Source organism: Medicago sativa, chromosome 8, assembly GCF_051527215.1.
Source record: "Medicago sativa cultivar Bolivia chromosome 8, Bolivia_mono, whole genome shotgun sequence".
Lineage (NCBI taxonomy): Eukaryota > Viridiplantae > Streptophyta > Magnoliopsida > Fabales > Fabaceae > Medicago > Medicago sativa.
In genome coordinates this window covers 89,325,080-89,382,102 of record NC_140756.1, presented here as the reverse complement: position 1 = coordinate 89,382,102, position 57,023 = coordinate 89,325,080, and the positions used below count along the sequence as shown (strand labels likewise).

The window sequence follows — 57,023 nt, the reverse complement described above, 5'->3', positions numbered from 1 at the left end:
ACGCATAAATCAAAATTTAAGGGTCAGCCCGTGCGGAGCACGGGTCTGTTGCTAGTTACATTATAACGACAAAACTAATTTTATATTTATATATAGAAAATAACATAATACAATTTTATTAATAAAACTCAAGATTAAAAATACAACAACTGAAATTCATCAAAATACAAAAACTGAAAAATCGATAATTACTAAATGATTTATGTGGTCTTCAATATACATCACATACAAAAACCTAAAATGTTAAATTTTGTTTATAATAGCGACCGGATTTTGTATTTATTAGCCAAATATTACTCACAATTTATTCATATCATAATTTTTCCAAAATAAAATAAAATCCAATTACAAGCGTCCAATTTACTAAAATGACTTCTACCTAATTTTTATACATTTTCAGATTTTTCAATATACATACAAAATGCAATTTCAGGTGCTAAAAAAATAATTAAGCATAAAATGCAAGTTATTTTCATAGTTTTCGTCTAAGTATATGTTGCAGCAAATATATCAGCCCATGTTACTACAAGGTAGCAGAAAATAGTTCAGCCCAAGCCCAATACAAGCCACCAAAAAAATGAATAAAATATTCTGATTTAATCACTTGGTGGGACCGCATGTACCCAACATCACATTAAAATCAGCAGGTCACCTGTTACAATATTGACACAGATCTCAACCGTTGAAATATAATAATAATAAATCAACGGTCCAGAATTGATTTCAGCTCTTATATGCACAACTTTTGCATGGTGCACAAATCTTGTATTTGTGCATTCTAAACTGCACCTATATTTAGGGTACACAAATTGTTAAATTTGTGCACCCATACACAATCACTCTTTGAACCTTTGATTTATCACTTGAAAATTTAATGGTTAGGATCTCATGTATAGGCATGCTTAGACCATGTGGTCTACAAAGGTTGTTTACTTTATAAAAATGGATCTTAAAAGAAATATGAATTTTTAGGATGCATTTATTCAGTAATATATATATATATATATATATATATATATATATATATATATATATATATATATATATATATTGGTTGCTATTTTTTGTCAACTTTTGTTTTCTGTATTAACAAAGTTAAATTCAATTATTTATATATTTTATTTGTACAAAAAATTCATTTTTTGAATTTATATTTTACTTTTTGAGTCATTTTTTTTCTTCTTAGTTTTATGAAATTCTTTTACATTTGTCTCAATACCTGACATCATGTGCACCCATAAACCTACTTTATATGAAAAAAATTCACTTGTCAAACCTAAAATATAAATTATTAACTAATATTAAATTCTATCAATTTCATTTTATCCGTAGAAGTTAGACTCTCATAACGTTACAAACCAATTTTTAAATCTCATATAAAAGAGGTGTTCATGTTTAATATCTGACAATATCTCGAATATAATTAACAATGTGTAGAACATTATTTTAAAAAAAAAAGTGCAAAGAACATGTAAAAAAGTGTGCACAGGAACAAAAATATAGAAAAAAAATTATGCAAGTATATTTAAAATTGATTGTTACAACCTGTATATTTAAAAAGTGTGCACAGGAGATATCACCGAATTTGGAGTCATTATGGATAGCAATATACAATTTTGTTCCTTGCAATTAACAAACTCTCGGGTTGAGTTTATAAGGAGGCAAGCGAATGTGGTTGCGCATGAGTTAGCTCAAGCAGCTACTTCCTCATCTAGCTTCCGAACTTATATTGAAATACCGGATTGTATAAACAATTTGATTGCTAATGAAATGCTATAAGCATATTTTCTTCAAAAAAAAAAAAACAATAACAAATAAAAGAAGTAGATTCACGCTGCTAATAAAAAATGAGGCCTTATTAGTGACGAAGAAATAACTCTCCTTTATTAACATTTCAATGTATACTTTTTTATAAGAAAAGCTTAACTTTTAATCAATGTATACTTTTTTATAAGAAAAGCTTAATAAACAAATACACCACAATCCCAAAAATTCATTTTCATTAAGAATGACGTTATAAACAACTTTTGTAAATATAGACCATCACAATATCCAAGCCATTCAATTTTTAAATAGTAAATCTAAGGTTAAAAGTATGTTTGTGTATGGGTACACAAATTTAACAATTTGTGCATTCTAAAAAGTCGCCTTATAAAGTAAAGTTATCTGGAATATGATAATTTTCACGAGACCCATCCTATTAATTCAAATAATTCATTTTTTATGTAATTTTTTATTTTAATTAAAATAATTAAGATTTTTTTTTTGGTTGTGTTCGGGATTCGAACCCCGTACCTTACATATATTATGCATTGTTCTTACCAACTGAGCTAAGCTCACTGGGACAATTAATATATATATGGAATGTGAGATTTTGGGTTTGATTTTTTATTATTTCAATTATACACTTAAACAAATTTTCTTATAAAAATACTATATTGTTAATATTATTAAAAAAATTAAGAATTTATATTGTATTTGTTATATTTTTGAAAAAAGTTAAACATAATTTGTTATGTTTTCAAAGTCACAAACATCTATACTTATAATTTTAATTAAAATTTCACAAACATCAAAATTTACACATGTTACCGCAATAAAGAAACAAACAGACGAACACTAGTTCATAATGCAGAACCAATTTTAGGATGTTTTTATGTGGAAACTTTTGTAACTAAGTCTCCATCTTGTTGACAAATTACCTAAGATCACCGGAGAGATACATGAATTATATTTATATATATAATTAAAACATATTGTAATATACTAATATTACCTTCGTATCTTCTAAGAGGTATTTCTGAACTTAATCCTGATCAACCTGTCAATCAATATACTTCTAATAATCGGATACTCCCCCAATACGTATCGGGTAAGTATCGGTGCATAATACGTATCAGAGATCACCTCCAATGAACCAAGTACTTATAAATAAATATGAGTGCTGCTAGCTACAGTCGCTCTATCACACGCCATCAACACAATCGCTCATATATCAACCTACATTAGGCATTCTTTAAAATTTTATACTGGTTAACGAGACATTCTTGTATGGACACAAATATAAATGAATAGTACTTGGGCACACATACATCAAAAACCAAGCACTATTCATTTGTGTTTGCGAGCATGATAGACTTTCTCCTTGTTAACCGGCTCAGCCTGTTGGGGATATTTTAACTCTTATTTTATCGCTTTTTTTTTCAATTTTTTCTGTCAAAAAAACGTTTTTCTTATCATCAAAGTTCCAACAGAAAAATGAGTAGCAAAAACAACATATTAGGGTTTGTGAAAGTTAGAGGGTCAGAAGAAGAAGAAGAAGTTTGGGGAAAATTGAGATCTCAACCCAAATCGATTGAGAAATAGAGTTGAAGTTCTTTGAATTTCTTTGTACCATTTGCTGAAACCGAAATTTGAATTTGAATTTCTTTGTATCTGGATCTTAAAAATTTGTAAAATTCGAATTGGGGGTGAGTGAATTAGGAAAGTTCAATATTTAAAGGTTAATTTGATTTGCCGGTGAAAGAGAGGCCATGGGGGAGGAGAGAGGGAGAGAAAGAATTTTATTAGTTTTTCTGGGTTTTTTCTTCTTATGGGTTTTATGTTGAATGTTTTTATGAAGGTGGATGATGAAGATGATGAAGAAGTCGAATAAAGATGATGATCTAACAAACCCTAACGTTTTTTTAATTAAATTTAACTGAAATGACCAAAATAAGTAATGGAGAGAAAGTTAAGATATCAAAATAAATCAAATTTTAGTTAAGGGACCAAAGCGATACTAATAAAATAGTTAAGGGACGAAAATAGCAATTAAACCTATTTACTAGTAAAAGAATTAAGCATATTTGCAGCCTAATATAATAAAAGGTTTTAGTAGACTTAGAACCTCAGACACCCTACTTATTCACCTTGAAAAAGATAATTCTAGCCACTAGGTTACTTGAAAGAAAAAAAATATCGTAAACACATCAACAAAAATAGCACCGACTCAATGAGCAACCAACAATAAAAATGATATATAAAATAAATATCTTCTCAATTTATTCAACTGTAACCCATGAAATATGAATTGAAATAAACAAATATAATACACAATGACAAACATAAATGAGTGAAGCAAGTAACTCATGTCCGGTTTACTTTAGGAACTCTTTAACTTTGCATTTTGTCTTCATATCATGTTTGAATGAGTTTTGCAAGTTGGACTGTGGTGTTTTATTTAGAGAGAGATCTCAAGGCATCTGCACCATGAGATTAGCCCATCAATTAGTTCTTCTAAACTGATTTAGTTAGCCTAAAAGGAAATTCTTCTGACGGGCTTTCCTCCAACCATTTCTTCTCTACTATCAACAATTCCACCAATTGAAGGATTTTATTTTCAGTGAGACAAAAAACATGGGTCCATGCTTTTGTAATCTATGAGCCAGATCCTCCCTGACAACACAAATAACATGTAGCAAAATATTAGCAATGAATTATTCCTTCAACAAGTGAGTAGCTACACAATGATCATCGTAAATAGTGGAAGGTCATAAAGTACTAGAAAACTAGCAAACCTGCTTCTTGATCGGGAAAGAAGACGTGATCCTCTAGATGTGAAAACAAAAGATTCCACATCATCCCAAAAGGAACCTGTAGAAAAATAACACAAGCTTTCCTGAGTGATTAACATTCCTCTGCTCATTCTTCTTCTTAACATTAGATGTTGTTGATGGGATCAAACGTACACAAAAATTATCATCTCCTATATACAAGAGTTGTACATCTGGTATAGATGCTAGAATGTCGGGAAACTTTTTACATCCACATAAGCCTCCAGGCCCTCCACCAAAACCCATTCTCAACTGGAAATTAAGTTCTCCAATGGAGATCCCATTCGGATACGAACTCAATATCTCCCTAACCTGCCTAGAAGCCGACTCTCGAACTTCAAATAACTTTATGTACGACGAGGAAGGTTCGTGGATCTCTGCATTTTGTGAAGCTGAGAAGGTGTTTTCAAGAGGCACCTTCGAGTTTCTATACCACTCGGGATGATATTGAAGAGGCACCCGCATCCGCGCCTTAATATACCAATCAGGAGGATGCTTGATATATTTTCCAGTAAGATATATCCCTTTGAGGACTGAAGACCACTGCCACACTATAGTTGCTACTTTAGTGACATAACCATGAGCCTTTCCTGGACATGCAAGCAAAATGTTGTCGTTCCTCCTCCACCAGTTCTGATGCACTGTGCTGGAGAATTCAAAATCTTCATCACCGGATATCAAAAAAAGGTGTCTACGTGAGGGATTTTGAGAGAGCCAATCCACAAAGCATTTGTTCTTGTTCTTTCCACCTGTAACAAAGTAGTTAAAGGTCATTATTATTTTAAAGGGTTAATAGTGTTTTACCCCTTGTAATATAAGTCATTTCCGGTTTTCTCATGTAAACATTTTTTTTTAGATTCCGTCCGTGTAATTTGAAGATTGATTTTTGGTTTTGGACCTTCATGAATTTTAACTGTACAAAATTGATGGTGTGGCAGGGGGTAAACCGAAATTTGCTCAAATTATAGGGTGGTAAACCGAAATTTACTCAAATTACAGGGGGCGAAAGTACCATAAATTTTATAATTTGATGCCATAAAGATTTGACAGGGGCAAAACCAAAAAATCTTCAAATTACAAGGATGAAATCTAAAAAAAAAAAAAAAAAATTACAAGGGGAAAACCAGAAATGACCTATATTACAGGAGGGTAAAACACTATTAACCCTATTTTAAAAGATAAGATTGAATGAAACATTTCAGTAAGTCCTCATCTGGACAAGATTATAAGACTCATTTTTTGAGGGGGGATTCAAAGACTCGTTTGTTAGCTGCACATCCATCTCAAACCATAAGAACCACTACATTCAAGCTACAAAAGAGTCGTCTACCATTTCAAAAATTGATTCTTGATATGGGTGTATTGGAATGGAATTTAAGAAAACTTTATTTTTTTTTTTTACAAAATCTTGTGATAAGGATTTTCAAGATTTTTTAAAGAGTTCCACAAAACTCAATTGTATTCATTTGAGACTTTTCGCAACTTAAAACAAAATATGCTGGTATTAAAAAAAATGGATTTTGAGGAATTATTTTACTAGATAGATTTTGTAGGATTTTTTAGTACAATCTATAAATAATACACCCATAAAACAATACCACCTAAACTATTGGGACTTTTTAACTCTATCAGTCCCTGCTTGTAGACCTCTCCAAGTGAGTGTTTCTATCTCTTTCTTCCTTTTTCTCCTCAAAGTTTATCTATCATTATAGCCATTGTTCCATTCCTATGTATTGCAAATAATGTGATCAACTTGCTGCTAACTTTTCCTTTACTGCTCTTGATTATGTTCTCAATTTCTTAATCTTGCTATCAGTGAAGAAGATTTCCTTCTTAGACTTGATTGGGTTTTAATGATAACAAACACACAACACAAAAGAAGAGAAACTAGGAGGCACAAGATGAAGATAAGATGAAAATGAAGACTTTTAGATTATATAGTGTGAATCATCGTAAGTATGGATTTTATCTTTGATTTATCATTTTCAACATCTATATAACTTAGAATGCTCAGAAATTCATTTAAACTTAATCACAAATCATTTTCTAAGTTATATATAAGAGCCTATGAGAAGCAAGCTTTTAAAATCTTGAAAAACTGATTTTTACAAGTAATTGATTACCAACTATATGTAATTGATTGCCAACTTATTTTTTCAAATAATTTTGAACGTTGGAATTGTGTAACCGATTACCAAAACATGGTAATCGATTACCACATGTCACAATGCACTTTTTCATAAATTGGTGTGATTCAGATGATTAGTAATGGTTCATGGGACCCCTTGGAACTGGTGTCTTGCTTCATAGACATTTTCTTAAGCCTATATAGATATATTTCAGATCAATACAACATTAACCAACTTTCTAAAACTACAATATCAGCAAATTTTGTAAGGTGCTCTCATTATTTTTAACCTTGGTATTATAATCATATAGAGATGTTGACAAAAAAATAGAAAAACAAAAACTAATATGGAGATCGCATAAAAAGAGTAAAATTCTATCACAATAATAATCTTATTAAGTTCTCTCTTATAAGTTTTTTTTATGAAGTTTCATTTGATGTAAATGGTTTATGCCATAATAATCCGTTTATGCTTGCCTTTGAGACTATGAAGCTGCAGTGAATTAAATAATAATTTTACTTTTCTTTATCTCAACATTAACGTTTTTTGTTATTTTTGTCTTTGATTCTCTTAAATTTTGAATGAAAGCTAACAATTGTGAAAGTCTTGTCAAATCTCACAAGGCCAAAAATCTTTTTAAAGCTTATAAAGTCTTATGATACAAATCCATTAAAATCGAAACAAAAAAGTTTTGTAAGCCGTGCGGAGTCTTGAAGGTCATGGAATTCCCTACAAAGTCTTTTAAAATCTATTGGTCTTTTTTCCTAATAAAATAGTCATTTAAAATCCAAAACCAATACACCCCTTAATTTCTCAAAATAAAATAAAATAAATAAATAAATAAATATGGTAATAGTTGTAGTTATAAGGTTAGATAAGAACCTGGAATGTGGTGGAGATCAATGCCGGATAAGAAAAGTGCTTCTTGTTTGATCTCTGAAAGTTGAGAAACATCGCCATAAGCATCAATATGAATAGGCCCCTTAATCCCGTTAGCTCTAAGAACTCCCATAATTGAAGGTGCTACATTCAAAAAGCTAATGTCGGAAGGGATGCCACAGCTGTCAAAGTCCCACCATACAGAAACCCTAAATTTAAAGCTACCCCAATGAGGTTGTGGAGGATGACTAAGATTTTGTTGCAGTCCTGATGACTTGGGCTCTTCAAAATGACTAGCACTCTGGGCTACTTCGGACTTAGCATTGCTTTGCCAAAATGTCCACCAACTCCAGAAAGTTGAAGTAATTGGGCTACGACAAACTTCATCAACCTCTCTTGTAGTTGGAATCTCATGTATGCTTTTCAATATGCTGGAATCATTACAAGTAGAAGGATTTTGTGAAGGGTTTATTTTTTCCAGAATTTCAGGACTAACATCATCAGACTTAACAATGTCATTGTCAGATGTAGTTGATGAGACCAAGCGCACCCAAAAATTACCTCCTCCTAAATACTCGAGTTGTACATATGACATAGATACTAGAAAGTCGGAAAACTTTTTATTTCCATAGAAGCGTTTATCCAAAGGCAGATCACACTTTGTCAACTCTGCACGAAGATCTCCGATGGAGATCCCATTTGGGTGCGAACACAATATTTTCATAACCTGCCTAGAAACTGACTTTGAAGCTTCACCTAACTTTATGTCCAAGGTAGGTTTGTAGATCTCCTCCGCATTTTGTGAAGATGTGTGCAAATCAACAAGTGAGAAGGGGTTTTCAAGAGGCACATTTGAGTTTCCATACCGTGAATTAGTTGGACCATCAGGAGGATGGTTGAAATGTTTTCCTGTAAGGTCTTCCCCCTTGAGCAACGAAGACCAGTCCCACATTATAGTTGGTGCATGGCAAAGAGCAACATGAGGCATTCCTGGACATGCAAGCAAGATATTGTAGTTGCACATTCTTAACCGGTGCAATATGCCACTACTAGAGAATTCTTCACTACCAAATATCAAAAAGAGGTGTACGGGTGGAGGATTTGCGGAAACCCAATCATTAAGATCCATAAGAAAATGCTTATACCTATTGTTCTTTCCAACTGCAACAAACAAATTAAAACATGGATTCAGGTTAATCTTATCTTAAAAATACAAATGAAAAGAAATCTGCAAGCAAACCCTAGATTTGCCCTATTTTTTTTAACTAAAATACCCCTACTAAAATACCCTAGATTAGGAGCCCTTTTTATCAGGAGCTAGCTTTTTCTTTTTCTCTGTTCCTCTTTTTTCTTTTCCTTTGTTTAGCTTTGTAACCAAAAAAGAAAAAGATTATTCCACACAAGCTTTGGCATAATTTTCTGAGTTGTCAAGTGCATTTCATGTCAAGTTGAGTACAAGTGTTTTTGGTAATTAAAATTACTTTACTGTTTATCTTCAAATAAAATATGAACTTCTTTATTTAGAAAATTTACAAAAAATGTGAAGTATTAAAAGTATACTAATTGATCCATTGGTTAAAGTTTTATATTGCAAGTAAATTAACCATAACATTTTACTATTAGATTATTTTTCCTTTCCAAATTTGGTTTGGCATTGTCTATGTGCAGGCCCTGTTTATACAACCAGAGAACTTTGCTTGGAGTAAGATTGAAGCCTCATTGTGCTTTCCAACAAATATAATGTTGCTCCTATGGAGTGGAAAACACTGACAGATAAGATACCCTTTATATTACTTTTGTTGCTTCTTTCTTCTTTAGATTTTACTTTTCATCATTCAAATTGGAACCATTTAGGCATTTTGTTGTGTTTGTAGGTAAAGTTGTTTGAAGTCTTTAGTCTATCTGGCATGAGAGATAAGTTTATCCCTGACTTTTAAGTTGACTAATTATCAAAATGTATGCATACGTCATAACTACAATTTAAAAAAAAAAAAATGATTGGTTGCTTTCACTTTTGACATGAGAGATAAGTTTATCCCCGACTTTTCACTTTTGAATGGATTTTTTGTCATCCATAGTTGAGCTCCCTTAATCAGCAAACTCAGTGTGGTTATTGTAGTTATTACTAATAGTATTAGCGTATCTTTCAAAAGTATGCTTTTACTTATGAGGATGGTAACTATGGTAGGAATAATTGTAGTTTTTAAAGTGTCATTTGAAGTTTTAATTCTGCTTGAAAATTGCAGGTCTTAACATTTGAAAAGTTGATTAAATGGAAAGTTGTTTGACACAACCTATCAATGATGTGGACTCTGTCGATACAATTGGTGGTGATGGAACTCTTATGCAAGCCATCCATTTAATGGATGACAATTCCCTTTCTTGGAGTGAAATCAGATCTATACATCTGAGTTTTATGTGCATGTAGTATTGGTTTTAATATTGATGTCTTGACTTTACAATTTAGGCAAGTTATGTGATCTTTTGAATTATGTCAGTTTTATTTTTGCTTTCCTCTTAACGGTGTAAAGTTTCACCATATGTTGTAATATAATTTTTGTTATTTTCTTCAAAGAAAAGTAATTTTTGAAGATCGTAAAGTTTGATTATAAGTTGTAATATAATTTTTGTTATTTTCTTAAAAAAAAAATTGTTACATGATTATTTTAAGATATTATAACACAATGTACCCATGAAAAGTATCTGGAACACTTTCTTGAAAGAAAAGTGTAATACTTAATTTCTATATTAATAACATTCTTAATTTATCTATGCAAAAATTCATAACAACATATATTCTTCATATCCTAAAATCAATATTATACGACTTATGATTTACCTGTCCGTCACACTCGATTTAATGTGATGTTGTAGTCTTAAATTGCTAATATATTATCCACAGTCGAAAATGCTAAAGATATTCTTGACTGGTGATGAGGGTTCGGATATAAATGTAACTTCAAATGTACAAAGAATTATTTTAAAATGTTCGCTAATTAATGTTGTTAGTACTTATTATATTATAAGGACGCTTTATGTGCGATCTCTTTTTGCCTACAATACTTTGTTGTTTTTTATGTCAATTAACCATGCATTTTTCATATATATATATATATATATATATATATATATATATATATATATATATATATGTGTGTTGTGATCATCGTTGTCCCCTGCGATCAAGTTTGTTCTAATAATAAAGAAAATGAAGGGTAAGGAAAACTCACCGGTATTTAATTTCTGTTTGACAGAAGAGGAATCGGTAATGGATCCGTGTAGAGAAATGTTGGTTGAATTAAGAGCCTCTTTGTCGACCTCAGAAGAATTAAAATCGCCATAAGCACGAATATGAATATTACCCATAATCCCGTTAGCTCTAAGGGCAGCCGTAATTGAAGGTGCTACCTTCGAATACTGAACCCCAGAAGGCACGGCACAGCTGTCAAGGTGCCACCATACTGAAACCTCAGGAAAAGAAGAAGATGATGAGAACTGACCCACTTGAATTCTGGTAAAAACCTTGCGAGAAAGACAAGAAGGGAGAAAGGAGAGATTCTTCAGAAAAAGAGGAAACATTGTCGAGGAGAAAGGAAAAGAACGATGTGCAACGGATAGATAGCTATTCAACAACAAAGAAAGGGTGGCGAAGAGAGAAGCATACGGTTGTGATAGGGTGGCTAAGTGACAATACGGCGACGGCGAAGTTGCGAATTGGAATGACAGAAGAAAGGTTTGAACAATGACTGGAAAGTTTAGATACCATAAAAAAATATAAAATTACTTTTTTTTTTTTTGAGCTAAATAAAATAACTTTTTTTATGATACACAATTTTTAACAAAAATATTTTTACCCTCCAAGTAGAATTACGCTTGAAGATAAGGTGGTTGACATTACCGAATATGAGTCACTTTATTGCAACTTGCTACAATAGAGTTGTTGCTCATTTTACTTTGCCCGAAATATGTATATGTCACACATTTTTCCCCCTCCGAGGTGCTCCACCACTTAACCCACATTCCAACACCATGTGTCTTTGCTTAATTCTCGACCACTTTCTTCATTTTTTTTTTAAAAAGAAGGTTGTACGTTATCACCGTCTTGTTGGGAATGGAACAACAACAAGATTGGTGAGACGGAGAAATTACATTTTGCTTTTACGGATAAACAAGCCGCCTTCAATGACCTCGTGTCTAAGGAGCCGAAACCGCCAAAGAAACCAACAAATGAGTACAATCCAATTATTTGTGATACTCTCAATCTGAAGAAAAAAAAAACAGGAATTTGAAGTCATGGAAGAAGACGAATATTACGCGCTATCACTATACTACTTAGATAGGTTATGAGACTTTTTGGTCGGTGTTTGTCCTATTTTTGGTCGATATTTACACCGACGTATATTTTTTTTTTGTAGCCGGTTATGTCACGCCAATTATTGCTCGCATTTTTTGGTTTCTAATTATTCAACTATTTATTTTATCTTTCATTTGATTTTATTCTCGTACTTGTTATTTCATTATATGTTGCGAAGTGAAACATCTCTCAAGATACACAAGTTCCAATTAAAGCTCATGTCTGATACAAAGCCGCGAGAAAGAAGATCAAGGTCTTTTTAACCCCCACCGACAAGTTGGACGAGTTGAATGCACAACTCAACAAATACTTTGTCGATATTGGTGAAAATCAAAGAACAACTCATGTAGTAGCATATGTGCCATGGGTGGACTTGACAGAGGATAAGGAAGAAGACTTTTAGAAGACAATGTATTTTCCAACACTTACCGAAGATGATAGAGACGTTGATTACATGTTTAGTTTAATGGTTGAAAATTACATTTTACATCTTTATGTCTGATCCATTGAAGTGCAATATATATGAACGTGTAATAGTGTAATGTGTTCGAATTTGTGTCCGTAATGTTGAATTTAAATGAATCTGTGTTATGTGTAACTTGAATCGTTTATGTGAGATTATGTGATTTTGAGAATTTAAGGACTAATTGATGTAATTTAGATCATTTATGTGTCATTAAGTGTGATTAAGTGATTACGGGTCATTACCGGCGAACTTGTGTAATTTGGATCGTTTATGTGTGATTATGTGATTTTGAGAAAAATGATGAATTTGGGTAATTTGGATCGTTATGTGATTTTGGGACTTTAAGGACAAATTCATGTAATTTGGATCTTTTACGTGTCATTAATTGTGATTAAATGATTACGAGTCATTACCAGCGAATTTGTGTATTTTGGATCGTTTATGTGTGATTTTGTGATTGCGAGAAAAACGATGATTTTTTGTAATTTGGATCGTTTACGTACGATTGTGTGATTTTTTTGTTAAACTGGCGCAATTCGGTTCAGTTATGAGTGTGTAAAGATTACGGGTCATTAATGACCTTGTTTCATTGAATGGACATCAGGACAACATTCAATGATGTACTGATATATCAGTAGCTGCGTAAGTTAACTCACGCAAGTGTTAAGCCAAGCGTGAGTTAACTCACGTGAAGAATAACACATGTGTGACTTAAGTCGCACAGCGTGAGTTAAGTCACGCATGATTATAACTAGCGTGACTTAAATCACGCAAGGGTATTTTCGAAACTTGAGTTGGGAGTGAGCAAAACTTGTTGGGAGAAAGAGCAGAATTCGCATGTAAACTTGTCACAATCACCACCAATAAGCCAAGACATCTTACACACTTAAAAATAAATATTTGTTTGATTTTTAATAAGATTTTTTTTTTGTCTTTGATGAAGTGGTAATCCATTGAATTAAACGCATGATTATAACTGGCGTGACTTAAATCACGCAAGGGTATTTTCGAAACTTGAGTTGGGAGTGAGCAAAACTTGTTGGGAGAAGCGCAGAATTCGCATGTAAACTTGTCACAATCACCACCAATAAGCCAAGACACACTTAAAAATAAATATTTGTTTGATTTTTAATAAGATTTTTTTTTTTTTGTCTTTGATGAAGTGGTAATCCATTGAATTAAACTCACGCAAACTGTGAGGTCCCGGGTTCGAACCCGGGTCATGACGCCCGACCTTGCAATTTCGACATTTGCCAGTTGTGCTAGGACTTCTAGACTTATAAGATCTTATTTGAGTTGGCTACAACACAATTGTAGACAGTCATATTTGCAGCCTACCATAATAAAAACGTTTGGTAGATAGAATTGTAAACACACTAACAAAAATAGCACCGACTCCTTAAGCAACCAACAACAATAATAATATATAAAATAAATATCTTCTCAATTTATTCAACTATATCTCATGTTTGAATGAGTTTTGCAAGTTGGATTATACTACCTCAATCCCATATCAAGTGACACACTTGACTCTGTCACACATACCGATACATAATTTTTATTTTTAATATCTTTAATTATCTATTAAAAAAATTATGAAAATGTAGTATTTTGAAAATATTTATCGAGGCGAATCCAACATCTTATATGATATTATTTATCTTTGTATATTAGTAAAAAAATATGGTTAAAGTATATAGGACAATAATGCATATTGTCAAATGAGGTCATCTAATATGGGGCATATTGGACGGAGGGAGTAGTGTTTTATTTAGACAGAGAGACCTCAAGGCATCTGCACCTTGAGATTGGCCCATCAATTAGCTCTTCTGAACTGATTTAGTTACCCTAAAAGGAAGTGCTTGTGAGGGGTTTTCCTCCAACCATTTCTTCTCTGCTATCAACAATTCAACCAATTGAAGGATTTTATTTTTAGTGCGAAACTTCAAAAATAGGGGTCCATGCTTTTGTAATCTATGAGCCAGATCCTCCCTGACAACACAAATAACATGTAGCAAAATATTAGTAATAAATTATGCCATCAACAAGTAGCTAAATAATGATCATCATACTTTTGAAGAAAGTACTACAAAACTAGCAAACCTGCTTGTTGACCGGGAAATTTGACGTGATCCTCTAGACGTGAAAACAAAAGATTCCACTTCATCCCAAAAGGAATCAGTAGAAAATAACACAGGCCTTCTTGAATGATTAACATCCCTCTGCTCATTATTCTTCTCAGCATTAGATGTTGTTGATGGCATCAAACGCACACAAAAATTATCATCTCCTATATACAAGAGTTGTACATCTGGTATAGATGCTAGAATGTTGGAAAGCTTTTTACGATCAGGTAAGCCTCTACCAAAACAATCTCCCAAATGGAAATTAAGATCTCCAATGGAGATCCCATTCGGGTACGAACTCAATACCTTCCTAATCTTCTTAGAAACCGACTGTTGAACATAAATTAACTTTATGTACGACGAAGGATCGAGGATCTTTGCATTTTGTGAAGATGTGGGTTCCTCAGCAACTGAGAAGGGGTTTTCATGAGGCACCTTCGAGTTTCTATACCACTCGGGAGGATATTCAAGAGGCGTCTGCTCCCGCTTCCTAATATACCAATGAGGAGGATGGTTGAAATATTTTCCAGTAAGATATTTCCCCTTGAGCACTGAAGACCACTGCCACACTATAGTTGCTACTTTGCAGATATAACCATCAGTTTTTCCTGGACATGCAAGCAAGAAGTTGTCATTCCGACGTAATGTGCTGGAGAAGTAGAAGTCTTTGTCACCAAATATCAAAAAGAGATGTCTGCGTGGGGGATTTTGAGAAAGCCAATCCATTAAACATTTGTTCTTGTTCTTTCCACCTGAAACAAAGTAGTTAAAGGTCATTATTATTTTAAAAGATAAAAAATAAGATAAGATTGAATGTTTACTGCGATAGTTGGGGGAGTTTTAGAGGTGGTTGGGACTTTTGGTGTTGGTTAGGGTCGGTACAGCAGCGGTTGCTGCTTCTGTTTTGCGGCAGGGACTGTTTTTTGGCCGCTGCCCTTTTCTGTTTTCTGTTTCTTTGTAGCTGTTTGTTTGGGGTGCATTTTTAGTTTTGGGGACCTGTGTGTTTTTGATGTGGCGTTTATGCCCTCCTCTTTGTACATCTTGTATAATTTGGTGTTTAATACACACACACACACACACACACACACACACACACACACACACACACACACACACACATATATATATATATAAGCTGTTTTAAAATAAAAAAAAGGCTAAAATATGGTTTTGGTCCCTGCAAATATGCCTCGTTTTGGTTTTAGTCCCTGTAATGTTTTTTTTGTTGTTTTTGGTCCCTGCAAATATGCCTCGTTTTGATTTTGGTCCCTGACCCCACTTTTGTGATGATTTGCACATGTGGCACATGATGACTGAACCCATTTATTAGAAAAATAGTCCCTGCAAAATCTTTTGATTTTTAAAAAGGTCCCTGCAAAATATTTTGCAGGGACCAAAAACAACAATTTTTTTTTACAGGGACTAAAACCAAAATGAGGCATATTTGCAGGGACCAAAACCATATTTTAGCCAAAAAAAAAAAAAGTCACATCCATCTCAAACCATATGAACCAAGCTCCATAACAAACAAGGACACTACATTCAAACTACAAAAGAGTTGTCTACCTAATTGTGATATATAAAGAGCAATGTTCAACATTTCAAAAATTGATTCTTGATATTGGTGTATTGGTATGGAATTTCAAAAAACTTTTTTGGACTAAATAATCTTATCCTTATTATCATACTTACTCTAAAAGCTAATTAGGTCAAGCAATTGCTTAACCCTAATTGCTATGCTAATTTCCCTCCCAAAACACTAATCCTAGGTGTGTCATGCAAGCCATCAGCACATCATTAATTGCTATTTTCAAAGTTTAAAATTTGAATTCCCTCATTTCCCTCCTATATGCTGCTGACCATTGTTGCTAGGCGTGTCCCACAAGCTAATCACAATTCATTTAATGCATAGTCATTTCATCTGTTCCCAATAACACCCTCATTCAATTTCAATTCATATACACAAACTCGCCTCTATTCCCACTAACCTAATTTTACAGACTTTGTCTCCTGCCTTCAAAATTGTCTTCATTTTCCAAAGAAACAAATCAAGTCTCTACCTTCTCTTTCATTTCCTCACACATATTTTACTCTTCACCCTTTCATTTCCTTATTCAAATTCAATTGATCATCTCTATCTTTCTTCTCAATTCCATAGACAATATGTTGCCGCTGTCTCCCTCTCCCTTCACAACCTCTTCCTCCTTGGTTCTTCTGCTGCAGGTAACTTCTAATATTCTCTTTTTTGTGATTTAGGTTATCAAATTGCAAAAAGAATTATCTTATTTTTCTGTTTGTTTCTTTTGAATTTTCTTCAATTCTTTCCTTCATTTGTTCAATTTCGTGTAAATTACCCTGGACTAAGTGTGTTTTTCGTCTGGGTGATGATATTTTGGTATTTTATGGTTTTTACAGCAACATGTAAGTTTTTGTATGCTTCTTATTAGGAATCTGTGTTTTTTTGTTGGTTTTTAGCAGCAGTTTGATTTATTCACACTTTTGTGTCAATTCTTTGATAGGTAGCAAGCCATTCTGCTAGAGCAGTTTATACTTTGTGTTGATTGCATAAATTGATGACCAAGGTAACAAGGTACTACCTGATTTCTAATTTTGTTCTGGTATATAGAGTAAAAAAAAAAAAAATCAATTTTATTCTGATTTAGTTTTAAAGTTGATGGGTTGGTTTCACTTTGGAAGAGGATCAATTTTAATTCTTTTACATCATTAAACAATGGTTTATATTGCTCTGCATATATCTCTTTTGCTTTCAAAACAACCGAGGGTAATTTGTTAGGTGTCAATCCATGGAATTAGGATGCCAGGAATGAGGGATCTTGAATGTGATTAAATAGATTTGTTTTGTTTTTTCATTTTTATTTTTCAATTCTATATACTAACCTTTGTATTTCTAATAATAACTAAATGTTGATGACAACTAAAAGAAGATTGGGATGAGGTTTTTTAGCTATTGGGATGAGGTTTTTTAGCTATAGAGTGATTTGAAAGGCATCAATTGAGTAAGATGGATTACACTTTGATGTAAACTAACTAACCGGTTTCGAGCAAGAGCAAGAGCATGAGCTATATTCTTGATGGTAATATAATATTTGAGAATTCTTTTTCCACTTTGGAGAATAAATTTTGAAAGGGATATACTTATGATTTTCATAAAGAGCTTTTTATTGTCATCTGCAATTCATTTTGTTTTAGATTGGGTTATGCTTTATGAAGAATTTCATGGCTTACTAATTTTTAAGACCTCGCTAATGCACTTTCATATTTTTGTTCACTACAATTTCATATTTCAGATTGGGTATTAAGCGATTCTACCTCAAGCTATGATGCAAAAAAGATGCATGTCAATCATGATTTAGTTCCTAGCCAACAAAAGAACCCAATAAACGTTTGGTTAATAAGTTGATTTCATAGTGAAATATCATTATTCATTACAGTAATGGAAGCCCAAACTCATGTTTATGAATCATATATTAGCATATACGATAAGTTCTGATATATACTTATGTTTACAGATTTTTATTGCCTGTTTTTGCTGGCTGTTTTGTAATTGTCTCCTGCTGGTTTATCACTATAGGTGACTACAGTTTAGCACTTTAGTGTCGTTGGGTTTGGCTTATTTTCTTAGGGGCAGTTTCTTATGTTCTCTTAATCTCATTTCTTTTGTTTCTTATGCTATACGATATCCATTTAACGCATGTGGCTGTTGTTGTGGGAGATTTTGGTTGTTTCTTTTAATACACAAGTGTCGGAATTTGTATTTTAGCCTTAGTTTCTGCAGGCATATTGATTTGATTAATATTTCTGCAGGCTGGAATGTTGATTCAGCAGGAACGTTGGTTTCAATTTATCATATTTACTAATGATTGCTCTAATGTTTGGGAATTTTGCAGTTGGTGTTATCAAGTAAACAAAGTTATGAGTAGTAGTAGTTTGATAGTCATAATGATAGGTGTGACTTTCGGTTTAACTTTAGTAAAATATTTTGTACCTCTGTGTTTGCTGGTAGTGTACACCATTGTAATACCCCTTCATTGGCTATGCCTAATTTGCCTTGCTCTTTATGTTTGTTTCTACACAGTTCTAAAGAAGTACATAGAGGGAAAAATCTTATATGTTTGCTTGAATGCATGGAAATTTTAAGAGTTATATGTAAGTGTAGAACTCATCAATGAATCTTTTGCGTAATTTTTCATTTAGTTGATTAGTGGAATTATTTTTTATGGAGCTCTCACGCAAGAATAGAGGCAGTAATGAGGGAGCTCTCATGGGAAGAAATCAAGTGTTGTTGAAATATTGCTTGAGATATGATGTGTTTGTTCAACATTGCAATTTTAGAGTTTTGATTATTTAATGGTCATGTTGCAAATTTATGAAGAAAAAAAACATATGTTGAGAATTATTTCATTATTATGCTAAAAGCATGTTCCTATTATAACTAAGGATCGTTCAAACAAAAAAAAAAACTCATGATATCTAGATAACTTAAGGAGGCTATTTCATTAAGTAGTGTGATTCAATCTAATCGAGAAGACACATAATTAGTTTGTTGCAACATTAGAGATAACTTTTTTTTTTTTCCTTCAAAGTTTTTCTCAATGGTCACAAAGTCACAATTAAATCACATTTCGATTTTCGCCTTCACTCCTCCAATTGATTTGTTTTGATAGCTTTTTGGTGGTTTAAAATTCAATCATCCACTACTTTCTAACAATGATGTAATTTAGGTAGCTTTTTTCCTCAATGTCTTATTTTCACTAAGAAATTATAGTTAAATTTCAGAAGTCCACGGTGCTGATATATGTGCTTCTGAGACAATTATTTTAAGTTTATTATTTTTTCAATTTTTAAATCATTTTTTTATATGTAGCCCAAAATGTAAGCATCATTTGCAACTCACATCATTGCAAGATTTCAATTTGAATCTGGGGCAATATGTTCGGATATCATTTGAGTGATATTGTGATTGGTGACATTGGTTAACTATAATGTCACAAGTAGTTTTTTTTTTTTTTCTTCTCTCTTTCACAAGGTATTTTTGTTTTTTTGTACACTTATGACATTGTGGTTGGCCAATGTCACCAACCACAATGTCACCCAAGTGCTACCAAATATGTTCACTATTATAATCATAAGAGAAATGCTAGGGTCAAACCCTTTAACACACCCTTTTAAACACACCCACTCATTTGAAGCCACCTCATTGGATGAAAACGGTCAAGATATCAATATGACTTCAAATGTAGTATACCGAGAAGTATTTCATAATGTAAGTTAAGTTGTGTTAAAAATCAACGATTTTGGTACGCTATTTTGATGTATTGCATTCCAATGGTAGCATCAAACTATATTACTAAAGTCGCCATTATACGACTAATATTTATTGTAATTAAAATTTTATAAAATATTACTTGCATTGATTCAGTTATAATCAACTGGCTTATTAATATAGAAAGGGAATAACAATTGTAAATTAAGCGCACAGGTGTAAGATGGTAGGACCCATGCGGAGCACGGGTCGATGGTCTAGTATAATCCTAAGCTACAATGTAAACAAATGATGCAACCCTTAACCCTAGATTTTGAGCGGGAATTTGATGCTCACAGGCTTAATAAATGTAGTTTTTGAAATTCAAATATCCAACCTATTGGAATTGTGCTCGCTTCTTTCCAAGAAATGCAGTTACCCACTTCTCAATGCAAAGGCATCTGAAACAAAGAAACCTATTTCCTTGCCTTTTTGTTCTCTCTTCCCCTCTCTCTCCCCCTCTCACGCCATTATTCTTTAATCAGAGAAAGCCATCCATTTTCAGTCCCTCTTCTCTTCTCTCTCACTCTGACCTAACCCTCCTCTGTCTCTCTATCTACGATTCATCTTTATCTCTCCCCCTTTTCTGTCACACACTTTCTCCCAAAACCATGGCTGCTTCTTCTCTCTTTCTCCACCGAAGCCTCCCTCTACCAAACTCTGATAGCTCTCTCTCCAATATGAACACAGATTGCCGCTGCCGGAAAATATATTTGTCGCACCAATCCACGCACATCTCTCCGACTCCGCAACTGCCGCCACAACAACAAATGACCTTCGTAACTGTCACCGGTAACTCACTTTCTCCCACCGATTCATGTTCATATTAATTGTGTGAATTTTGCTAATTTCGAATTTGACATTAGGGTTTGAAAATCGTTGATTTTGATGTGATTGTGTGAATTATAGTTTTTTCTTTATTGTTTGAACAATTTTTGTTATTTTTTCATAGTTGTTGTTGTATTTTGTTTCTTTCTTTGTGTTTCAGTCTCAATTCAATACCTTGCAATCATGCTGCTTCTCTATTTTTGTTCTTCTACTTGCATTATGGATGAATTTCTGAACCCTTTTTTTTTGAATTCTTACCTTTTAATGTTCTGCACTTTTTTTTTTAATTTGTAGGTTCTAATGAAGGTCCACACAGTTATATTTACTTGAATTTGAAGAGAAAAAGAGCACAGGTATTGAAAGGAAAGAATTGTTGTGTTGTAGCATCTTCCCTTAAGATGAATTTTCTGCTCCTATTCATTGTCTCCACAACTGCTAGGTTGTTTTGAGGTCAGTTTTTAAGTTTGATTTCATTTTCATGTTTCAAATGGAAATTCAATTCTCTTAACTTTATTTCATGGACATTTGATGTGGATTTGATAGTGATAACTTGAGTTGAAGCTTTCTGCTTCTTTATTTGATTGTTTTTATCTTCTCAACACTAGATTTATTACACTCGATTATTTTATTTTTATTTTGTGTTTTAGTTGAATTTTTTATGCAAACTTGCAAAACTTATTTGGAGTTTACGGATTACAGTCATGATTTCATAACTCAAATGTATTTTCTTCTTCATTGAAGTACTTGGTTTGTGATGTGTAAATGTGCAGGAGATTTTTAAGGAGCCAGTGGACCTTTTTGTTTATTGGAAGGAAGGAATTATAGCAAAACTTTAGCAAATACATGTTTGGAGAAGAGGCATTCAAAATTGTCAAAGTTAAAATGTAGCTACTGTAATAAGGGATAAAAGGACTAAAATTAGCTAGGCCAATGTTCATTGCAAATGAAAAAAGTGATCCAAAAGTAGCAGGTATGGTGTTTTGCATGAAACAAATGTAAGAGGGATGTAATTGTTTTAATATAATTCTTACATTTCAGTGTTAGATTCTTTACAATACATACAATGACTCATGCAACAAATAAAGAAGGAAATTTTTGGGATTTGATTTTGTTATATTATCTAGCTGATTATGTCTTACTCTTGCTTTATTCTGCTGCCAATTTTAGATACAACTATTATTTGTAATGCTCGCAATGACAAAATGAAATGTGTGTGATGCTTTGTAGGGAGAAGTTCATTTGTCTAGCATGATGAGAAATTCACCACTCACAGATTTATCTAATTTGATTTTGATATCTTGCTTCATAATTATTCAGCACATTAGTTTAAATGGATCTTTGTCTAATGTATCTTTTGCATTCTGTTTGTGTCCAAGTATAATTTATACTTCATTTTAGGTTGGCTATAATGTTTGTAGGAGAATCTTTGGTTTTTATTTAGTGATTGACACTTGAGTATTTTTGAGAAAGATTTGAAAAAGAGATGTTAGTTTACTAACTGACATTTACTAGAACTTTAGAGAGATTTGAAAAAGATGTCAGTTCATCAGCTTTATTATTGGAAGAATATGTGATCGAATTATATTTTTCATGCTTTTCATGTTGTCACTTTCCAATTTGGTTTTACCATTTTGTGCAAAAGGTGTCAAATGTAGAAAACTTGAATTGGTTTTACATTACTTTTCTGAGTTAATTATTCTGTTTCAGTTACATAACTTTCTTCTATTGAAGTGTTGGCTCATTCAATGGAGGTGTTTTGGTTCCAAGTATTGGCTCATTTTCTATGGAAGTGTAAAATCGGGGTGACTTTTTATAAGGGAGGCATTAGGGTTGTGTTGTAAATTGGAATGTGTTGATTTGTCTAACTAGATTAGCTTTGGCGGTCATCAATAGCTCATACTTTAGCCTTGGTAAACTAATTGATTGTTTTTATCAATTTTCAAATGATGGGATAAATACTAATCTTTATTTGGAATTTCATGACAACATAATGAACTGAAGTTGAACTATTTAACTCAAATTTTGATCCAAGTGAGTCATCCCTCTAAAATATCCTTATTAGATAATGATTAGCTTGGTGGTGGGACTGTTTTTGGGCCTTCTGTGCTGCTGTTTTGGTCTGTTATGACAGCATTGTGCGGTTTGCTGTTTTGGTGCGGTTTTGGGTACTGTTAAGGTGCTTAGTTTTACTGATTTTCTGTCCAGCTTTTCCAGTTTTTAGGGGCTGTTGCGATTGTATGGTCCTGTTTTTTATTTATGGCTATGTCGACCGCCTTTGTGTATGCACTAGGCTGCATTTGTAGTCCCGTTTCTGGCCGTTTCTGCTGTGCTTTGCAGTCGGCTGTTATAATATACGCTGTTTTAAAAAAAAAAAAAATAGAATGACCACCGGAGATTTGATAGAATATGTTCATGCAAATTTTGCACATAAGAGGTTATTTGACCAAGTTAGATCTTATATAATTTAGTAGGAACCAAGATGTGCTAATGTTACATATTATTTGACCAGGTTTTTTTTGTTGGCAGAAATGCTTTGGTTCAACCTTTGTAAGGGTCGTGAAATCAAACTTAGTGAGAATGGCTCTAATGTGCATTGAGGGTTACAATTTTTGTAGACAAGATATAGTGTGCAAAGTGTTTTGTCTTTGTCACCCAAATATTTTCTATTATATATTTTGTTTTTGTAATATACATATTGGCCGATTTGTGCCCCACAAATGTTATCTACAAAGAAAATTTTTGAATAGTATAATCACTAATAAGGGTAAAGGATATGATAATTGCAATTAATATCATATGACTATTTTTGTACATTGAGCATTCGGATCTGTAAGCCATAGATGATACTTAGCCTTGCTTCTATGCTTGCTTTTGTAGTTTCTTGGAATGATGTGGTTTGAATTTTTTAGGGGCGTACCATTTTTTTCCTTTTGTCAATTTTGAAGTCTGAGTTTTCAAGCTTTGTTGTAAGCTTTTGCTGCCACATTACCTCATGTGTGGGGTGTGCCTATCAATAAATTGTAGTCGTTTAAAAATAAAGTATTGTTTTTTATTGTTTAATTTGATTACGGGATTGCCAGGGACAATCATTTAAAAGTGCATTGATGAAATTTTGTATTTGGATGCCACTTTGTGAGTACTTTATTTTGATTTGTAACAATGAAGATTTAAATGATGCAGGTTGTACAACAAGGTCTACAAAGGTTTGCTGCATATATGAGTTTGATGGAAGCAAGTGGACATTTTGTTTATGGTTAAATTATTCTTTCATCGGTTGTTTTCATATTTCACTCTATTTCTGATTTTTAAATTTGCTGGTGTGTGTGGAATTTCTACCTTTAGGCAAAGGTACATAAATAAGCTACAATGTATCTATGCACAACGGTATTTTTGTGTGTATTTTGGATGGAAAGTTTTGCTCAGGTATTTGAAAACTTCTTACACAAATGTATGCACAAAAGTATGTGACAAAGGACTACTAACTAAAGGATGTATTACAGTAGCAACATGAATTATGAATTATACTGTTTTGACAATAAATGAATTCCATGGCAGGAACATGTGTGCAATTTCGATACGTTAATATGTAGTTCCTATGAAGTGGCTGGGTCAAGTACAAGTAAAATATGATGTTTAATTTTTTTAAGCATGTAATTAGGTGTTTAATGTATAGTTTTAATGTATATTTTTACTCGCAATTATATAATCTGTTCAGTTCTGAATTTATGCTTATTCATATTTCTTATAAGTAAATGTTGTTTATATATTGCAGATTTGGTGTTGGATGATTCACAGTTGCGGAGCTATGCATTTGCCGAAATTGAACAGTTGTTGCAATGTCATGGTAAATCTATGAAGGATGATCTATGAAGGATGATTATCCCATGATGCCTCAGCCAGATGTGTCTTTAATTCACCAGTCACGCACTAGGCTGTTGTATGATGAGATGAGATATGATCGTCATGTCTTGGAAAATGAGCACAAGAGATTGATGGAGACCATGTCTCAAGAGCAAAAGTAGGTCAGTTTTATGTTGCAATATCTAGAGTTACATCAAGAGGTGGTATGAAGATTCTAATGACTGATAAGAATGGTGTTAGCATGGGTAGCACGTCGAATGTTAACGTGAACTACTTTTTTATTGGAATTTTATTATTTACATTGTATCTGCACCATAAGAACATTATTTTCTATATTATTTGAATGTTTTGTTTTCAATAATTATGACCCATGCGGCAGCACGGGTGCAAGGTCTAGTGGTATTTAATCAGGACTTCTATGTAATATTAAAAAAATCCCATATTCAATTAGGATTTTCAAGATTCTTACAAGAGAGTTTCACAAAACTCAAATCGTATTCAGTTGAGACTTTTTACAACTTAAAAAAGAATCTATGGTATTAGGAAAAAAACACGGATTTTGGGGGATTATTTTACTAGGGGTGTGTTTGGTAAATAGAAGCTATAAGCTAGCTGATAGCTGATAAGCTAGCTGGTAGCTGAAAAGCTAGCTGGTAGCTGATGACTGATAGCTGATAGCTTATAGCTGAAAAGTTAGCTTATTAAAATAAAAAGTGTTTGGTAAAATTAGCTGTTCAAGTGACTGATAAATATAAAATGACGTAAAAGGACAATCTTTTTTTTTATAAATCATATATACAATTTTATTTAATTAATGTATTTCTTTTTAAATGTTTTAATTCATTTCAAAATATTTTCATCTCCTAAATGATAAATGTATTTATGAATTCAATTGACATTTTTTATTTAACAATTTTTTTTTACAAATTTTAGTTAACTACAGTTTCGTCACTATTGATTATATATGTTATGTAAAATTATATATTATATGAATCATGAAAAAAAGAAAAAAGGGCAGTGGCCAATCTACAAATTAAGAGCAAGCCACAAAAAATATGGAGCACGAAAAAGTATAAATAATGTGAGCAGTATTGAATAACGTGTTAAGAAAATATAAAACGTGGGTAGTTATTAATTATGAATATGGGTAGTTGTTCTATTAAAAAATAATTAATTTAAATTAATAAGGTTAAAATTGGAAGAAAATATAAAAAGCAACAAGCTAAAAGCTCAAAAGCTACTTGAAATAGCTTTTCAAAAAACGCTATAAGCTAATGGAAAAAGTTTTTTACCAAACACGTCTTATTCTATCAAAACAAGCTTATAAGCTAGTCCAACAAGCTATAAGCTAGCTTATTTGTGTTACCAAACACAGCCTAGATAGATTTTCTAGGACTTTTTAGTACAATCTATAAATACTACACCGTAAAACAATCCCACCTAAGCACATAGGACTTTTTAAATCTATCATTCCCTACTTCTAGACCTCTGCAAGTGAGTATTTCTCCTCAAAGTTTATCCATCATTATAACCATTGTTCCTATCCTATGTATTCCAAATAATGTGATCAGCTTGCTGCTATCTTCTCACTTACTGCTCTTGATTTTGTTCTCAATTTTTTAATCTTGCTATCAGCAAACTTTGTAAGGTGCTCTCATTATTTTTACCCCTGGTATTATAATCATACAGAGATGTTGATCAAAAAAATCGAAAAACAAAAAGTAATATGGAGATCGCATAAAAAAAGTAAAATTCTAGTACAATAATAATCTTATTAAGTTCTCTCTTATTAATTTTTTTATGAAGTTTCTTCTGATGTAATTGGTTTATGCCATAATCTTTTTATGCTTAATTTTGAGACTATGAATTTGCAGGGAATTAAATGATAATTGTACTAATCTATCTTTTATTTATCTCAACATTATCGTATTTTTTTTTGTTATTTTTGTCTTTGATTCTCATAAATTTTGAATGCATGCAATCATCAAAGTCTTGTCAAATCTGATAAGGCTGAAAGTCCCTTTAAATCTTATAAAGTCCTAGGATACAAATCCAATAAAATCGAAACAAAAAAGTTTTGAAAGCCTGACGGAGCCTTAAAATGTTGAAATTGGGGCCTAACTCATCATCACAAAACCGGCTTGTGAGGTGAGGATTGCCTCCTCTTTATAAACTCTTCTCAAGAGTCTTATCTATCCGATGTGGGACTTGGGTTTTTCCCAATATAAAAGTCGTGAAATTCCTACAAAGTCTTTTAAAATCTATTGGACTTCTTTCCTAATAAAATAGTCGTTTAAAATTCGAAATCAATACAGCCCTTAATTTCTAATAAATAAATAAAAACAATAGAATTGAAAATGAAGATGGTAAAAGTTTTAGCTATAAGGTAAGAAAAAAGAACCTGGAATGTGGTGGAGATTAATGCCGGATAAGAAAAGTGCTTCTTGTTTGATCTTTGAAAGTTGAGAAACATCGCCATATGCGTCAATACAAATAGGGCCCTTAATCTGGTTAGCTCTAAGAACTCCCATAATTGAAGGTGCTACATTCAAAAAGCTAATGTCGGAAGGGACGGCACAGCTGTCAAAGTCCCACCATACCGAAACCCTACATTTAAAGTTATCCCAATAAGGTTGCTGAGGATGACAAAGATCATATCCTGATGACTTGGATTCTTCAAAATGACTAGCACTCTCGTATACTTCGGACTTAGCATTGCTTCTCCAAAATGTCCACCAACTACTAATCCAACTACCAAAAGTTGAAGTAAATGGGCTACAACAAACTTCATCAACCTCCTTTGTAGTTGGAATCTCATGTTTGTTTTGCAACATGTTGCAATCATTACAAGTAGAGGGATTCTTTGAAGGGTTTATTTTTTCCATAATTTCAGGATTTACATCATCAGACTTGGCAATGTCATTGTCAGATTTTTTGGAAATATTGCTGTCATTTGGAGGAAGTTGAATCTGCAGCAATGGTGCATGAGCCACATCCACCTCCAGAGATTTTTTCTGCAACTCATCTGGAGGCCGGTGCACATTACTTTCTAACGAAGGAAATGATGGTTTACCATCCGCATATTCCCCAAGAAGTTTTCCTTGTGAAGGGAGAAAATGATCATCACCCTTGCTGCTAACACACAATGAGGATATTATGGGAACCCCATCTGCACTTCTATCCATATTTTTACCCTCATCGTGTAGATTTTGAATTACGACACAATCTTTCTGCTTATTCTTAACAGCAGATGTAGTTGATGGGACCAAGCGCACCCAAAAATTACCTCCTCCTAAATACTCGAGTTGTACATATGACATAGATACTAGAAAGTCGGAAAACTTTTTATTTCCATAGAAGCGTTTATCCAAAGGCAGATCACACTTTGTCAACTCTGCACGAAGATCTCCGATGGAGATCCCATTTGGGTGCGAACACAATATTTTCATAACCTGCCTAGAAACTGACTTTGAAGCTTCACCTAACTTTATGTCCAAGGTAGGTTTGTAGATCTCCTCCGCATTTTGTGAAGAGGTGTGCAAATCAACAAGTGAGAAGGGGTTTTCAAGAGGCACATTTGAGTTTCCATACCGTGAATTAGTTGGACCATCAGGAGGATGGTTGAAATGTTTTCCTGTAAGGTCTTCCCCCTTGAGCAACGAAGACCAGTCCCACATTATAGTTGGTGCATGGCAAAGAGCAACATGAGGCATTCCTGGACATGCAAGCAAGATATTGTAGTTGCACATTCTTAACCGGTGCAATATGCCACTACTAGAGAATTCTTCACTACCAAATATCAAAAAGAGGTGTACGGGTGGAGGATTTGCGGAAACCCAATCATTAAGATCCATAAGAAAATGCTTATACCTATTGTTCTTTCCAACTGCAACAAACAAATTAAAACATGGATTCGGGTTAATCTTATCTTAAAAATACAAATGAAAAGAAATCTGCAAGCAAACCCTAGATTTGCCCTATTTTTTTTAACTAAAATACCCCTACTGAAAGCCAAAATAACAACATTGCCATTCAGCATTGCACCAAACAATTGACCAATCAGAGGCCAGGGCAGGCAATAATACTCTGTACAGGACAAAACAGAAGGGTCGGTGCACAAACAAAAGAACCAAATTCAAACTCTCCTCTCTCTCATACGCTCCAAACCATTTCTTCCCTCCCCATTCAATCAATCTGACCTCTCTCTTTTCCTTTCTTCTTCTCCTTCTTGCTCAATTTTTTTTCACTCCCAAATCAAAAATCATCGCCCATCTCTAAACCTTCTTTGGGATTCTTCAATCTTTTATGTCATTTCCTATCACATCTATTTTTCTGTCAACAATAACTAATGAAACAAGGTTTGATCAATCAACATAGAAATCCTCTTTTTCTTCTCCCCCAGTTACTTCTTCAACTTCAGCAAACACAACCCTAAATCAGGTAAAAAGCATTTGAATTTATTTTTTTCCCTTCATTTTCCTGGATGTGGATACTGTTATTTCAATTTCATATTCCGTTTTTTCTTTCTTTCAATGTTTTTGAATCATAAGCTTTTCTTGCTGAATCTGATTGTGCATTTTGTAAGAATCAAGCAATGGATTGGGTGGTGTCAAATGTGAGCAGTTACATGAACCCCCAAAATTCAATCTCATTAAGCTGTTCACAAAGCTACTACTCCCACTGAACCTGATGTTTCCCCTTTAATTGATGCTTCTGTTTAAAAAAATTGTCAAACATGGTGATGATCAATGGTAAGTTTATGTAAATCAATTCCTTTACCCTCTGTTTGGATTTCAACTTAGTTTATTTACATGCATGATACCTTATGAAAACAACGTATAGCTTATATGACAATAATTTGAGTTTATATTAAAATAACTTATACATAAGCGCTTAATTTAGTTGTTTATCCAAATAACCACTTAAAGTTTTTGTTGCACTGTACATTAGGAAACCAAGCTTTTTTTTTTTTAAATTCTTTGTGTAGTAATAATGCATAGAGTCTGTTTGCTATAAGGTTAAAGGGCAGCGACTGGAATTCAAAAATCCATGTTCACTTGGAGAGGTATAACCAGAGATAATTTACTTCTTATTAATTATTGATTTTGGAATTAGAGTTTGTTTAATTTGATGTGTGTGTGTGTGTGTGTGTGTGTGTTTGTTTGTGTAGGCCATTATAAAAAATCTCCGTCCATCAGAAATGGTAGAATCGTGCTCTGTTGCCAGTCCTGGATTTGTGATTCATTGGATTTCTATTTGTGTGTCCTCCAATTTTCTTTTGACAACATTATCAAATTATCCGAAAGTTACTTATATTGATGCAGGTGAGCTAAACTCTTATATGCATTCTTTAGAATACTTATTTTGCGTTCTTTTCAAAGAAGTATAAGTGATATTTAGTAATGTTCTATTATTAAGGCATTTTTTTTAATGTCAAAAGTCGAGTGTGGAATCTGAAAAAGTGTATTTTTTTTTGTTGCATTTGTACTTGTCAGTTGACCTCTTTGATTAAGTTGATCGCAACTTGACATCATTGTGAGGTATCTATAAAGTAGTCAAACATGTTCCGAATTTGTTTAGGAAGCATGATAAAGAAAATTATTCTAAGAAAGTGCAAATTGAATTAACAAAAGTAGCAAACATATTTCAAGATTGAAGGTTCTAACTAATAGATTTTTTCAATGTTTTTTTGCTATAGTTTTGTTGAATAATGCATTAGCATTTGTTAGCATAACTCCAAAATATATGATAATGCAATCTATGTTTTGGATTTTTATATTCAGATGTTTGTGCTTTACTATTCAGAGCTGGTTCAAGTTAATTTTCTCCATAATTCGGAACGAGTTCGAGGTAATTTTCTTCATAATTCGGAGCTGGATTTTGGCACGTGGACTGCTATTGTGCAGCAGAGGTGTTTCAGATTGTAGCTGCTACATAGCAGTGTTCCTCCACCTCTGTGTTCTGATCCGTGTTAGTGTGTTCTAGCTGCAACATATTGGTTTATTTTCTGCTCTTAGCTTTCGTGTCCAAATGTTTTAGTTCGGTTTACAGATTTTTATTGCCTGTTTTTGCTAGCTGTTGTAATTGTCACTTGCTGGTTTTTCACCATAGGTGGCTGCAATTTAGCTATTTAGTGTTGTTAGAATTGATTTGTTTTCTTAGGGGTAGTTTCTTATGTTCTCTTGGTCTTATTTCCTTTTGTTTCTTATGATAAATGATATCCATTCAACATTTGTGGGAGTTTTGGTTGTGCTTCTTTCAATACACAAGCGTAGGAATTTCCCAAACGTTCAATGAAAAGTGAAGCCCTTGACACAAGTGAAATATTTTTATTGTTAGTGTTGTAATTCTTTTATTGGTAACTAATATTAACATGATTTTTTTACATTTTTAGGTTTAAGGTTCATATTCAAGTTGTTAATTCACCAATGAAGCATTTTTACACTAAATGTGAGTTAAATGAGCTATTAGTTATGTTTAAGCTGAATTAGAAGTTGAATCTTGATTGCAAAATGCATATTTTGACTTCATTTGGTCTTTCTTTTTCAATGTGGTTATCTAGATTAACATGTGTAATTATTCTCGGTCGTCCTTCTATTAGCTTACTTATTTCAGCCCCTTGGAAATTTTTTTGAGAAGGTATATGTCTCTATCTTTTTGAAAAATGATCCTCATTTCAAGACTACTAAGCATAAATATAAACTAAACTTTATGGGTGGAACTATTGTTTTCAAAGTCACTGTTGCTACTTAAATACCAAAAAGTCACTTTCAATTTGTGCCTTTCCTAGAGTTTTTAGCATGCTCTAAGGAGGATCGGTTACTTGGTTAGTTACTCTTATATTTTGAATAGATTATTTTCATGAGTTATTAATTCATTTCTCATATATACATGGGACAAAAGATCATATTTTTATATGTAATTGGTCATGTTGTTAAGAGAGACACTGTGAAGGAAATTTAGAAAAATGGAAAAATCAGCAAGGCTATGAATGCGGCACTAGAAGATTGAGAGTAAGTCTTAATCTATTAACATTGCACAATGCAGAATAATTGTTGATAATCATGTGCTAACTTTTTATTTGATTAATTTACACTTCATAGGGGGAATATAATTCATTGCACATTATTGGATGAATGTGTCGTGAGAATGCAACAGTTTTTGAATAATCATGATTCATCGCACACTGTGATTGTGATTGTTCTGCTGCAGCTATACAAACTTCAAAAGTACTTCGGTAAGCTATTAATATTTTGCCGACTTAAATTGATAAACTTCTTCATAGTTGGGATGCTTTTTACATTAATATTGTATTTTATTATATGAAACATGAATGTTAGTGTTTTTTTTTTTTTTTTTTTTTTGGTTTGGCCTTTTTTTGTTAACTTTTGTCGGGTATGCATGAATCATGGCCTTTTTGGCATGATATTATCGACAAATGAATTATTAGTGATGGTCTATTTTTTGTTAACTTTGCTGTTGCGTTATTTTGTAAGAAAATTTGCATATGAGTAATAGTTTGCTACCAAAAATTCTCTAGACACACTTGAAATCCTTATGCCACTAATTCCAACTATAACACTTGAAATCCCTATGTATTCCCCAAGAGAGAAAAAGAATCTGCTATTTAAAAAAAGCCTTTTAGCCAATCCATCTAGGTTTTCTACATTAGATGATCATCTACCAATTCATGTAACGTAATCTATGTATTCCGTAAGAGAGAAAAAAAAGCTGCTGCTAATTGCACGCTGTCCGTAGGAAATTTTTAAGATATTGCACTTTCATTTCTCAACTAATTTGTCACAAAAGGCCAGCAAATGATTCTGCACTTGCATTCTCCTGTCATAAAATTGCAGCTGACAAGGCTATGAAGGTAGAGATTAATAATTATCAAGGTTTCTTGCAAAATAAATCGCATATCCTAAAGGGGACAATATGTGCAATATAGCAGCAATTTGATTAGGAACATGGTCTTGAGCCTTTCAATTTGTATAAAATTGTAGGTGACAAACCTATGAAGGTAGGCGCTAATCATTATCATCAAGTTTTTATGCTCTTCAACCACTAAAAAACAGATCATGTGTGATTGTCTATACAAAGTGTTTGTGTTTTGTTGCGCACCACTTCATTTCACTCTTAGTCATTGGTTGTTTCTTGCACTATATATTGATAGATTGATTGAGTTTTAACACTCTACCTCAAACAAAAAGATATATTCTTCTAAGTACAAAACAGCTCAAGTAAAAAAAAAAATGGAAATTGTTACCTTTAATTCGTTATGATTGACTCAATTGAGAAGAACAGATTTCTGAAGATACTGCTGAAGCAAGTAACATAACACCATTTTGTGATATTACCAACTGTAAGCAATGTTTTCTTATCAATGTTTTGATGGCTGTGTAAAGTAAGGTTAGCCAAAGGTTTTATGCATACTCAGATTTTAGTACATTGTTTTTATTGAATATTTTCACAGCCACGATTGGTTAAAGTGTTCCATAATAGTTAATTGGTGTACTCAAGGTGTAGCAACTCCTACCTAATTTATGTTCCCAAAATTAGCAACTAGCAAAGAATGATATCCATGTAAAAAAGTTGCAAAATTATGCAGAAAATGTTGGGTACATTTTTAAAAGATTAGGAGCCCTTTTTATCAGGAGCTAGCTTTTTCTTTTTCTCTGTTCCTCTTTTTTCTTTTCCTTTGTTTAGCTTTGTAACCAAAAAAAAAAAAAGATTATTCCACACAAGCTTTGGCATAATTTTCTGAGTTGTCAAGTGCATTTCATGTCAAGTTGAGTACAAGTGTTTTTGGTAATTAAAATTACTTTACTGTTTATCTTCAAATAAAATATGAACTTCTTTATTTAGAAAATTTACAAAAAATGTGAAGTATTAAAAGTATACTAATTGATCCATTGGTTAAAGTTTTATATTGCAAGTAAATTAACCATAACATTTTACTATTAGATTATTTTTCCTTTCCAAATTTGGTTTGGCATTGTCTATGTGCAGGCCCTGTTTATACAACCAGAGAACTTTGCTTGGAGTAAGATTGAAGCCTCATTGTGCTTTCCAACAAATATAATGTTGCTCCTATGGAGTGGAAAACACTGACAGATAAGATACCCTTTATATTACTTTTGTTGCTTCTTTCTTCTTTAGATTTTACTTTTCATCATTCAAATTGGAACCATTTAGGCATTTTGTTGTGTTTGTAGGTAAAGTTGTTTGAAGTCTTTAGTCTATCTGGCATGAGAGATAAGTTTATCCCTGACTTTTAAGTTGACTAATTATCAAAATGTATGCATACGTCATAACTACAATTTAAAAAAAAAAATGATTGGTTGCTTTCACTTTTGGCATGAGAGATAAGTTTATCCCCGACTTTTCACTTTTGAATGGATTTTTTGTCATCCATAGTTGAGCTCCCTTAATCAGCAAACTCATTGTGGTTATTGTAGTTATTACTAATAGTATTAGCGTATCTTTCAAAAGTATGCTTTTACTTATGAGGATGGTAACTATGGTAGGAATAATTGTAGTTTTTAAAGTGTCATTTGAAGTTTTAATTCTGCTTGAAAATTGCAGGTCTTAACATTTGAAAAGTTGATTAAATGGAAAGTTGTTTGACACAACCTATCAATGATGTGGACTCTGTCGATACAATTGGTGGTGATGGAACTCTTATGCAAGCCATCCATTTAATGGATGACAATTCCCTTTCTTGGAGTGAAATCAGATCTATACATCTGAGTTTTATGTGCATGTAGTATTGGTTTTAATATTGATGTCTTGACTTTACAATTTAGGCAAGTTATGTGATCTTTTGAATTATGTCAGTTTTATTTTTGCTTTCCTCTTAACGGTGTAAAGTTTCACCATATGTTGTAATATAATTTTTGTTATTTTCTTCAAAGAAAAGTAATTTTTGAAGATCGTAAAGTTTGATTATAAGTTGTAATATAATTTTTGTTATTTTCTTAAAAAAAAAAATTGTTACATGATTATTTTAAGATATTATAACACAATGTACCCATGAAAAGTATCTGGAACACTTTCTTGAAAGAAAAGTGTAATACTTAATTTCTATATTAATAACATTCTTAATTTATCTATGCAAAAATTCATAACAACATATATTCTTCATATCCTAAAATCAATATTATACGACTTATGATTTACCTGTCCGTCACACTCGATTTAATGTGATGTTGTAGTCTTAAATTGCTAATATATTATCCACAGTCGAAAATGCTAAAGATATTCTTGACTGGTGATGAGGGTTCGGATATAAATGTAACTTCAAATGTACAAAGAATTATTTTAAAATGTTCGCTAATTAATGTTGTTAGTACTTATTATATTATAAGGACGCTTTATGTGCGATCTCTTTTTGCCTACAATACTTTGTTGTTTTTTATGTCAATTAACCATGCATTTTTCATATATATATATATATATATATATATATATATATATATATATATATATATATATATATATATATATATATGTTGTGATCATCGTTGTCCCCTGCGATCAAGTTTGTTCTAATAATAAAGAAAATGAAGGGTAAGGAAAACTCACCGGTATTTAATTTCTGTTTGACAGAAGAGGAATCGGTAATGGATCCGTGTAGAGAAATGTTGGTTGAATTAAGAGCCTCTTTGTCGACCTCAGAAGAATTAAAATCGCCATAAGCACGAATATGAATATTACCCATAATCCCGTTAGCTCTAAGGGCAGCCGTAATTGAAGGTGCTACCTTCGAATACTGAACCCCAGAAGGCACGGCACAGCTGTCAAGGTGCCACCATACTGAAACCTCAGGAAAAGAAGAAGATGATGAGAACTGACCCACTTGAATTCTGGTAAAAACCTTGCGAGAAAGACAAGAAGGGAGAAAGGAGAGATTCTTCAGAAAAAGAGGAAACATTGTCGAGGAGAAAGGAAAAGAACGATGTGCAACGGATAGATAGCTATTCAACAACAAAGAAAGGGTGGCGAAGAGAGAAGCATACGGTTGTGATAGGGTGGCTAAGTGACAATACGGCGACGGCGAAGTTGCGAATTGGAATGACAGAAGAAAGGTTTGAACAATGACTGGAAAGTTTAGATACCATAAAAAAATATAAAATTACTTTTTTTTTTTGAGCTAAATAAAATAACTTTTTTTTATGATACACAATTTTTAACAAAAAATATTTTTACCCTCCAAGTAGAATTACGCTTGAAGATAAGTGGTTGACATTACCGAATATGAGTCACTTTATTGCAACTTGCTACAATAGAGTTGTTGTTCATTTTACTTTGCCCGAAATATGTATATGTCACACATTTTTCCCCCTCCGAGGTGCTCCACCACTTAACCCACATTCCAACACCATGTGTCTTTGCTTAATTCTCGACCACTTTCTTCATTTTTTTTTTTAAAAAGAAGGTTGTACGTTATCACCGTCTTGTTGGGAATGGAACAACAACAAGATTGGTGAGACGGAGAAATTACATTTTGCTTTTACGGATAAACAAGCCGCCTTCAATGACCTCGTGTCTAAGGAGCCGAAACCGCCAAAGAAACCAACAAATGAGTACAATCCAATTATTTGTGATACTCCCAATCTGAAAAAAAAAAACAAGAATTTGAAGTCATGGAAGAAGACGAATATTACACGCTATCACTATACTACTTAGATAGGTTATGAGACTTTTTGGTCGGTGTTTGTCCTATTTTTGGTCGATATTTACACCGACGTATATTTTTTTTTTGTAGCCGGTTATGTCACGCCAATTATTGCTCGCATTTTTTGGTTTCTAATTATTCAACTATTTATTTTATCTTTCATTTGATTTTATTCTCGTACTTGTTATTTCATTATATGTTGCGAAGTGAAACATCTCTCAAGATACACAAGTTCCAATTAAAGCTCATGTCTGATACAAAGCCGCGAGAAAGAAGATCAAGGTCTTTTTAACCCCCACCGACAAGTTGGACGAGTTGAATGCACAACTCAACAAATACTTTGTCGATATTGGTGAAAATCAAAGAACAACTCATGTAGTAGCATATGTGCCATGGGTGGACTTGACAGAGGATAAGGAAAAAGACTTTTAGAAGACAATGTATTTTCCAACACTTACCGAAGATGATAGAGACGTTGATTACATGTTTAGTTTAATGGTTGAAAATAACATTTTACATCTTTATGTCTGATCCATTGAAGTGCAATATTTATGAATGTGTAATAGTGTAATGTGTTCGAATTTGTGTCCGTAATGTTGAATTTAAATGAATCTGTGTTATGTGTAACTTGGATCGTTTATGTGAGATTATGTGACTTTGAGAATTTAGGGTATGTTTGGAACTGCAGAAACTATAAGGAAAGAAAGCAAAGAGGAAAGAAAGGTTGTAGAAAAACATTCTTTCCATAGTTTGGTATGCATGATAGAGAGGATGGAAAGTTTCATATTGGTGGGTCCCCTGCCTAAAAACTTTCAGCCCCATGATGAGCAGAAACATGATCTCAACCTCCAATAAATTAAATTGACCAAAACGCCCTCATTTGTGAAGCAATATTATTTTTGGTTGTGCATGTTCCTTTTGACTCTTTCTTTGCTTCGATTAACATGCTTTTGACATCGATCCTTAAAAAAAAAATGCTTTTGACATCAACGCTTTATACATGTTTTTTTTATAACTTTTTTTTTAAAAAAAAATTACCGTCATTTTTATTTTTAAAGTATATATTGCATCAATTGTTATCACCAAATACAAAGGTTACTTATGTCTTTTCATAAATACATATCTTTCTTTCCTTTCACTTTCTTTTAACTTTCATTTATAACAAACAACTAAACAATCATCTCACTTTCCATTCACTTTCTACTCACTTTCTATCCTTCAACAATCTTTCCTTTCACTATCTTTCCTTTCACTTTCTTCGGTCATCCAAACAAAGCCTTAAGGACAAATTGATGTAATTTAGATCATTTATATGCCATTAAGTGTGATTAAGTGATTACGGATCATTACCGACGAATTTGTGTAATTTGGATCGTTTGTGTGATTATGTGATTTTGAGAAAAACGATGAATTTGGGTAATTTGGATCGTTATGTGATTTTGGGACTTTAAGAACAAATTCATGTAATTTGGATCTTTTACGTGTCATTAATTGTGATTAAATGATTCCGGGTCATTACCAGCGAATTTGTGTGAAATTCTAGTACACTGGTATTAAGATGTTTTATGTGATGTTTCAACACCAAGCACACAGAAAACAGATGTTGTGTTCAATGTTCCAACATCATGCTAACAAATAATAATTATGCAAGAGAATAAATGACAAGAAAGTAAAATGCATAGAGAGTTTGTTGACCCAGTTTGGTGAAATTCTCAGCAAACCACGTTTACAACTTAAGACCTAGAACCTACCCGTTTAGATTTCAACCTAGAAACTCCTATATCTGATATCTCATCTCACTATCCTACAATCAATCACAACCCCTGTGATTATCAGATTAAAAATACAATATGGTGAAGTTACCTTCAAACACAAACTACTACCTTGCTTCAAAGCTTTGGTGTAGCACAACGAGTTACAAATCAATAAACAATCTTTAACATGTATCAAGGTGATACAAGAAAGGCTCGCAGATAACAAACAGTTTTAGACTTGCATCAAAACGATATAAGAGAAGAACACACAAAGAACAAGACTTAAAACCCTAAAAAATTATTCTTTAGAATGACAGCTTGAATACCTAATTAGGTCTTGAAGTCTTCCTTATATTCTGAAGCAACATGGGCTAAATAACTTTACTGGGCTTCAGAACAATGTAGATCCTTCATATGATCTACGTAACAAGAATCAGTAACAAATATAGAAAGTCCTAAAATGTAGGAACATATTTAGGAACTTCCAAACATATCTAAAGATTCCCTAAAATATTGTTACTCCTTTAGAAATACAAACACAACTGATTATGAACATATATGCGTGTTGCTTGATCAGCAGGATATGAGGACGTGGATTCCTTAATAAGATAAAGCGCGTGTAGTGCAAGACATAAAACAAGACACACTGAACCGTGCAAGGATGTTGGAACATCATATCCAACATCTTGTGAAAATGCCTAAAACATGTTGGAACATGATATCCAACATCACAGACATGGATATTTGTTTTAGCAATAAGTGCCCTTTGGGCCCGGAGGCGTGCCCTGACCCTGGTGGTGACCGGAGCCGAACCCACCTAAACTTTTTTATCCAAAAAAAATAAAATAATGCAGCCAATACAAATACCCAACAATCTCCCCCTTTGGCAAATTTTTGGCTAAAACAAATTGAAGCCACTTGTATAAAGCAGATGGATACATAAAATCCATTTCTTCAGTCATCATGAACACACACACACATGAAGAAACGGTCAACACATAAAATCTAAAGAGATACCTTAGGTAAACTTCTTCAAATCCCCATAAACACACAACCATGAAGAAGAAAAACTAGTAAAACAGTATCACTCAAGAGATGCACACAAAATCAAAAAATACCCCACACAGTCTTCAGTCATAGCTTTAACCAACATGAAGAAAAACAAAGCATACTCTTAACAGAATCTTTATCAGCGTAACTTAAGTCACGCAGGAGTATTTTCGAAACTTTGGTTTGGAGTGAACAAAACTTGTTGGGAGAAGAGCCGAATTCACATGTAAACTTGTCACTATCACCTTGGGGTGGCAAATCGGGTCCAACCCGTCGGGCCGGTCCGTATAGCCCGCTATTTTTAGCGGGCTGAGCCGAAGTTTTGAATTCGCTTTCTATGGTTGGCTCGCCCCGCTTAACTCGTTAAAAAAACGACCGACTCGTGGCGGGGCGGGTCTGCCCGCTAAACTCGTTTTTCTTTTTTCTTTTAGACTTATTTTTTCCTTTTGGATTTATTTTAGTTGCTGGATTTGTTTTTATGTTAGTAGATTTTCATTATTTTGTTATTAAACATGATGTTGAGTTTGACAATTTATTAATTATCTTGTTTTTACCACAAATTAATTCGTTGCATATTCTTTTATTCTTTTTTTTTTATGATAAAAGCAACATATATTTTAAAAAAAAAATGATAAAAGCAACATATTTTTTTTTTGTAAAAATTAAGTTGTAAAAAAAAATGCACAAAAAATAGTTGTTTTTTCCTCTAAATAATAAAGTTTTTTGTTTGGCGGGCTGGCCCGCCAACTCGTTTGTCCGCCACTAAACGCGGCGGGGGTGAGATTTTGAAGTTGGCCACCTAATTTGACTCGGCTCGTCTCGTCCCGTTTTAAGCGGACTAAGACGGGGCGGGCCGGCCCGCTTTGCCATCCCTACTATCACCACCAATAAACCAAGACGTCTTACACACTTAAAAATAAATATTTATTTGATTTTGTATAAGTTTTTTTTTTTTGCCTTTGATTAAGTGGTAATCCACTGAAATTAAACTCAAATAAACTGTATAAGTTTTTTTTTGCAATTTCGACATTTACCAATTAACTAGGACTTCTAGACTTATAAGATTTTATTTGAGTTAGCTACAACACAATTGTAGACAATCATATTTGCAGCCTACCTGCCATAATAAAAACGTCTGGTAGACTTAGAATTGTAAAACACACCAACAAAAATAGCACCGACTCCTTAAGCAACCAACAACAATAATAATATATAAAATAAGGGAAATGTTAACTTGTGCCCTTAAGACACAAGTTAAGAAGCTTAAAATAATTTTTTTTTTTTTGAAACTTGTGTATTCAATATTACAAAACTTTAAACTTTTATAATTTCAATACAAAATTTATTGTTTATTTTCTTTCATAGCTCCTTAACTTGTGCCCTTAGGGCATAATTTAACATGACCCATAAAATAAATACCTTCTCAATTTGTGCAACTATATCTCATGTTTGAATGAGTTTTGCTAGTTGGATTATACTACCTCAATCCCATGTCAAGTGATGCATTTGATTCTGTCACACATACCAATGCATATTTTTTATTTTTAATATCTGTAATCATCTATTCAAAAAATTATGAAAATGTAGTATTTTGAAAATATTTATCGAGATAAATCCAACATCTTATATAATATTATTTTTCTTTGTATATTAGTAGAAAAATATGGTCAAAAGTATGTAGGACAATAATGTATATTATTAAACTAGGTCATTAATCACTACCCAAAAAAACTAGGTCATTAATACGATGACGGCGAAATAGCGATTGGAATGACAGAAGAAAGGTTGAACAATGATAGGAAAATTTATATACCATAAAAAAAATATAAAATAACTTTTTTTGAGGTAAATAAAATAACTTTTTTTATGATATGATACACAATTTTTAACAAAAAGAGTTTTACCGAAAAAGTAAATGCAAAATAGAACACAGTTAGTACGGAAAAACACATCCTTCTGGAGGACAAAAAGAGTTTTACCGAAAAAGTAAAATAGAACACAGTAAGTACGAAAAAAAAAAAGAGTTTTACCGAAAAAGTAAAATAGAAAACGGTAAGTACGAAAAACACATGTTACTACTTAGTTCAGGCAAAGTACAAACATAACTACACTCACGAGAACACATGCTTTGGCTTTGACTTTTGAAACCTAGACTAGATCTGGCAACTCAACTCGCGGTTTCTCAATCTCCTCTTGAACAAACAACAGATCGGTAATCTCCTCTTGAACAACAGATCGGTAATCTTCATTTTTTGAACTACAACTCCTCTTGAACAACAGATCGGTAGATCTCTATTTTTTTTTATTGTTGAATGAAACAATATCGAATAAAAATAGGATTTTTTTTTTATCTGAGAAAATTAGAATTTTTATTCAATCCCTCTATTTTTACTTGGATTTTTGTTGATTTTCTGATTGTAGGACTGTTGATTGTTGATTTTCTGTAACCAAAAAATTTCTCTTTTTCATTCGATTCAATTTTTTCTTGTAAAAATTTCGAATTTTTATTCAATCCCTCTGTTTTTACTTGGATTTATGTTGATTTTCTGATTGTAGGACTCTTGATTGTTGATTTTCTGTAACCAAAAAATTTCTCTTTTTCATTCCATTCAATTTGCTTTTCATTCCATTCAATTTGTACTTGTACAAATTTCGAATTTTTATTCAATCCCTCTATTTTTACTTGGATTTATGTTGATTTTCTGATTGTAGGACTGTTGATTGTTGATTTTCTGTAACCAAAAAATTTCTCTTTTTCATTCGATTCAATTTTTACTTGTACAAATTTCGAATTTTTATTCAATCCCTCTATTTTTACTTCGATTTTTGTTGATTTTCTGATTGTGAGACGCTTGATTGTTAATTTTCTGTAACCAAAAAATTTCTCTTTTTCATTCCATTCAATTTTTACTTGTACAAATTTCGAATTTTTATTCTCTCCCCTCTATTTCTAATTGGATTTATGTTGTTATATGATTTTTGTTGTTATATTGATTGTCTGTTTGTAGGATCGTTGATTGTTGATGTTCTGTTTGACATTTTATCAATAACTCTTGCAAAAGATAATAGCCAAATTTGGCCAAACTTTCCTGTACATCTCCGTTTTTGGTGGGTTTGGCTTTCATCTACGATCTGTTGTGCTCTTCATGTGGGATTGGGTTTGTTTCACTGCGTGCGCCGCACCGACGAGGTTTTTTTTGTGTAATTTTGGATTACAGATAGCTTTATCTGTGTCAAAGACTGGATTCTGCAATTGTTTTTTGTCTTTATCGGTACTTTCTGTGCCTTTGGAGGAGATCTTCCTACATCCCAATCTTGTGTTTTGTTTTTATGTGAAGGTACTGGCTGTGTTTGTGTCAGGTTTGTCGTATTGCTGAATTTTTGCTATTACCCTCTTCTGACTCTTCAAGTAGTTTGGTACCGAGTGTTCCTGCTAGGGTTGATTCAATTTTTTTGGGGACAGAATACATGTTTCTCCCTTCAGGTTCTCAGGCTTTGGGAAGTCCCAACTGTTTTCTGATCAAGCAAACTCAATTGAGATGGTTCTTAATTCTTATAGATGATGAGGTAGTTTTTCTCCCTTTGTTAGTTATAGATTGTTGATTATTTTCTTGATGAAGTTACATTCTACATTTGTTTGGTGGAAATGGACCCATTTTCCGCTGTTGTAGGTACCAAGATCCATGCCACAACAGAAAACACCTGCTGTATGTTTTTCAAAAGAAGTTAGTTGAAGGAGAGGTCTACAAGATGAAGACCAAGGTGCTGGTGCATACCGTACTATGCTCCATCCATATAAGCCGATTTTCCAGATGAAGACCAAGGTGCATAGTAATGAAGATTGATGTAGCTTCTGGACGCACTGCTGATTACGACTATTTAGTTGGTAAGAAAAGTTTTTACAAACATGGTTATGCACCTTGATTTTTTTAATGTATAATTATTTGGTCTTGCTAATCAAATGATTTGGTTGGATGTCATTGGCTTGATGACCGGGATTTCTGCTGAGAGTATATCAGGGATGGAAAGGTGACCTTGATGTTTGTGTTTGAGTTAACCGATGACAGGTACTCATTTAAATATTCTATTTTTAGTGGGAAATTTTGGTGGATAATGAAGTGTTTTCGATATACATCGTTTTGTTGACGTGTCCTGTTTGTTTGGTGTAGTGGGAAAATTGAGTGTGAGTTGTTTGGTAGCTATGTTAATAATCTGCAGAAATTGATGGGGAAGTCTACTGATGGAATGCCTGATGTTGTTTTTCAATTTGCCAAAATTAAGATATTTCAAGGTTTGTTGTCTTCAAATCGCGTAAGGTATTACATACTTGTTTGCAAGCATTGTTTTTAAAGGTTAGATTTTGAATACTTTGCATATAAGGCATATCTTCAGAATGTAATGAATACAACTAAGATATTTGTTAATCCTCCCATTGAGGATGCTGTGAAGTTTAGAGATGGGTCTGTTTTCTGCTATTTACTTCATTTGGCTTCATGTTTTGACATTAAGTGCAGTATGGAATTTTTTTGATTTATTTTTTGTTTTAGTGTTGTGATGGGTTGGATAAACAAGTTAATTAAGTACTTAATAACATCTTATCGTATAAAAACTTATGTATAAGCTGTTTTTATAATCAACACAACGAAAATGAGGAGAAAATTGCTTAAGTTTTGTATAAGCTGTTTGTTTCAATAAGCTATCATGAAGAGAAAATAATTCATTGAGAATTTCAACCAAAATTGAGCCCGTTTGTTATAGTTTTTTTTTTTAAAATAGATTTTTGTAATGCAATATGTTTTTGTTATAATTTTTTTAACAAAGAAATTTTCAAGTAAAGCTTCAAATGAAAAATTTGTTTGAATAGATTATCTTAAAATATCATTCTAAGTATTTTATCATTTTGTTATAATTTTTTTTGGATACTAAAATTTTGAAAAAATCTCTAAAAAAAAAGCTATTTCAAATAGCTTTTCATAAAAATCATTTTTGAAAGATGTCATTTTGAAAAAATATGCAATTTTTACTATGTAAAATCTCGAACAATTAATATTTAAGTTAGTGAATGTCGAAATCTCTTATTTAACTTATACCAAATGAGCTTAAAATTATTTCTACTATTTTTGATTAAATTTCCAAAAAATCCATTTTTAGAAATACAAAGAAAAGTCTGTTTGTTTTAAATCTAAAACAAACGGGCCCATAATCTGTTTTGGAACCCCAAGACAAAGTACACATTATTATTGTCAAATAATGAAGTGAATTGAACACAGGTTACTGCTGCTCTTGCAGATTCTAGGCTGGAATCTTCTAATCTCATTGTTGGCATTGATTTCACAAAGAGCAATGAGTGGACAGGTGTTATCTCTTGCTTACATTTTTATGCTTGAATTTTTATTTTTATTTTATGAATTTTAAGGCAAAGTATATACTTCACTTTTTCAGGGGAGAGTTCATTCAGTTGAAAACGTTTACGTCGCATTGGAAGTGGTCAAAACCCTTATGAACAAGCAATCTCTATTACTGGGTAAACTCTATCTACTTTTGATCAAGATAACTTGATTCCATGTTTTGAATTTGGAGATGGTAACTTTGGATGTGAAAAATTGATGGTAACTTTAATCAAGATAACTTGATTCCATGTTTTTTAAACTTTATCTAAACACCTTTTCAGATGTAGTTTTGTTTTTTTGAGCTTGCAAAATTGATTGTTTATTTTCTGTCCATTATTTGACAGCATTTACACATGATCAAGATGTATTTAACTTCTATTCAGAAGAGAGGTCATGCAATGGTTTTTTAAAATTGATCAAGATGTATTTTAGCATTTGGTCATTGGTTCTATGTTGATTACAATTGGTGGACATATGGCTTTTCTGACCCTTCATGAAATGCTGCCATTGGCTTTTGATCATGTTGGTAAGAATCTCTTCTCCCCAATATTTTCACATTAGTTAGATAAAGAATAAATAAATAAATAAAATATGAAACATTCATGGTCAGATGTAGTACTACACATGAATTCAAATTTCAAAATACCTATCGTTGCTACTTGCATCTTTGTTTCTCATTATTCTCAACGATAGTCTGCATCATAGTAGTTAATAGCGGATAGCGGCGCGTAGCGGCCGACCCCAAAAATGCTATAGCGGGATAGCGCCTAGCGCTATGACCGCTATTTCATCACTTTTGTGGACAAATTATATAAATAATACTATAAATTATAAACAAACATATATCTAATATAAAATTAAATATAACATTCAAATCTCATGACACATTCATAAATCACAGTAAATCTTTTTCTTATCATTCAAATCCTTCCAGTGATTAAATTGCCAAGCAATGTTGAGATTATCACCGGTCCGCTTATGTCTTTGAGCACATGAGTCAACAGACATAGAGTTTGATTGAACACCAGAACCTGATGCTGCCATGACTGTGTTGTCCACAAAAACAACAAAAATAAGGAAACAGAGAGCAGAATAGAGGATGAACAAAACAGTAGAGGAAAACAACAGAGAAAGATTGAACTAAATGTGTCCTGCGTCTGAGAGTAGAGTTTATCATAGAGATCTCACAGATAACCGAAGTCATTTGTGTTTTTTTCAATCATTCATGAGAAAACAGAGAGGAAGAACAAAACAGAGGATATGTTTATGAACAGATTGTGATACGTTTATGAACAAAACAGAGGAAGAACAAAACAGAGAGGAAGAACAAAACATATTGTGATATGTTTATGAACAAAACAGAAAGGAAGATTTATAGAAGAGAGCAAACCTGAGGAACGGCGGCTGTAAGGAGAAGATGAACAGATCTGCCGTTTGATGCGGTTTTGAGAAGATGAACAGTGAGAAGATGAGATGCGTTTTTGAGATGAGAAGATGCGGCTGTAAAGAATGAAAGAATGAAGAGAGAAATTGAAGTTATTAGGGTTTGACGAAAATGACAAAAATACCCTTGTTTTTTTTTAAAAACCAAGGACAAACTTGTATTTTCAGGTAAAATGAAATAGCGGTGCTAGACTGCAAAACCGCTATGCAGTGTTGCGGCCGCTATTGCGCCGCTATCTCATAACGCTACGCTATGGCTTATTGCATAGCGGTCCGGGACCGCACCGCACCGCGCGGCCGCTATTCGCCGCTATAGCGCCGCTATTGACTACTATGGTCTGCATATTTTGGCACTTCTCATCAATGCCTGTTGTTAGCATTAGTTATTTCCCCTTCTTTTCTTAATATTGGAATGATAGTTCTTAGAATGATAGCAAACATTTCATTCTTTGTAATCTTTTTCTGAGCCTAATTTATATATTGTTTTATACACATTCACTTTAACATAGGAATTCCAGAATTTTGGCCTGATACAGATTGGATTTGTCTCAGGTGTGGTTTTTGAAGCATGTTTTTAATGTTGCTGTTATAGTCATGTAGTCACCTAAATCATAGATGGTAATTTTGACCGAAATGATTTGGTGTGCCTGAAAAACTGATCTTTACTATGTACTTCATTTCAACTTATTGTGATGTTCTTTTAACTGCCCAACTATTGCCTTTTTCTAACTAGCTTTATTCTTTGCTTTATTTACTAAATGAATTGAGTTCAACATGGAGAATTAAAAGCTTTTAACTACAGTAGAGAATCTTGACTAAGAGAATACACAATTTATGAATGTGTCTTATTGATCCTTAATTAATCAATAAGATAGTACACAATTCTTGGCTATTGATTCTTAATTAATTGTAGGCATTATTTGAATCATCCACTATGGATTCCTTGGCATTTCTCTAATGATTTTATCTGATATTGATGCAATTGATGCTCTTCTCATATCACAATCATGAATCATAGTCTGCGTATTGTATCTTTGTTGTTAGTTGGATTTGGCCATAGATTCGAAAGAGTTTAATTTATTTTTGCTTATCCTTTTTGATACATTTATTTGTTAAGAACCCCTTTCATTTGAATTTTATCTATATTTGAAGAAATCACTTTACTGAATATAGGACTGTTGATTGTTGTTTTTCCGTATCCAAATTTTTTCTCTTTTTCATTCGATTCAATTTTTACTTGTACAAATTTAGAATTTTTATTCTCTCCCTCTATTTTTAATTGGATTTTTGTTGTTGTACTGATTTTCTGATTGTAGGACTGTTTGATTGTTGATTTTCTGTCTACAAATAATTTCTCTTTTTCATTCGATTCAATTTTTACTTGTAGCATCGTTGATTTTCTATTTGACATTTTTATTTGTGAACGAAACAATATCCAAAAAAATTCTCCTTTTCATCTGATTCAGTTTTTACTTCTACAAAGTTAAGTTAGAATTTTTATTCTCCCCCTCTATTTCTAATTAATTTTGTTGTTGTATGATTTTCTGTTTGGAAGATTCTTTGTAGGATCGTTGATTGTTGATTTTCTGTTTGACATTTTTATCAGTGAATGAAACAATATCCAAAAAATGATTCAGTTTTGTAGGATTGTGATAGATGTTGGCCCGGATTTTGTCCTCAAGATCAACATTTGAGACAGAACGCGTTGAATATCTGGTCTTCCCAAGCAGGATTTCGGCAAGGAAACGTGAAATACAAGATGGATTTGGGAGGACGCCGGTAAATCGAGTTCATATGCTAAAAATTCGATGCGTTTGAATAATTGGATTGGGCCGTAATACTTTTTGCGAGCTTTTGCGATGATGGTGGACGGGTACTTGCAAATAGGGTTGAAGTTTCAGGTGAACCCAGTCCCCTTCTAAAAATTTCTTGTCCTGTCTCTTTGAATTTGCTTGCTGAACCATTCTGGGCCATGCTCGTTCGAGACTGTGATTTAACAGCCGAAGTGCGGTGCTTCGTTTAGAAAATTCTAATCAATGGTTGCAATTGTCTATGATCCAGTAACATAAGAAGTGGGAGATGGGGGAGCGTGGCCATACAGGTCTTCAAATGCAGTGCAGAGTGATACGAGGTATTATACCATAATCAAGCAAGTGAAAGGAAGCATGTCCACTGTTGTGGGTTGTCACTGACAAAACATTGCAGGTAAGTTTCGAAGCAGTGATTGAGTCTGCCCATCAATTTTAGGTTGGTACGATGTGTTTATATTAGTATTCTATTCCCTTGCTTCTGAAGGGTATAAAAGTTCGCTAAAGAGGTCCAGCAATGCTTCTGTCTTGGGAATCCAACCTAATTAAGAAGGTGGCTCCATTTTTTCAGAAATTTTCAACCCGGAATTTGAGACGTGCTGTGAAGGATTTCGTGATAGTTTGGAGAGAGGGGCAATTAGCTCCAAAGCACCTGTGCTGGGTATGCAATTTTGGCTTAAAGTTAAATATCTAAGAACAATATTCTAAAAAGCACATTGGTTTAGAATTTACTCTCTTTACTTGTTATCTGTTGTTTTTGTCTACTAAAACATTGCAGGTTGTGGGATCATATTTTGAGAAAATTGGGTCCACATCTTTTGTTGTCTACTCAATTGCAGTGACTGATGCACATAATAGAACTTGGTTTGTAAAAAGGTTTACTTCTTTCGTATATTTTTTTTAGTAATAAGTGTGAACAACTTATATTTGATTCAAATTTTACAAACAATTTGGTATGAACTGGATTTATACAAGGCTGTAAATAAAGTCTTTATCTATGTACTTTGACTTTATCTTAAGTGACTGGCATAATTTCTTTGGTTTTCTAATTACAATTACAAAACAAAATGCCAGGATCACAAAAATATGGTATAGAACAGAATAAATAAAGGAAAAAAGAATAAATCGGGGGTTTTCTAATCTCAAAATTGCTTTGGTTTTAATGATTTAATTTGTTTTCTAATTTTTTTCCCCTGTTGAGTTTAATCTGCTCATTAAACAGAATAAATATCATCAAGTATCGCCGTCTATATATTTGACTTTACTCACCAAAATATCTTTTGGCGGTACACAGATACTGGAATTTTGAGCAATTTCATCGGCATCTTAGAGTTATTCCAAATTACACGTTGCATTTGCCTCCTAAAAGGATATCTGGAAAAAAAAATATATATATATATTACTATTCGGTATGTGTATTCACCAAGTATCAGGATTATTATTCATTTTTTCACACAAATCACCAAACATCACAACCAGTTTAAGTACTTATAGTTTTCAGAGAATCTATAAAAGGAAAAAGGGAACAATAATGCAGAGGATCAAAATAATAATGTAGAGAATCATAATCATAACCAATGTAGTCAGGAACGAGTTCCTACGTAGGATCGGTGGGCTGGTGAAGGGACGTAAGATCGAGGAACGTAACACGGTTCGTAAGAACCCACTTGAGGGCAAAATTGTAACTTCACAAATATATATACACACAAACTTGAAAATTATTATGCAAGAAAGTATATTATTAACTAAGGGGGGTAAGAAAGTATAAAAAAAAAGGTATATTTAGTATCAATCTGGGTTTTTAAAAAAAAAATATCACTATGGGCCTAGCCCAATACTATATAAAAGAGTGAAATAACAAAACCCTAGTTATTCTCTCTTTTCTCCTTAGCTGCCGCCTGCTACCATCTAGATCTACCTCTCTTCAATCCTTCTTCTTCTCTAACCATTTTCTCTTCATCATCTGTCAGTTTTTTCTTTATAACTTTTTACTTCTTCCTTCTCATTCTCTTCTTCGAAGAGACATGATTCCATGATTCCATGAGAGAAAATGAAAACAGAGCATGGGTAGAGAGAGAACGACGGCGAGAAATTCGCCGGAAAAGAGAACTGGCCCCCTTTCGCGTTTAGGGTTTGAGTGAGAAAGAAATCGGAGAATGAAAAATTTCTGGGTTTTAGCGTATATATAAAACCGGGTTATAATTTTGACCCGACCCGGTTCGTTAAGCCCAAATCACTTAAGCCAAGCCCAGCACGTTTTAAACTTACGTTCCTGTATCAGGAACTCGTTCCTGACTGTGAAGATGCAAAAAACGAACCCAGGTAAGAACGAGGCACGTTTTTGTGTGGGAAGCACGTAGGAGCGGACGATCCTACGTGCTGGGACTCGTTCCTGTCTACCTTGATCATAACTGATTACAATGAATCTGATGGATATATAGCGAAGGAAAGTTCAGTAGTGGACAGGAAATCAGTACGTAGTCTCACTAAAATGGCCAGAAAGAATAAAGTTAAGATAGGTTCATACCAATCTTGTGTCGAAGCATTACTGCTCCCAAACCTTTTGTTTTTGCCTCTTCGTTGACATGTAGCTGCAACAGAGTAGATAAGGAAAATTGTAAATAGATAAGGAAAATACATTTTGTAATAGAGGAGTGATATTTGTAATAATTACTTCCAAAATATATTTTCACTTTACATACAATTATTGTTTTGCTGATCTCAAGTCTAGTGAGATCATTCTTTTCACCAACGGATTCCATTGAAGACAGTCTAATTTCCTCCCTAACTTTTAACCTTGCCAATTCTATGAGCTCTTCAATCGAATCTGTTTTCCCATATGTTACCAGCTCCGGCTCTTTTATCTACACAAGATAAATCATTTGTAAATAAGTAAATAGGCAAAAATAAAAGACAAATTAAAATTAATTTTACCTGCAAGGAAAATTCAGTGTTAAAGTTAAAGAACTTGTCATCACTGGTTAATTCACTTTGCCAGACAATGAAATATTTCTTTTCATTGAGGCAGTGTATGTGGGCTATCTTATCCACACGGGTTTGTTAGGTGAATTCCACACGGTAGGTTCTTGAGATAGACACCATTTCTCTCGACTATAAAAACTTGGTTTTCTGGTACAATTTGTATGCCCCAATTCCTGAATAAAATTACAGAACAGTTAGATGGCAAGATGTTGTCAGTTAATTGATTTCTTAATTTAACAGATTTGTTTTTGCAGGTTATTTCATGTGGTTGTTGAAAATGATGACAAGTCAACCGAGATAATTAAACACCTTAATCAACAAAAAGGTGGGCGTGTTACATTTATTCCACTTAACAGAATAAATGCTCCTCGCGTCACTTATCCACAGAGTTCCGATGTCATACCTCTCTTATAAAGAAATTGAATTTTAAACATGACTACACTCCAGCATTCAGTCAGGGTAGCTACTACTTAAGTGTTGTATTTTATTTACATATGGGTGGGTATATGGCAAGTTATCTTCAGATGATATGTAGTGATAAATGTAATTCTTAAATGGTTATGGTATTTACCTTAAAGGATTAGAAATTGTTTGTAAAGTTCTTAGTGGAGTTGATGTTCCACATTGTCTTATTCCACCATACCTGAGAGGTCTTATTATTTCAAGTCTGCAACAAAAATAAAAAAAAATTGATATAAAAAAAGAAGCATGTCAGGTTCCGTTTCAGATCTAATAAAATAAAATAAAAAAGAAAATGTGTCAATTCTAGATGATGATGATGATGTACCTGAAACGTTTAGCTGCTAAAAAGTAGCCGCCGACCATGATGGAAAAAGGAATTTGTAAGAAAATTTGGGGTTTGGGGATTTTTAGCAGCCGCCGATCATGATGGAAAAAGGAATGTACTGTAGTGGATTGTAAGAATTAGGGAAAAAGGAACGTACTATAGTGGCTTGTAAGAATTAGGGGTGGCAAAATGGATGGATTGGATGGATATGGATTTGGATCCTAATGGATGGATCAAAAAAGGTCTATTAATCCATTACAATCCACTATTTTTTTTTTAGAAAAAAACCATCCAATCCATCCAATTAGAATAAAGTCCATCCAATCCATCCATTATTAGATTTTAATGGATGGATAATTCATCCGATCCATGAATCAAAGTGTATTTTTTTTTTAAAGTATATTCTTTTTTTTTTATAGGTGTATTATTAATTGAAATGTTTTATTCAAAAAAAAAATTCAAAACAGTTTATTATGATCTCTTTTAAAAAAAACAACTTATTCAAAACAGCTTATTTTTGAAAAAAACTTAATTCAAAACAACTTATTTATTCAAAACAACTTATTCAAAACAGCTTATGTATGCAAAACAGCTTATTACGATCTCATTTTCAAAACAACTCATACAAAACAGCTTATTTATACAAAACAGCTTATTAAGATCTGATTTTCAAAAACAACTTATTTACGCAAAACAACTTATTAGGATCTCATTTTCAAAAAGAGCTTATTCAAAACAGCTTAATTATGCAAAATAGCTTATTACGATCTCATTTTCAAAAACAACTTATTTAAAACAACTTATTTATGCAAAACAACTTATTCAAAACAGCTTATGTATGCAAAACAGCTTATTACGATCTCATTTTCAAAACAGCTTATTCAAAACAGCTTATTTATACAAAACAGCTTATTACGATCTGATTTTCAAAAACAACTTATTCAAAACAGCTTATTTATGCAAAACAACTTATTAGGATCTCATTTTCAAAAAGAGCTTATTCAAAACAGCTTAATTATGCAAAATAGCTTATTACGATCTCATTTTCAAAAACAACTTATTTAAAACAACTTATTTATACAAAACAGCTTATTACGATCTGAATTTCAAAAACAACTTATTCAAAACAGCTTATTTATGCAAAACAACTTATTCAAAACAACTTATTTATGCAAAACAGCTTATTCAAAAGAGCTTATTTATACAAAACAGCTTATTACGATCAGATTTTCAAAAACAACTTATTCAAAACAGCTTATTTATGTAAAAAAAACTTATTCAAAACAGCTTATTTATTCAAAACAACTTATTTATGCAAACTAACTTATTCAAAACAGCTTATGTATGCAAAACAGCTTATTACGATCTCATTTTCAAAAACAACTTATTCAAAACAGCTTATTTATGAATAAACAGCTTATTTACGCAAAACAACTTATTCAAAACAGCTTATGTATGCAAAACAGCTTATTACGATCTCATTTTCAAAACAGCTTATTTATACAAAACAGCTTATTACGATCTGATTTTCAAAAACAACTTATTCAAAATAGCTTATTTATGCAAAACAGGATCGTTTGAATAAGTTGTTTTTGAAATGAGATCGTAATAAGCTGTTTTGCGTACATAAGCTGTTTTGAATAAGTTGTTTTGCGTAAATAAGCTGTTTTGAATAAATAAGCTGTTTTGAATAAGTTGTTTTGCATAAATAAGCTGTTTTGAATAAGTTGTTTTTGAAAATGAGATCGTAATAAGCTGTTTTGCATACATAAGCTGTTTTGAATAAGTTGTTTTTGCATAAATAAGCTGTTTTGAATAAATAAGCTGTTTTGAATAAGTTGTTTTGCATAAATAAGCTGTTTTGAATAAGTTGTTTTTGAAAATCTGATCGTAATAAGCTGTTTTGTATAAATAAGCTCTTTTGATAAGCTATTTTTAAAAATGAGACCGCAATAAGTTGTTTTGTATAAATAAGCTGTTTTGCATAACTAAGCTCTTATGTATAAATAAGCTGTTTTTTTTAATAAAACGTATAAATAAGCTGTTTTTGAAAATGAGATTTAATTAAAAAAAATAGTTTAGTTAAAAAAAATAAGGTGATAATCAAAAATATAATTATTTAAATAAAAAAGATTAATATTTTTTGAAGTTATCCATTGAACTTTTTTATTTTAAAGAGGTGATCCATTGAATTTTTAAAATAAGGTGGATGGATCAAGTCCATCCATAAATTTTAGTGGATTGATCCAAACCAATCCATTACCAAATTTTTTTGTTTGATGGATGGATTGGATGGATTTTGTAGTGGATGGATATGGATCTCATGGATCATATTGCCACCCCTAGTAAGAATATTTGGGGTTGGGGATAAAAAGGATCCTTTTACTCCTTCCACCCTTTGCCTCCTTCTACCCTTTTACCCTTTTTACCCTTTTGCAAAAATGGTTGAGTTTGTAAGAAAATTGGGGTTGTAATGATAAAAAAGGACCTTTTTACTCTTTCCACCTTCTAACGCTTTCTACCCTTTTACCCTTTTTACCCTTTTTTGTTAAGGAATGCATATTTAACTAAATAAATTTTTTTTTGTCAGGTAGCCTAAGCCCCTCTGGAATTTAACTCATCAATGCATTGACAATTAATTAGTAAATAAATTTAAGCTTATTAATTTTTTTTGTTTTGTTTTGGGTATTTTAGAAAAATAAGTTAGTCTTATTTCGCATCATATCATAACTAAACAAATGCTAAATGTTACTCCTTCGTGTTTTTATTATATGTCACTTTAGGAAAAAAATAATAATAGTATTTGTGTTTTATATTTGTTATTTGGGCACCCCTAATATGGACCTTATATTTTTTGGTCCACCCATGGTCCTCTTAATATGACTATCTATAGCAGGTCACCTTTTAAGTTGATTTTTTTCCCGTCAATTTCACTTTTGATTTGCACCGAGAAAAAAGGCCATATTTTATCTTGTTCATTTCTCTGTATATTGTATTTCTTTCCCTTTAGTGTATTGATGTATATTCTTGTCTTTACTCCCAATCATGATTGTTTTGAGTTTGATTAGATCTTCAAATTTCCTATGAGTTTGCAATTAAATTCAAAAGATTTCCTACCAACATCTTCAAAATTTATTTAGTCAACAACAACACGGAGACCAAGAAAATAGATTTCCAAATTGAAGAAATTAGATGATTTAAAGTCTGTTAATTTCTTTCCCGGTCCGTTAACTTCTTCTTCTGACGTTTTGTCTTTGCAACCCATCAATGGAAATTCTTTAGAATCCATCATAACCTCTATCCTCAACTTCGCTAAATCACCACCGCTAAGAACTGATGGTGGCAGAACCCCACTGTGTTACAGATCTATAAGTATAACTCTTGGAACCACAATCTCACCAACACAATAAAGAATCCCCCACTAAAGAGTTTTGTTGCGCTTATCATGGGTTCTCTCGTGTTTGTTAAACAAGAAGAGGGAGAGGTGGGCAATTTCTTGCTGAGCAGCTGTCACCATCAATAATATTTGTGGGATTGTTAGTAACACTTGCCGATAATTGAAAAATGGTGGGTTTTTTGGACTAATTCTTTGTGTATTGGGGCAGGGTTGTTTGAAATTGGATAGACGATGATGGATAACAAAACAATGAATAGGACATAACAAAAAAAAAAAAAAACACTTGAAACCCATGTTAAGTACCTGCTATAGACGGTCACATGAAGAGGACCATGGGTGGACCCAAAAATTTAGGGTTCATATTAGGGGTGCCCTTGTTATTTTCTCTTGCTTAACGCAGCACTAATATATATATTTTCTTTGTCAAAAAAAAAAAACCTATCATACCATATATTACTCTTTATTCTTTCAATTTTTTAATATCTATTTCCATGACATTAATGACCGATAATTTTGTAAAATGACACATAATTTTTGTTACATTTTTTTTGGTAGTGACTATTTTTTTTTTGGTAGTGACTAATTTTTGTTACATTTCTTAATGTGTGAAAATGTCAAAATAAATTATAATAAAATATTGTGGGAGTAAAATTAAATTAGATGTTGGAGTAAAACTATTATATTTAAAAAATAAAGGGTTAAAATTGGATGTTTATCGGAAAGTTCACCAAATAAAGCGCCCCAAATAAATTTGATTTATGAAAATTTCCAAAATAGAAAGGAAAAAAAAACCATCAATTTAAGTAAAATTCATATTCTCCCTAAAAAAAAAAGTATAATTCATATTCATATTGCATATAAATGATCCCCGTGAGCTTCGCTCAGTTGATAAGGATATTACATATTATATGCAGGAGCCGGGGTTCGAACCCCGGACACTCCACTTCTCCACATTAAAATGTGTGAGTTCTAGCCACTAGGCTACTTGACCAAAAAGATATTGCGTATAAATGAAAAAAATAAAAATATATAATTGATTACCAATACTACAAAGTCCTTACTCTCTAGTCATTCTTAATGTGGAAGTTTTACAAGCCCCTCTAATTCTATTTTACTGAAAATCAAACATCCAAGTGATCTTTGCATTCAATGCAATTCAAATTTATGGGTCATTTTTCGGAGACAAATTTATGGGTCTTAATTACAATAAATGGAATGAAATAAATAAATTTTCAAAATCATAAAAAATTCATCACTATTTTAACGCAAAATTTATTTAGTGAATAAATTTCATTCACAAGTTGTCAAATGGGCTTAGCTAGGGTTTACTTTCTAACTGTTTTAACGCAAAATTTTATGCAAATATAACAAATACTATAACTTATTCAATATTTTAACGCAAAATTTTCTCACTCCATTCCCACTTTCCAACACTAGCTTAGCTAGGGTTTTTCTTCTTTATTTTTTTATGCAAATATAACTTGTTCCTTCATTTTTTTCAGGTGAGTGTTCCTTGCACAAGCTTGTTCAAGACCGTGACTGTGACATGTGGTCATTGCACTAATCTGCTTCCAGTATGCGTGCATTACTTCTGCCATCCCTAATCAGTTTCATTTGGGACACTTTTTCTTCTCCCCAACTCATCATAACCTTCTGGTTATACTTTCTTTTTTTCCTCTTATCTTTTCTACTCTTAATTACAGTCTTTATTTTGTATTTCTTTACTACGAACTCAGTCTTTATATACCATACATTAATTACTTTACATTTAAGTTCTAAGTAGTATAACTTTTGTGGTGTTGATGCATTTTTTTCCTTGCAGCAGGAGGAGATGCCAAACCCAGCTCCAAATTTTATGATGAACCACATAAATGCACCAAATGACTTCTCTATGCCTCCCACTAGGACAGTAGCTGAAGAGCTTCCACGCCCACCAATCATAAACAGACGTAAGATTCATTATCTAATCTTATTTTGTTTGAGTAACTTAGGTTTCCCTCAATCAAAACTATGGTTTTTTTTTTGTCACTACTATGATTTTGTTCATCTTCTATAATGTTATTCTTTTACTTGAAAGCAAGGTTGGCTTAGTTAAATAAAAGCTGTTGAGTTCAAATTAATAAATTATGGGAAAAGCTAATTAGTAGAATAAACTTATATTAAAAAAAATGCTT

At 32.6% G+C, this 57,023-nt stretch overlaps 4 protein-coding genes and 4 long non-coding RNA genes across 61 annotated transcripts; 4 read left to right on the top strand and 4 right to left on the bottom strand.

The window, feature by feature from the left end:
- Nucleotides 1–3,995: 3,995 nt before the first annotated feature.
- On the bottom strand, nucleotides 3,996–11,347 carry LOC146903024 (uncharacterized). Its single transcript, XM_085739349.1, has 4 exons — nucleotides 10,834–11,347; nucleotides 7,607–8,764; nucleotides 4,560–5,344; nucleotides 3,996–4,437 (listed from the first exon to the last, which is right to left on the bottom strand). The coding sequence occupies exons 1-3, from the start codon at nucleotides 11,180–11,182 to the stop codon at nucleotides 4,620–4,622; spliced, it is 2,232 nt and encodes a 743-aa protein (XP_085595475.1). The 5' UTR covers nucleotides 11,183–11,347; the 3' UTR covers nucleotides 3,996–4,437; nucleotides 4,560–4,619.
- A 2,475-nt stretch (nucleotides 11,348–13,822) lies between these two features.
- LOC146903021 (uncharacterized) lies at nucleotides 13,823–35,659 on the bottom strand. Of its 3 annotated transcripts, none has more exons than XM_085739345.1 (4): nucleotides 35,146–35,659; nucleotides 26,963–29,274; nucleotides 14,527–15,301; nucleotides 13,823–14,415 (listed from the first exon to the last, which is right to left on the bottom strand). In XM_085739345.1, the coding sequence occupies exons 2-4, from the start codon at nucleotides 28,413–28,415 to the stop codon at nucleotides 14,244–14,246; spliced, it is 2,400 nt and encodes a 799-aa protein (XP_085595471.1). In that variant the 5' UTR covers nucleotides 28,416–29,274; nucleotides 35,146–35,659; the 3' UTR covers nucleotides 13,823–14,243. The 3 variants fall into 3 exon arrangements, with proteins under 3 accessions (XP_085595471.1, XP_085595470.1, XP_085595473.1); XM_085739344.1 differs by having other exon boundaries at nucleotides 26,963–28,447; XM_085739347.1 differs by lacking the exon at nucleotides 35,146–35,659 and adding an exon at nucleotides 32,828–33,069 and having other exon boundaries at nucleotides 26,963–28,447.
- Nucleotides 17,576–21,806, top strand: LOC146903023 (uncharacterized). The gene is made up of 3 exons (XR_015024211.1): nucleotides 17,576–20,664; nucleotides 20,995–21,150; nucleotides 21,471–21,806. It is a non-coding gene; the product is annotated as an uncharacterized LOC146903023 (long non-coding RNA).
- LOC146903022 (arginine--tRNA ligase, chloroplastic/mitochondrial-like) lies at nucleotides 28,862–34,491 on the top strand. 3 transcript variants are annotated; one of them, XR_015024210.1, is made up of 6 exons: nucleotides 28,862–29,001; nucleotides 29,154–29,312; nucleotides 29,579–29,626; nucleotides 29,732–29,885; nucleotides 30,345–31,574; nucleotides 31,665–32,867. XR_015024210.1 is itself a non-coding variant. In XM_085739348.1 (4 exons), the coding sequence occupies exons 1-4, from the start codon at nucleotides 29,297–29,299 to the stop codon at nucleotides 30,486–30,488; spliced, it is 333 nt and encodes a 110-aa protein (XP_085595474.1). In that variant the 5' UTR covers nucleotides 29,196–29,296; the 3' UTR covers nucleotides 30,489–30,495. The 3 variants fall into 3 exon arrangements, 1 of the variants encoding a protein (XP_085595474.1); XR_015024209.1 differs by lacking the exon at nucleotides 28,862–29,001 and adding an exon at nucleotides 33,571–34,491 and having other exon boundaries at nucleotides 29,196–29,312; nucleotides 29,586–29,626; nucleotides 31,665–31,798; XM_085739348.1 differs by lacking the exons at nucleotides 28,862–29,001; nucleotides 31,665–32,867 and having other exon boundaries at nucleotides 29,196–29,312; nucleotides 29,586–29,626; nucleotides 30,367–30,495.
- A 5,486-nt stretch (nucleotides 35,660–41,145) lies between the features above and the next one.
- On the top strand, nucleotides 41,146–51,307 carry LOC146903019 (uncharacterized). 50 transcript variants are annotated; one of them, XR_015023684.1, is made up of 14 exons: nucleotides 41,146–41,254; nucleotides 42,051–42,150; nucleotides 42,261–42,380; nucleotides 42,506–42,609; nucleotides 42,714–42,928; nucleotides 43,062–43,109; nucleotides 43,212–43,358; nucleotides 44,313–44,397; nucleotides 44,485–44,566; nucleotides 44,777–44,958; nucleotides 47,513–47,776; nucleotides 47,937–48,080; nucleotides 48,255–48,344; nucleotides 48,462–48,558. XR_015023684.1 is itself a non-coding variant. In XM_085738042.1 (14 exons), the coding sequence occupies exons 12-14, from the start codon at nucleotides 48,201–48,203 to the stop codon at nucleotides 51,077–51,079; spliced, it is 402 nt and encodes a 133-aa protein (XP_085594168.1). In that variant the 5' UTR covers nucleotides 41,146–41,254; nucleotides 42,051–42,380; nucleotides 42,506–42,609; nucleotides 42,714–42,928; nucleotides 43,062–43,109; nucleotides 43,212–43,358; nucleotides 44,332–44,397; nucleotides 44,485–44,566; nucleotides 44,777–44,958; nucleotides 47,513–47,776; nucleotides 47,937–48,080; nucleotides 48,171–48,200; the 3' UTR covers nucleotides 51,080–51,307. The 50 variants fall into 50 exon arrangements, 11 of the variants coding, with proteins under 11 accessions (XP_085594168.1, XP_085594171.1, XP_085594165.1 ...); XR_015023687.1 differs by having other exon boundaries at nucleotides 42,261–42,402; XR_015023704.1 differs by having other exon boundaries at nucleotides 41,146–41,280; nucleotides 43,212–43,333; nucleotides 44,332–44,397; nucleotides 47,946–48,080.
- Nucleotides 45,261–45,962, bottom strand: LOC146903020 (uncharacterized). Its single transcript, XR_015023715.1, has 2 exons — nucleotides 45,823–45,962; nucleotides 45,261–45,478 (listed from the first exon to the last, which is right to left on the bottom strand). It is a non-coding gene; the product is annotated as an uncharacterized LOC146903020 (long non-coding RNA).
- LOC146903018 (uncharacterized) lies at nucleotides 50,177–51,377 on the bottom strand. Its single transcript, XR_015023714.1, has 4 exons — nucleotides 51,237–51,377; nucleotides 50,618–50,838; nucleotides 50,386–50,547; nucleotides 50,177–50,274 (listed from the first exon to the last, which is right to left on the bottom strand). It is a non-coding gene; the product is annotated as an uncharacterized LOC146903018 (long non-coding RNA).
- Nucleotides 51,378–56,268: 4,891 nt separating this feature from the next.
- Nucleotides 56,269–56,798, top strand: LOC146903017 (uncharacterized). Its single transcript, XR_015021125.1, has 2 exons — nucleotides 56,269–56,505; nucleotides 56,672–56,798. It is a non-coding gene; the product is annotated as an uncharacterized LOC146903017 (long non-coding RNA).
- The last annotated feature ends 225 nt before the right edge of the window (nucleotides 56,799–57,023 follow it).

What these genes read in the sequence shown, in the direction of transcription:
- LOC146903022 (XM_085739348.1), top strand. An exon ending in ATCCATGTTCACTTGGAGAG is followed by an intron (nt 29,627 to 29,731) that starts GTATAACCAGAG and finishes TTGTTTGTGTAG; the next exon opens with GCCATTATAAAAAATCTCCG. An exon ending in AGTTACTTATATTGATGCAG is followed by an intron (nt 29,886 to 30,366) that starts GTGAGCTAAACT and finishes TTTACTATTCAG; the next exon opens with AGCTGGTTCAAGTTAATTTT.
- LOC146903021 (XM_085739344.1), bottom strand. Translation starts at nt 35,494, where the DNA reads ATGTTTCCTCTTTTTCTGAAGAATCTCTCCTTTCTCCCTTCTTGTCTT. An exon ending in CAAACAGAAATTAAATACCG is followed by an intron (nt 28,448 to 35,145) that starts GTGAGTTTTCCT and finishes TGTTTGTTGCAG; the next exon opens with TTGGAAAGAACAATAGGTAT. An exon ending in ATTTCCCGGTCAACAAGCAG is followed by an intron (nt 14,416 to 14,526) that starts GTTTGCTAGTTT and finishes TTGTGTTGTCAG; the next exon opens with GGAGGATCTGGCTCATAGAT.
- LOC146903024 (XM_085739349.1), bottom strand. Translation starts at nt 11,182, where the DNA reads ATGTTTCCTCTTTTTCTGAAGAATCTCTCCTTTCTCCCTTCTTGTCTT. An exon ending in CAAACAGAAATTAAATACCG is followed by an intron (nt 8,765 to 10,833) that starts GTGAGTTTTCCT and finishes TGTTTGTTGCAG; the next exon opens with TTGGAAAGAACAATAGGTAT. An exon ending in TGATCTCCACCACATTCCAG is followed by an intron (nt 5,345 to 7,606) that starts GTTCTTATCTAA and finishes ACTTTGTTACAG; the next exon opens with GTGGAAAGAACAAGAACAAA.
- LOC146903019 (XM_085738042.1), top strand. Translation starts at nt 48,201, where the DNA reads ATGCTTCTGTCTTGGGAATCCAACCTAATTAAGAAGGTGGCTCCATTT. An exon ending in CTCCAAAGCACCTGTGCTGG is followed by an intron (nt 48,345 to 48,461) that starts GTATGCAATTTT and finishes AAAACATTGCAG; the next exon opens with GTTGTGGGATCATATTTTGA. An exon ending in AGAACTTGGTTTGTAAAAAG is followed by an intron (nt 48,560 to 50,919) that starts GTTTACTTCTTT and finishes TTGTTTTTGCAG; the next exon opens with GTTATTTCATGTGGTTGTTG.